Genomic DNA, 72,089 nt, shown 5'->3' with positions numbered 1-72,089 from the left:
TTTTTTACTTTAAGGGACCACTATGGTTCTGAATCTCTTAAAGGCCTTTATATTGGTAAAATGTTTAAAGCAAAATCAGTTTTTTTTTCACTGTATAATCCTTCATTGCTCTACTGTATAGGTTCGTCAGAGATACAGTACGATGAGGAGAGCCAGCCGTCCTGATTCAGAAGAATAACTGGGACAGGTGTCTGGGCCTTGTCCCAAATGGCACACTTGATTTGGACTTTATTTGCACATGTCTGTGAAGACTACAAATTGGTACAGCGTTCTGTTTTGCCTGCATCAGTCAATAGTTGCAAATGAGAGTGAAAAGAGTATTAAGGTTATCGCTGAAATACACCAGATGGTTCTAATTAGAGTTCGAGAGCTCAGAGGATGTTCTTTAGTTTTGCTTTGTTTTCCAAACCTTTGGGGTTGATAGGAAATCAGCATTGGGGTGATAAGCATGCAGAGGTCAAGGGAGTGTTTTGTTTGAATCAAGTTGTATTGTACCAGAAAAAAAGCTATTTCACTCATCCACCGTAGATAATAAAGTCTGATGGTGCAAGTGAATCAGATCAAAATGTAAAATCAGGTTTTGTTTCTTTAGAATCTCTATGACTCTACATATGAATATGTAAATAGACCTACCTAATCATTTAGGATGTTTTTATCTCAAGCTCTTCACTGACACTATTGTTTCCTTGGTAAACAAGTACATTTACTTTTTAAATAATTGTTGTAAAACAATACTTACACCATTTGTTGGCGAAAAACTGTCATTTGTGAAAAAATCAATAAAATGAAATACAATTTTCACAGAATAAACACTGAAATGCCTTTTCCCTTATTTATTCTCAATAATGGATTTTCACATTGTAAGATTGAAAGTCTAGGTCAAGGGTAAAACCATAAAGCATAAGGCATTTGAAAAAGTGGTAAAAAGTTTCCAATTCAATTTTAACATGACCTTTAGATGTCAAAAAGGATTCTAGTTTTTAGATAAGGGCCTTTAAGCCAATAGTGTGCGCAGGTATGAATGCCCTCTTAAATTAAGAACTCACCTCCATCCATAATGGAATTTTAATAGAAATATCAAGCAAGGTTGTCTGATTCACAGCTCAGTTAATAGTATAGTAGGGCTGCCATGCATCACATTCAGCCCCAGTGTCTCCCAGCACAGCTGCTGATCATGTGACCACCACAGTGTGGCGAGTGATGGGCAGCACACACAGTCTATTTGTTTGTTTGCCATGAATTCCAATTTCCTGCATGAAATCACACCCAGGTTGCCCTTTAGTACTACAGCAGCTAATCGATCACATGAAATGCAGACAAGAGCCCACCCTCAGAATACATTTTACTGACACACACACACACTTGCTCATACCGTTACACTCGCATATGACCACTCCAACATTCACCTTTTGTAGTGCTGAGGCAAGCCAGACACACTGGAGGCTCATTACGTTAATTACCCAGCATGCCTCATTAATCCACTGCACCAGTTCAAGGCTTTCTGCAAGGGATTTCCCGTACCATATACGCTTGCGCTAAAAGAGACATACAGACAGATGCTGGTCATGATGTCTTTTTACAGATTTTGTCAACAAGTGTCTTTGGTAACACTTTACAATAAAGTTAATTAACATTAGTTAATGTATTACAGTAACATGAACTAACCGTATACAATTGTTACAGTATTTTTTTTTATCTTTGTTCATGTTAGTTAAAATACAGCTGATCATTGTTTGTTCATGTTAGTTCACAGTGCATTAACTAATCTTAACAAATACAACCTTTGATTTTAATAACGTATTAATAAATGCTGAAGAAGTGATCGTGATTTTAACGGTAAAAGAGAGTGAAAAACTGTTAATTGGTTAACAGAACCTTTCCTTATATGATAAAAAACTGTGATAAATCTAATGGTAAATTTCATGTAATTTTACTGTAAAATACTGTTAATTGTACAGTTTTTAAAGTGAAAATAAACAACTTGTATAATTTACAGTGAAAAAACGTAAATTATCGTAAATTGATACTTCGCATTTGATCTATTTTTGTTGAAATAACTTGTTTTTTTCATAGTTTTCTTATGTGCATTATGGTTTTATGTGGCATTTAATGTTGTTAAATTAATATTTATTGCCTTTTTAAAATTTCATGTGTTTTACCTTGATGGTGTTTAATGTTTGAGTGAATGACACTGTGCAGCTTCTATATATTAATATTAAGTTTCTTGAGGAAGAGCTCGTGATGTGATGAGCTTCCATATATCATGTGTCTCTTATCACTGCTGATTGTTGGTTGTCAGTGTATTACAATGGTAAAAAAAACAGATATTAATACTTCAATTGATTGATAATTTAACATTATATCAGATAATGAAATAATGTTAATTCTGTAAATTTTAAGTTAAGTCTGTAAAACCTTGCTACCGTAAAGTCTTGTAATGATTTTATATGGTAAATTTCTGCCGGTATTTTACCGTTAATTGAACACATTTTTTTTTACAAGGTAGTTGACTAATGTTAACTAATGAACTTTATAGCGATAAGATACATGTAAACCATTTTCTTTTTATCAAAGGTCTCTTTGATAAATGATTAACTCCTTAGCAGATCTCTACACACATTTAAAATAATAATTTGCTTTAGCTACCATTTGGATTTAGAAGATTTGTAATAGTACACAAGTCTTATGGACTATATGTTGCACGCACTACTCAGTCCGTTATTATTCATTATAATGTTTTAGGAGATTGTTCTTTTTTGCTTTACAACGACAAAACAATGTGACTGACAATGTTATAGGTATACTATGTAACTTTTGACCCTTCAGCAGTTAAAAACCAAAACTGCATGCATTTTGCAGAAGAACACTGTTTTAGCTCTGACTGTGTGGATGAATATAGTTATTTCTCAACTAAAAAAGAAAAAAAAGAGAGAGATTATCTGCTCACAAAACACTCACTATAGGATTAGAAGATATAAACAAAACTGGTTCATTTTGAACAAAAAAGAGTCACATAGAGTCACAAAGCGCATGTTGGTATGTTTTCGTATTCAATCACAAAAAAAGAATAAAAATCTTGTAAATTGCCCTGAAAATAACCAAGTGTCTCCCAGACGCTGACAGGAACGATAAGTGAGTGGTACATATTTGATGCAAGCAGCACCCACATCATTTTAGCTGCACTCATGTACTCTCCGTTCACACACCACTGGATTTGACAGAAACGGCAAAGACCGCTGATGCTGCATGGCGTTTTGTCATTTACATAAAGTTAACAGTGACCTGCTGACTATTATGGTACTAGTTTTAACTTTTATGGATGAATAATCGACTAGTAAAAACGTGTGGTTGTGCAAGCTCTAGTGGATTTACTTTCATAAATTTACTTTCATAACTGGAATTTAAAATTCCAGTTATGAAAGTAAATTTATTTTAGGGATGTTTTAACATTTTTTTTCATAGAAAACAATATTTTACTCTATTTCATATTTAATTTAACATTAATTTAGCCTATTTATTTATTTATTGTAGCAGAAAAATAATTAGCAGATTTAAACAATTCAGTGTAAAATTCGTTTATGGACTGATATGAGGGTGAGTAGATGATGACAAATTTCCATATATTGTGTACTATCCCTTTAAATGTTTTGTGATTGTGTAATGAAAACCAACCAAGAGTAAAATTGCTTTACAATATTATTATTGATACACTTGATGAAATGTGTCTAACGTTGTGCACCTTTTTCTTACAGAGGCAAATCACTGAATTGTGCCATGAAAAATGCTGTTTTGTAAGTGTTTTGGCAGCTGGTCCCTTCACGGTTGTAGTGATCAGCCTGAGCAAATGACCTAACCCTCCACAGGGCCAGAGCGATGACAGAGCAGTTTGTAGGGCAACCAGTGACAGCTGGATGCGCCCCAGCAAGGCAAACACACCTCTGAGCTCGTACGTCTTTCTCAGGGCCAGAGCGCTGACGGGAACAGCACTGCAGTACAAGCTCAGCTTCACCAGCCATTTCCAGCACACAGCGAGACACGACAATGGGGAGTCACAGAACTGCAGGAGAGAAGGACAGGACATCAATGAAAGCACTGTTTAAAGTGGACATTAAATGAAAATTCACCCAATGTATGTTTTCAATGCATGTTATTTATCTTATTTTGAATGATTCATCCATGCATGTTTACCATAGACTGTAAAAAATACATGCTTGTTAAAGGAGTAGTTCACTTTTTAAAAAACTTTTGCTGATAATTTACTCACCCCCCATGTCATCCAAGATGTTCATGTCTTTCTTTCTTCACTCAGGTTTTTGATGAAAACATTCCAGGATTTTTCTCCATATAATGGACTTCAATGGGAACCAAACGGTTCAAGGTCCAAAAGACAGTTTCAGTGCAAACTGTTCAAAGGGTTTTAAACAATTCCACACGATGAATAAGGGTCTTATCACGCGAAACGATCGCTCATTTAAAAAAAAAAATAACAAAGTTTAAGTTTTATAAGCTCAAATGGACACCTTGCTCTGTTCTGTGATGCGCGTTTGTGACTCTCCTATTCAAACTCGTTCATCAAAATGAACGAATCTTTTCCCGAGTCAACTCGCTCATTTTGTTTGTTGAATGAACCAAATTACACGAAAAAAATATTTGTTCATTTTGATAAACGAGTTTGAACAGGAGAGTCAATAGCCCCGTCTCCATTTACTTTAATTAAATACAGGTTTAGAATTATTAGACTGAGTAAATGTATCAGCATTTGAATCATTACCTGATTTGCATAATTCCTTTATTGACCCGGGGAAAAAATATAATATAATAAAACAATTTGTTTGCAGAAAGCATGTGCTACTATCAGTTCTTGGTGAATTACTATTTTTAGCTTCAGTTTAATAGTGTGGAATATACAAAGTATCACAAACAAAATGCAGCAAGGGAGAATTACAGAAAATACATACCATGGACACAGAATAAGTAAATTTAGGAAAACAAATGTTTATTTTCTAATATGATACTATAGTGAAGCAAAAAAAAAAGTACCCTCTCACCCTGGGATGAGAATGCGTTGGTAATGCAGCATATACCCAGATGCCTTGTTTTGGAAGATAATACTGTACATAGTGCTTGAAATTGATTTATCCCGTCCACTTGTAAAAAATAATAAAAGAACATCATAATCAGGTACGGTTTCCATGGAGAAGCAATGTTCTCTTTGTTAAAGCTAGCTTTTGCTCTCTAGATGAATAAGACATGACCCTGCTTACTTGCAGCCTTGCTGTAATTGGATACCAGCTGTCTAATTGGTGAATGCTTAGGCTTCACTCTCACTAATTACAAAAACTAATAGGCTCTCCAGCACTGCCCAATCCTCTTGTCCATGTCACTGACAAACCGCACACCAAACAGAAAAAAAAAATGCATCATCTCACCACAAAGTCTCTTCTTTACCACAGATGCCTCTTTCAGGCTTATGGTGGATTCTGTTTCCCACAAGAAATGCCACTGAAATACATTTTGGTGCAGAGGAAGAAACATGGTAGCAGTTTAGACAAAAAACAAATGCTGATTTTATTCAGCCACTCAAAGAATAAGGCCAAGATGCTATTCTGGTTCCTATTGATATGGTCACTCTTTGGGTTTTCTATGCTTGATTGTGGTCCGCACAGTGAAAATTGATCACTTAGAAAAGTCTCTTCAACTACAAGCTACACGATTTGAATTATCAAACATACAAGTATAACCTAATATTTGAGGATAGGCATTTATTCAAATCCATAACCTCAATAAGCAATAGAAGAGTTCAGATGCAAAAGCCTCTATGCCATTTGAAATTTTCTTCTTCAATGATTTTTATCAAATTTGTATATTTAAGTTCAGTAATTTCACTTAAATAACAATTAATAGGTAATTCTCATTGCCATTTAAGTGAAATCACTGAACTTAAATATACAAGCTTGATAAAAATTATCATTCTAGAAGAAAATTTCAAATGCAGCCTGGTCTCATTGTTAATACGTAGCTATTTTACGTTTTTGCAAAGATAGAAAACGTACTTTTTAGTACGTTTGGATAGATGCTGAAACGTATAATATAGACGTATCTGCAACATTTAAACGTAACATTATTACGTTTTTACAGCTACAAAACGTAAACTATTTACGTATATTCTATATCATAAAGATATCTGGATAATTTCCCTTTTTACTATTTTATAGATAAATGTAAGATCCCGTAACCCTAATCCCAAACCTAAACATACCCATTTTATACTTAATATAAAAAAGGATAAAACGTAACAGACAGGTGTTGGGAAAGGGCAGTTTTATTAACAATATAGCATTAAAATATATTTGAGCCACCTACTCCTACCCCTAAACCTACCATAACAATTCCTTAAAACTACGTAAAAAAACTACAATTATGAAGAAAAACATAACTAACAGACAAGTATAATCACAATAATTTATTTATTGCGAAAATGTCAAAACCGATACCAAAAGCCGTTCACATGATGAAGCGTTGCAGTCGCAGTCTTCTCTCTGGCAGTATTGTAATAGTTTTGTATGAAGTACAGAGCATAAATTAAATTACTAATGAAAATGTTAATCCGGCTTCGGTTGGTTCGCGCTTCTCCATTTCAAAATTCAAATGAACTAAACTAACCAACCGTCTACAGTCCTTCATGTCGCAAACTGTGACGAAGCAGGGAAGAGCCAATGAACGTTTGATATCGCTGCCGTAAAAGATGACGTATGGGCGCAATATTTGAATTTGAATTCATCACCAGCGCGGGGTTTGACTTGTAACGTTACGGTCGCTGCTGAGAAATGGAGATCACGACTAAGAGGCTGAAATCGCTGAATTAGGAGTTGTTTCTTGCAAACAACTATGGATTCTAAAGATTTGGATTAAATCAAACTATTAAAATTGATGTCTTTTGTGAATTTTTGTTGTGTTTTATAGGAGAAAACGCTTTATGTGTCTCAAGGTAAATAAACTATTACAAAATGGTTGAACGAGTAACGTTAAAGAATGTATTTTTTTAAGGTTTTATAGTGTATTGTTTAACACCATGCAGGCGAAACGAGCAAAATGTTAATATTTATAATTATTATATCAATAATGCGACTGAAAACTTAATTAATAAGACAGTGGGATGCAATAGAGTCAAAACATAATGCTACGATATTAATATGCATAAATTGTGATACGTACAATGTGTACGTCGGTGGATTTGTTCATACGTAAATAAATTACGTTTTTGTGCTGTCAATACGTAAATATTTTACGTTTTAGTACTGTAAATACGTCAGTATTATACGTTTCTGCGCACATAAAACGTAATTATATATACGTATGATAGAACGACACTTTACGTACACATACATACGTATTCTCATGAGATCACGTTGTCAAATGCCACTTAGAGGCTTTTGCATCTGAACTCTTCAATAGTAAAAGTGATGGTTGTCTTAGCAAATACTGCTAAAAGTGATGCAACTTAAGTATGATATCCACATTAGATATCAATATGAAACAGGACTGCAATTTCAGCCTTTCAGGGGAAAGTACAGTAGGAAATACTCAATAATTCAGTCCGGTCGGTACAGTAAGTATCCATGTTGCTGCAACTCTCCAAAGGGCAGGCTCATGATTTCTGCACTTAAATCAGCTCACTCACAGACTTCCCAGGGGTTTGGGGACCGTGTCTTCTGCGTGGGAAAATGGCAACGTAATTGGAGATACAGAGACCCACTGTTCTAACATAGATTAAATGATGCCACTACAATTAATAAGCCGCACAGGTTCCAGTTCAGCCTACGGGACGAAGATAAGAGATGATAATAACAACCCATGTTCTCTAATAGCCAGCACATTGTGAAGATTTCAGATCGGTGCCACACTTTAAGAGACTTTCTGAAACACACACACAGAAGCTCTATCCAAAGGGAAAACTATAGATGCTGGCTACATCTGCATCCAGTGGCTCCATCCATATTATAAGGAGTTGCCATGGTAACTTATGATCCTTTTCCACAGAATCATATATGAAAGGGACATTTATGACTCCAAAACATGTGTTTGTGCTGACTCTCTCTGAAAAAGAAAAAAAAAATCTTCTGAGACAAGTAAAACAAACCACATTACATCAGCCCTTCAAATGAGTGAGAGGTGTAAACCATGGAAGGCAAAATGCCATCAGCTCAAACTCCTCTCGCACGCAATCCATCACCTCTCAGAAAAGCCAGGGAGCAACCTTTTCCTCCCAAATGAAAATGTCAGAAAGGCTATGTGCAGAATGGAATTCTAGCTCAATATTTCTCAGTACTGCAGCATACACACTAAACTGCCTTTTTAAAAACAGAAGGTGTTATTCCAAGTTGAAATATACTATTATTCACTTCTGCGTGATATTAAACCTTTAACAATTCAATTTTACCTTGATATTTTGCTGGAAAAAAAAATATAATCTATAAATAATATTGATAATTAATATTAGAAACAATATTAAAATAATATTTAGAAATATCTAAGTAATATTTGTAATATATTTTGTAATATTTTGTTTGTGATATTTTGCAATGTTTTATTTATTTACTTATTTTATGTGTGTGTGCGCACAAAAATGTTTCAGATTAAATACATGTAGAAATGAATGCAGTAAGTAATGCAAACTTATGCGTTCATCCAAATTAAAAACGTGCTCGGCAATTCAAAGGTATTCTCTAGACATTTGTTTATACACTGTACTGCATTCTACTACGCTATTCAATATGTTTAGGCAGCGGATGTTTACACTAAGTGAAAATAGCAGCATTTTCTTCTTGTAAAAAGTAGTTTGATACTATTTGCACTTAGTTTAAATGGTTGTCAGATGCTATTTAGTGCAAATATGCTTGTATTGTAGCATAACAATATGCAATAATAACAAAATATTCAGTGTATATGATTTTATTTATTAAAATCAAAAATTGATTCTGGTTTCTTGGGAAATTACTTGTACTTGTACTTGACATTACCTCCCCTATACATTTACTCCTAACCCTACCTGTTAACGACTTTATTCCCACTATTAAATACCTGTTAGACACTTTATTTCCACTTTTCTAATATTTTATAAATTTTTAGTTCAAATAAATGGTACTTCTAGCTGATATGCAATGATGGAAAAGGGAGAAAGGAATTCGAACTATGTCGCTTCAAAAGCTATCACCACCTGCCTTACTCTCCATGCCACTGATTCTATTGTCAGCAGTAGTACTTTTGTAATTTTGAATGGCTCAATCAAATAATGGTGGGTGGAGTTAGTGTGAATAGACTCTACCAACAAGGCGGGCTATTTGCACTTGGTTTAAATACATTCCAATATAGGGCAATGTTTATGGTTAATGTGAGGAAAACTCAGTTGGAAGCCATTCAAACCACACTGTTCTGCTATTGTAGTTGTTTTGCGCAGATCCTGTGCCAAGAAGCCATTGTGTCCTGCCAGGTCATTAGCACATTTAATTAACAGAGAGAGTTGAGGAGAAAAAGAGCTGGAACTGTGGACAAAGATAATTCTTCAACATCTATTTGCTTTATTCCATATGCTGCACATGGTAATACGATTAAAGGGGGCTGGGTTCCAAAAATATGGCCTAATTTAATGAGCCTATAGCTAGAACATCAGCGGATTGAACGCTCAGAGTAGCTCTTCGTTTTCCTCATTAATCAACTTTACAGGGAGCGTAGCAACCATTATAACTTACATAAATTACTACATTTCGCTTCCCTTTTTTGGGGGTGATAATCCTTACATTTTGTTTTACATGTCTGTGGTACAAAGAAAATATTAGAGCAGTACAGCAAAGACTTAAAGTTAAAGTTTTTTTTAAAGTAGTAGTTCACTTTAAAAAAAAACTTTGCTGATCATTTACTCACCCCCATGTCATCCAAGATGTCCCTGTCTTTCTTTCTTCAGTCGAAAAAAAATTAAGGTTTTTGATGAAAAGATTGCAGGATTTTCTCCATATAATGGACTTCAATGGGAACCAAACAGTTCAAGGTCCAAATGAGAGTTTCAGTGCAGCTTCAAAGGGCTTTAAACGACACCAGACGATGAATAAGGGTCTTATCTAGCGAAAGGATGAGTCATTTAAAAAATAAATAAAAAAGTTTAAGTTTTATAAGCACAAATGGTCACCTTGCTGTGTTCTTTGATGAGCATTCTTGACTCTCCTGTTCAAACTCATTCATCAAAATGAACAAATCTTTTTTCGACTCATGACTCGAAGGGTCCTAGATAAGACCCTTATTCATCGTCTGGTGTCGTTTAAAGCCATTTGAAGCTGCACTGAAACTCTCATTTGGACCTTGAACTGTTTGGTTCCCAATGAAGTTCATTATATAGAGAAAATCCTCGAACATTTTCATCAAAAACCTTAATTTCTTTTCGACTGAAGAAAGAAAGACGTGGACATCTTGGATGACATGGGGGTGAGTAAATTATCAGCAAAAGTTTTTTTAAAAGTGGGTTGTAACCTGCACACACACTTTTCCTAAGAATTTAAGTATTGTATTTGAGAACCTACCATTCACCTCTTCTCCTCATCATTTCGATTGGTTAGATCTAAGACCATTTTCATCGTTTTTTTTTTTCTGTTTGATTAAAGGGATAGTTTCCCCCAAAATGAACATTTTGTCATCATTCATTTACCCTTATGTTGCTCCAAACCTGTATGACTTTTCTGTATTTATTCTGTAAAACGCAATAGGAGAAATACAGCATAAAGGGCTTCTCCATACAATTATTATTTCAACTTTTAAAAAATGGCACAAATGCACCATAAGGAGCTAGGATATGTTTTTTTCGAGACACAATGGAATGAAAAAAAACTGTCTCTCGAGACAGTTAGGAGAAGTTGAAGTTTTGTAAACTTGTGCGCTACAGTTTGCGAACGCTGTCATGTGAAAGACACTAGTAAAAGATACTAGCCCTCTATATCCGTCTTACATGGAAAAACAACAGGAAAGCACTGGATTGCAAAAATGTGTTCTGTGAGAGTTGAACTAGATCAGCCCTACCTTTAATGTTCCACAGAATAAAGAAACCCATTCAGGTCTGGAACGACATAAGGGTGAGTAAATGATGAAAGGATTTCATTTCATGGGTGAGCTGTTTCTTTAAAACCAAATGTCTCATCCTAAATAAGCATCAATGGAAATATTTTTCTAGGGATAATACTTGTGAGCTCACCAATCTGCTTACAGATGAACAATATACATTCACATTAATTTGTGCTGCACACATCTATAAACTCAAGAGGCTTGGTTACAATTAAAGTGAGATGCTGATTGTTAAATGCAGATGCAGCAGCTGTGTGATATCTGAAGTGTGAGCCGGACAAACCCTGAAGAGGCATAAGCTGCTGCTCGGCATCTGCAAGATTGGTTCCTTCCCTCATTACAGTTGGGAGTGACATGTCCTCAAGCGGAAGCATGCCTCAGCATTTCTGTCCAATTAGATCAGCCTCCCTTTAATATGACCCATTCACCATTACATCCATCAGATGTTCTCATTTATCAATTAGCTCTCTTCAGGGGCACATCTTTGACTATGACTTCAGCCTGACTAATTCTCAGTGAAGGAGCCTCTCCAGATCGGACAGATAGTGTTTTGCAGCGTGTGCATATCGCTAGAGAAAACATCTGTCCGGTCTGTCAGGGATCCCTGTGCACTGCATTTCTGCATCGCCATCCTACTGTCTTTGAAAAATCTCCCCCATCTCAAATTATATATGTGTTTTTCAGGAGAGCGTAATGAGTGACAGCACAAAGGCAACGCTCCTGCTGCTTCTGCAAGCCAGGCGCTGTGGAAAACTGATCCCCAAACCTCACATTTTGTGCCTACAGCGGAGAACGCACATATAGCTGAAAAACAACGAGCATCAGTGATGGAGTGATGACCTCAAGCCAGCAGTAAACAAACAAACTCTCAGCAGATGCTGAAAACTCCCACCATCCACCTCCTGCATACACTCACCTAAAGGATTATTAGGAACACCATACTAAAACTGTGTTTTTGACCCCCTTTCGTCTTCAGAACTGCCTTAATTCTACATGGCATTGATTCAACAAGGTGCTGAAAGCATTCTTTAGAAATGTTGGTCCATATTGATAGGATAGCATCTTGCAGTTGGTGGAGATTTGTGGGATGCACATCAAGGGCACGAAGCTCCCGTTCCACCACATCCCAAAGATGCTCTATTGGGTTGAGATCTGGTGACTGTGGGGGCCATTTTAGTTCAGTGAACTCACTATCATGTTCAAGAAACCAATTTGAAATGATTCGAGATTTGTGACATGGTGCATTATCCTGCTGGAAGCAGCCATCAGAGGATGGGTACATGGTGGCCATAAAGGGATGGACATGGTCAGAAACAATGCTCAGGTAGACCGTGGCATTTAAACGATGCCCAATTGGCACTAAGGGGCCTAAAGTGTGTCAAGAAAACATCCCCCACACCATTACACCACCACCACCAGCCTGCACAGTGGTAACAAGGCATGATGGATCCATGTTCTCAAATTCTGACTCTACCATCTGAATGTCTCAACAGAAATCGAGACTCATCAGACCAAGCAACATTTTTCCAGTCTTCAACTGTCCAATTTTGGTGAGCTCTTGCAAATTGTAGCCTCTTTTTCCTATTTGTAGTGGAGATGAGTGGTACCCGGTTGGGTCTTCTGCTGTTGTAGCCCGTCCGCCTCAAGGTTGTGTGTGTTGTGGCTTCACAAATGCTTTGCTGCAAACCTCGGTTGGGTGTTTCAGTCGAAGTTGCTCTTCTATTAGCTTGAATCACCAACAACCTTGCCACACTCAAAATTGCTTAAATCACCTTTATTTCCCATTCTGACATTCAGTTTGGAGTTCAGGATATTGTCTTGACCAGGACCACACCCCTAAATGCATTGAAGCAACTGCCATGTGATTGGTTGATTAGATATGTGCATTATTATAGAGAAATCCCTAATAATCCTTTAGGTGAGTCTAATTCCAGATAACGGTGTGGTACTGTCCTTCAAAATACATTTATATGTATTTTTGATGCACGGTACAGTAATAATCTGATCGTGCTAAGAGGGTCACAATAGTGCAGTGTGCCCCTGATGGCGGTGACTCTGTGTGGCCGGCCGTGCAAAACTGTAAGGTCAGCACTTTTGCAGGTCCATAAATCTGTCATGCTCTTCCCTTCCTCAGGGCTGGGGAAGCTCCTCCAGCAAGAGGTGTTCTCCAGACCAGACGGCATCTATAGTGCCGAGATCCCATTTATCACCCGGAGCCCTCGTCCCATCCCCCTACTAGTGAGGAAGAGCACAGAGGGAAGGATTGTAATGTCTTTTGTTATGTGCACCATCTTTGTTCGAGATATCCTAGAGCGTTTTTGTGTATGACAGCATCTGTCTGTTCACAAACTGAGACATTAGCGCGTGCTTCTGTGATATCAGTTTTTCTTCACCAGCCTCAGTTTGACCTTTATACCACCCACTTACTCGCACCTACGCACAAAGGCAAAGCAGAACCTTCACTCTGATTGCATTGTGGAACGCTGATATTTTTGTACCTAAATCTGTTGTTTTAAAAACAAATGATTCAGTTGACCAGAGCTATTTTGGTGATTTAAAGGGATAGAAGAAGTTGGATGTACTTCCGAACAGAAAAAAGCAACATGACATCATGACTTTCGCGTAAACATATACGCCACTTTCGAGTCAGGTGGCGTGTTATCTCCACGCATTTTGTGCTATCCTCGTGTATGCGTATATGTCTACGCCATTAACGTCCGCGTCATTCCGCGTGTCCGAACACGCAGTCAAATGTCCAGTCATAAATGCCATTAACCCCAGTGACGGTTAAGTTTAGGGATGGGGTTGAGGTAAGTCATATCTTTTTTTTACCTAGGATGGTAAGGGAACAGTCATAAATGCCATTAACCCCATTGACGGTTAGGTTTAGGGACGGGGTTGAGGTAAGTCACATATTTATATAACGTTAAGTCAACGGCGTTCATAAACACGCTGAAAGGCGATTATGCGTCTTGATAGCACGCCAAAAATGGAAATACGAATTGGCGTGTCATACACACGCTACTTCATGAGATCAGTCTGGAAAAAAGAGTTATTTATAATGTTTATAAGTTAAATGTAAGTAATGATATCCAAGTTGCTCTTCTGCATACAATAAATGAAAAAATACAGGAACATAAAAGTGATGTAAAATTATGTCAAACTCCATTGGTTCTTTGTTTAATGTTGATTAGAATGATCTCTTTCATGGTAATTTTTGCAAAGGCGTAAACATCCAGCGCACATGGCACCCTTTAGCTTCAAATGAGACGCAGATATATATGGGGCAGAAGGCGCCTCCTAGTGGTCTAACCCTAACCCTACCCCATACCTAAACCTACCATTACCGAAGAGGCTCATTTGACGCTAAAGGGTGCCATGTGCGTTGGATGTTTATGCTTTTGCAAAAGTGTCGTATATGACGCCTTGGGATGAGAATGCGTTGGGTAATTTTATACCTTTGTTTTTTTTATTATTATTATTTGGAGCTTAAATGGCCCATTTACGACCCACCTTCATCTTCATTGTATAGAACATGCTAGACATTTTCATTGACATCTCCTTGTGTTCAATGGAAGAAAGAAATACTGTACAGGTTTGGAATGACATGACGGTGAGGAAAAATACATTTTGAATGAACTATCCCTTTAAGTACTGCCTTGAAGAAAAACTTAAATATTGTTTTAATAAACGACCCATCAAAAACTTCGATTCAATATCACCCTCTACGTCCATTGTTAGTTCTGCATGGAATATTTTACATATTTTAAATGTAATCATTCAGATAACTTGTATCAAAACACCCCACATTACTTTTGATCAGTACCAGTTTAATCAAAGACGATTGACAATTAGCATACAGTTTGGATTGGTGGAATGGCTCTGTTCTGGGCAAGAACTCCCTGCCCATCCATGCAGCCATCCAAAACAGAACCAACATAAGGTGTTGCAGATATCAGATAGCAGATATTGAGTGTGTAACAGCATGATAGAACTTTGTTTTTGTCTGATTCGACGAGGAATATCAGAAGGCCAAGTCCTGACTGAACCACAGGAGGTGCTGGGGAGGGAGGAGGGTAATTCACTTCTGAGCAACGCAATAAAACTGCTGATAATACTGAATGGACCTTATATTGAGGGATGCTGTGATAGGCGTTATATCCCTATAGGTCGACGTGGATCAGCTGAGCGTCTGCCAATGCAAACTTGACTGACTTGACCTGCCAGAACTCATGCTACGCTTGATTTCTCTTCTCAAAGTCTCTAAAAAGTTTGACTTAAAGGACATCCTTATTAAAAAAGGACTGCCTGCGTTGTGATTGTTGAGAGTCCGACTCGAAAGGGAACCTGTTTGAAATCAGTAAATCTGCAACAAATTACTGATTTGAGTTGGTCTTTCGACACTGTGTCACCGTTAGGTGGCGGGTTATCCCTCCTTCTTCGAAGTAGACATATTCTGTGTGCATATTTCTGTGATTATATTGGCGAAGCAAAGACAGAATTTTCATTATTATTTTTTTTTTTAAGTTGACTCCTGCACTGGATTGTATCTGCAGCCTCCTTGCAAACAGCGTTGATCCTTAACCATCCAGCTACCTCAACATCAGATGAGTAGGCTGTGTGGATGTTTTTATCCTTTTTATCCTTTTATCACTAACAAGCCTATCACTTCCACATATAAATGTGTGTTTGTTTTTGCTTCTGCCTGTGTAAGAGTGAGACAGTGAGAGAGATGGAATTTGAACACTCATAGATTATTTATTATTTACTTTAAGTAATAATGACAGTACTTTGAGGGAGTGAAATTTGCATTATACGAACTGTGAATGAATCTCGGCTTAGTACATTAATTTTGTGTTGATCTGAAAACCAACAGCATTATACTGTATCTTCTAACTCTAATGGACTCTTTTTGGAAGAAGGATACTGCTGAGTGGCCTCTTCAAATCAGCATTGCAAAACAGCCCTCTGTACACAGAATACAGGCCGGCGAGAGACAATTACTGCATTCCAGCAGAGTGGCTGAGTGAAACCAGAACTTATCACACAATGATGGCAGAGCCAATATCAGGAGTGATGTGTGCATCCATGAGAAGAAAAGAGAAAAGCAATTAGATCATTTAAAAGGGCATACTGTTTTTTCTGCTACTGTTTCTCCACTCACAGTCGAAGAATAAGGGTCCCTCCTGAAATACCACTTTGGCTTGGACTAGTTTTGAGGGAATGGTGAAAATCTTTATATTTCACAGTGAAAATATTTGAAGCAAACCACGTGAAGGGTGTAGTGTGTCAATTTATGTGCATAAGATGCCCCACGGAATTGTAAATTCAGGTAGTGCAGTCTCATAATGCAAAAGTCACTTTCATCGCATTCAGAGATTCTGTCAAACGTCGGGAAGCTTTGGATGTTATCATGTGATTGAATGATGCAAAATGACCGCAACAGAATTTATTTGCATATGTTAAGGTTTGTTGTTCCTGTACTGTGTTCAAAGCAATACAAACAATGTCTTATTACCTTCTTATGTTATAAAATATTTACAGTAAGCAATATCAAACGTTATTGTTCTGGGATATCAACAGTTCATTTGCAAGTCTGATATTGTCATTAAACAAGAAGTAAATAACTAATATTGAAGGAATAGTTCACCCAAAAATGAAAACTCTGAAGTTGTTCCAACCCTGTATAACTGTCTTTGCTGAAGATATTTTGAAGAATGTTGGAAACAAACAGATCTTTGGCCCCGTTGTCTACCATAGAAGGAAAAATATACTATGATAGTCAATGGGGCCCGAGATCTACTTGGTTACAAAACATTTTCCAAATATCTTCCTTTGTGTACAGCAGAACAAAGACATTTATACAGGGTTGGAACTATTTGAGAGTGAGTAAACATTTTGGGTGAAGTATCCCTTTAAGTAAAATTTTAGAAACAAAATTGGCACTTTGCTTCGCCAACAAAACCAGATCTAAACGAAGCCTAAACGAAGTGGATTCAATGTTCTGCCACAGAATCACAGCGTTGAATGAATCAGTTATGTGAATGATCCAATGTCTCACTAATAAAAACTGTTGAATAATTTGGGACCACATGATACACACACAAAAATATATGTTATAAATAATGGCGCTTTTCCACTAGGAGCACTACACAGTACCGGCTCGGCTCGGCTCGCCTTTGTTTGGTTTTCCACTGTGTAAAAGTTGTACCTGTACCTGCTTTCGGGTAGTTTTCGGGTAGTTTTTTAATTACCTCTGGCGAGGTTCTGAGTGAGCTAGTAAGGAAAGTTGTGCCGATACTAGAATGTGACGTTAAAACAATGCTGACCTCTGATTGGTCAGAGAGAATCGCAACCATTCACTGCATCATCATTGCATGCGCCAGATGGAGTATCCAGAATAACCAAACCCTTTTTTAAATAGTTTGGCCAGATACTAATTAACTTACTACTATTATCATTATGGAAACTTGGAAGAATACGGCGTGGTCAAATGAGGAGGTGCAGACTTTCCTTTGTTTGGTTGCCGAAGAGAGGATCCAGCGAGAGCTTGATAGGGCAACGAGGACCGAAAGGCGTCGCTATGACAACCGGGTTTGTGGCGGTACTGTCTGCAATGGAAAACGGAGCGAAAAGCGAGCCGAGTCGGTACTGGTAATGGAAAAGCACCATAAGAGTCTTATGCTAATATGTTGCTCTGAATTCAGTCAGTTAATTGTTTTGGACCTAAATAAATCAGTGTTGTTTGAATTCATTATTAATAATTCAGTCATTTCCATTGATATAACCTCCCATCCATTTGGACACCCTTAAAATTTTATGGTGCTTTTGTCAATTTTGAATAAAACAGAAACAATGAGATACTCGTTTCATTTTAACACCTTTCTCTATGCATAGAAAGCAAACAAATAAACATTCTACAGAGAAGCCAAAAGAATGTGCAAAGATTATACAATTCTATTGTCTATTTGTGAACCTAGTCTGAGATGCAGACAGGGCCTGAGCTAGTCTTTGATATGGTAAAGAGTGTTTGAGAGGGGGCATCAGAAGGGTCCTGAAGGGTGGAGAAATCATTTACTGTTGAGCTTTTTTTTAATTTGCTGGACATATGCACACAGCCCAGCACAAGCAGCTCATACTTCATTCACTAATAATCTCCTTGTCATATATTTTGATCCACACACAGACAGACAGAACAAAAAAGAAGAAAACATCAAAAGCCATCCGAGATTTGATCCATCTGTGAATACGAAGCCTTTTAGCATTCTGTGAGTGAGGGAGAAAGAATCACTCACAGGACAGCAGCTTAAGGGCCATTACTCGTTCATTAGACAAAGAATAAACAAGAACTCCGCTATCTATATTTTAAAATGAAAGATGTGTAGGAAGTAAATCTGCATTTAGAAGTAAATCTCTATTTGATCTAGTAGCAGGTTTTCGGAAAGGACTGTTTTCCTTCATTGCTTTTCAAAATGCCTTTCAGCCTCGAGTTTCTATATGCAAGGCAAAAGAATCCATCACTCCTCACAGAAAGAATACACGAGAGGGAATACAAGTTTACACACCTATAAAATGAATCACGTAGATGCTGAGCTGAAAAAAAATGTGAATTGAAATTATTTATTCTTTAACTTCAGTGCGATATAGTAGGCTACACACGGATTGTTCACATGTACAATTTGATATATTTTAAGCAACAGTGAGCCATTTAAAATTTAATAGAGCCATTGTTTCACCCTGCAGCAGCCAGACCTAACAAGGCCACCGATTTTAGTAGCAAATGAAGATGTTAACGCCCACGTGAACTTTTCAACACACTGCTAATTAGTTTGGCCGAGCTGTAGAGGACTAATGAGAGGTGGTGCGCGAGCCACACGATGTCAGACTGCTACAGGGATAGCAAGCGAAGGGGAAGCCGAGCGTGTGAAATCGGAGTGATGTTTAATTAAAACTACATGTCTTAAATGCTGCCAGCTCAACAACAGTCCAACAGTCTCCCAATAAACGTCTGTCCATCCGAATGGCGCCTAATGAGGGAGCATGTGGTTAGGTGGTTCGATATTGAATTAAACTTGGGGTAGACAGACAACTCTTTCTCTTTTGTTCTTGATTTCTCTTTTTCTTAGTTGTTAAAAGCTTTATGCACTCTTCTCTTGAATCTCAAATCGAATGTATTTTTTCCCTATTATATGAGGAGGCCTTCAATCACTGTGTTGTGTATTCTCGCTTATGTATTCATTTATGGATGCTTCTATATGAGCAACCCTACATGCATCTTGTTTACATTCATGTTGTTGGTGAGAAGGTTCATTACAGCGGGTTTTGTTGCAAATGTGCTAGTGTCAAGATTCTTCTCTATATCTTGTGGAGAAAGACCCTAGAGTGGAATTTCTTTGTCTCTTGGGTAACTTCATTTCCAAGTCTTTCTTTCTGTTCATGTGTGCCAAAACATGATGCATTATTTATTTATTTCTTAACACAGATCCAATTAGTTGTGTTTGAAAAATTCATAAGGCAAAGAGAGTTGTGTGCAATGATACCCCAAGAAAGGAACTTTCTGTGTATTTTATCTTTAGCGAATATCTTGTTATATTTCAGATGCAGGCAGAATTTGAGCATTCAAAGTTGCCAGGTAACTGTATTGTCATGGCTCACTCACAAATTATGTATGTATATGAAATAATAACCTCACAATATGTTTACAGGCATACAATCACCTTTTGGTGTGATGCTCTGCAGTTATGCCTCATTTCCAGAGAAACTGAGCCAAAATACACCATGATGTTGTACATCATGATCATGAAATATTTATGCTTAAGGCACACACTGTAAAATAAAAATGATGCAGTGCTTTTGAAAATTTCTTGAATATTTCATAACTATTTAACATATTTTTTATTTTTGTAATTAAATGTTTTTGAGTTAATTTAAAAATGATAAAAATCCACTCCTTTTGTTGTGAAAAGTTTTTATCATTCTGATTAATTATTGAGTAAATCCCACATGAAGGAGCAGTTATTAATTAAAGCATTTCTGTTATGTCTAATCATGCATTTTGCTTCCAATTAAGGTTATTAGTCCCATTTGCCTTCTTCCCAGCATGCTCTGGGTCATTAGTACTCGCAGTTGCATTGTTTGACATTTTGCTGTTTACTTTATACTGTTGGTGTTGTTGATTGTGTTGTCACATTTAGCAGTTTGTTGTTTTGTAATCTCATAATGCATTTGTTCTTGTTAAAATTATCAATTATTAGATTGTTTGTTGTGTGTCTAGTGTCTTGTGGCATCATGTTATGTTATCAGTAGTTAAATACAAAGTTCTCTCATGAAACTCTAGATATTTCAGACTGATTACAATAGCTGGGTTTCAGTCACGTGATTGACTTGCGCAATTCAGATGAAGGGCAGGGAGTGAAGAGCAATGGACGAGATGAATGAAAAGTACGCACTGTACTACATTACACACTATTACAAGAGAAATAAATAAACAAAAAAACAAACATATGTTGGACGTGATCCTTACGTTATGAAGAGGAGCGATTTTTTAACTGAATTGAAAGATTTTCCAGCCATCAAGGCGGTAGATATCAGCAACTACCTCATCTTGCAGACATACTTTGATTTAACGAAGTTCGGAAACATCACACGTTACACAAACATAGCCACTTAATTTGTATTAACTCACCTTTGACGAAGTGATAACTGCACAGGCATTTTCCCATTCGGCTCCTCCCGACTCAAGGTTTGCAAGCCATTTTTCCTGAGTTTTTCGTCAATTTCTTGCATCTAAAAGACAACGAGCGCAGCACTGAAAAGGGGCCGGGCTACATAAGGTCTGTAGGGCACAGCTGATTGGTTCCTGCCATATCAATAGCCAATTATCTTGCTGCTCAACCTTCAAATACTTGGTCAGCATTTGCTGTGGCTGTTTCAGAGCGCTTTCAGAAACCCTCCATCTTCCCCAGCTCCACATGTATCCGCTAGGGCAGTGCTCAAAGTAGGCCAGTACGCACCGAAATCTGTAGGCTATTTTAATCAGTAGCGTCTTACGTATTCTCACATGTTAGTTTAATTTGTGCCCCCATCCTCATTTTAGTTATAAAGAATACTTGCACAAAATGATATTTAGTAGTCTACTAATGCTGGTTCTTTGATTATAATTAACTCAGATATAGCCTACAGTAAGTGTTCTATATGATCTGTTCAATTTTTAAAAATAAAAATGTCGAAATTGCATTCTAAACGTTGCATTTTATTAATTTTCAGTAGATACTGTATGTTTTTTTAAAGTGCACACGATATTAGTGGGGGTTTCATTTAGCTGTTGTATTGTCCAATAAAAGGTGGAGGCATTGGACTGACGGTCTCCCAACATAAGCAAATTGCCAATAAATTATGTTCTCTGACTGCTGGGAGGGTGAGGGAAGAGACTGAATCACTGATTCAAGAGAGGGAGAGGGAGCGAGAGTGAGAGAGTGAGAGAGAGAGAGAGAGAGAGTACCGTGGATCGGACTGACGAGCACCGGCCCGCACGCGCGTGTCTCTTTCCTCTCTCTCACACGCGTTTCACTAGTTTTGACAAGGGTTTGCATTCTTTTGGAGGCGACATCTCTTGTTTTCCATCAGCGCGCGCTTGATGCGGATTAAATCACTCTAGAAACATCAATCTCGTCTCAGAGTGGATCAGCACCTTGGACAGCGGATGCCAGAGGTACAATCTGCTGAACGGTCTGTTTGGATGAGGGAGGGTTTCCTGTCAAAATCATGAATTACCCGTTGTGCAATGAGCTGTGGCGAGCACATAAGGCGCGTTGTGCTCCTTAAATTAATATGAACTTAATTGAACTGACTGCATGAAGGACAATTAGTTAATGGCTGGCTGAGTACATGCGTGGATAAAAAAAGTATCGCGATTTATGTCGGTGCTTCTAATAGGTTCGAGTTTTAGAGCAGTTTCTGTGGCTAAAGTATCCGTTCATGAATTATTGAGACAGCTAGCACTTTTAGCTAACTAATGGGATTGTGAGATTGCAAAACTATCGGCTAAAGATTGTTAAATGAAAGAAGAAAGCAAAATTCGAGGCTTTGATGATAGTCACTGTTGTCTAACAACGTCTATTTTTAATCTTGTAAATGATTTTAGTTTGAGTTGATTGTCAAGTAACATTTATTTTTATAGTGCTTTGTTTCACAATCATTACATATTGTTGGCTAATACACGATGTAAAAGTAACGATTCAGACTGTTTCTCCATGATGGTGGTTTTGATTCATCTAAGTGATTCACCTAGGATTTGGACACTTGGAGGTTAAGTCATATGCTAAGTGAGCATTAGGCTAGGCTTCTGTGAAATGAAATAATTGAATCGTTCACTCGAATCGTTTAGCAACTCAGAATTGCCTTTTATTACGTTGTAAATGGTAAACTGCAATATACGTCAAGGAGCTACAGTATCTTATAGCCTAACTATGGTTTTGTTGGTGTAACTTAACATATTTATGTTGATTCCGTAATGTTAAATACAATTTTAATTTGAAATCAATTTTAATAAAACCGATTGATTTAGCCTAGATGTTAGCCTACCACATGAAGCAAAATTTTAGGTTACCATTTTTTCAGTGTATTTTTCACGTCCACTGGGCATGATTTTAATCAATCTATAACAAAGTCTATAAAATTAAATAGCCTACACTGTGATGCCATTTTTAATAAGTTCATCAGTCATTTTTCGACTAACAGCACCTTCATCCTTCTAGTAACTAAACTGTTTCATGTCGAACTGAACATTCCTCATTCAGTAGATCCTTGTTCAATAATGCGATGCCTGTTCGTTAGCCTACGTTCGTAAATACCGTTTTTGGTATGTAATACCAGTCAGTTTTTGGAAGAAGAGAAAAACTGTCACGAAAAAGATTCGTTAAAAGATTCATAAACGTTCCATAAGGAAACCCATCACTGGCTCGAAATATTCCGGACTCTCCACACTTCATTTATTTCTCTAAGTTTTAACAATACGTTTTTCAAACAATGGTTTCTGTTTTCATTGCCTGAATATCAAACGACTTCTCCAGCGTTTCCACTTACAATGAATGGCTCGAAGCCCGCGGGCATTTTCAAGCGCTCTGCAGTGTGTGGAAGCCGAAAGACCCCACGTGACACATAAACAACCTGAGGGATCCTCAAACCCTTTCACCTCTTGACCATGCATGCACTTTTATCGGCAGCTTTGCTTACAACAAGTGTTTTTTTTTTCGAAGTCATTTTATTTCTAGGCACAAATCTTAGTTATAACTTAGGCTTTGCTTCAAAACGCTTATGAAGCTACTGGCCAGGAAACAGGTAGCATAGGCTACAATCAAACCGTTGTTTTGCCCAACAAATATTTGTAAATGTTTTGAAGTACACATTGAAACAAACATACAACATTTGTGTAACTGGAATTTTGATTTGATTTGAATTCCCTCATGAATTTTGTGAATTTCACAGTTTCATTGTTCAGTGTTGAAATCTTTGAGTAAGAAATATGTCATCTGAGTAACATTTTGAGTGCTTGAGAATCTGTGCCTGTCACACCGGACAGTTTATATAGTCAGTAAGCCTAAACAAATTAATAACCTGCTTGAGTGATTTAGAGACATTTATGTGGGAAAGAAATAACTTTTATAAAAAAAAAGTCAAAAGTGACAGTGTCAGTTTTATGATGACTTTAAGTTACCTCTCCCATTGATCTGATTATTGCACACAAAATTGCCAAGGGTTTGCTGCAGGAAAATCAGTACTTTATCTCACTTCCTGTGCATAAAAACTGAATTGGGCTTTTCAGTTCATCCATTATCAGGACACAAGTATGGCCGGTACATTCTCACCCCAGCTACTTAAGTTCCACCTGCGGGTTTCCAATCTTCCTCTGGGTTTCATAAGTGTGACATGACCGCCTCCATTTGCAGGCAGACAGGCATAGCTGCCTCCCTGCCAGTCCAAACCCCCCACTGGCTAATTACTGACACAATGTCAGCATGGACAGCTGGCAAGGCCATTTTGTGAAGTGAAGCATTTGACCGGGGGTTAGCTGGATGGAGTCCTTTCCACTGAGTTTTGCATCAGTAGGAGGCCTGGATGCCCACATCAAACACTGCAGCAGTGCCCATGAGACAACATGCTGAATGCACATACACAGCCCTTCGGCACTGTGGAATGATGGTTGAGATGGACTGGTTGTGCTCATTAGAGATAGTTGGATTACTCTAGAGTGTGTGTGTTGTAATTTGCTGGAAGGACTTTTAAGGGGTAGCTGTCATTCTAGATAGCTCATATCTGATCACATATGCCTCCAGTGCACCGTTAACTATACCAGAATCAGAATTGTATTCATCTGCCATGTAAACAACTTCTTAGAAGGAAGGCGACTTGGTGAGTTGCTCCCTAGGTAACAGTAAACCTACATAATTCCAATGAACACAGTTTATGCAGTGCTGAAGTACAGGAGAGGAATGTTTAATATTCTGCAGTTATGTTCAGAATTTATTGGTGAAGTAAATATTGTTTAAGTTAGATAAGCACATATTTGCATGATTTGAAGGACAAGATTTAAGCCTCAGACTTAAACGCATGTTCCTGGGGGCGGGGTTTATGTAAATTTTAGGGTTTGGTGATGTCACAAACTCGTGAAGAAGCTTCCCTATCAGTCATTTGTTGTAGTCCTTAAAAGCGATTTCTGTAGACGAAAATATCTCTGTTTGTTTTAAACTTTGAGCGATGTAACTTTGCAGATGTTGTTTATGCTCAAAGAGCAACATTACATAAGAGGATACAATAAAATGTGCATTTCCCTATCCTTGAAAAAAAAAATCCAATTTCCATCACAGAATTCTGTTTAACCTAACACATGATTTTGTGTATTAAGTATACATAAAATGCTAGTAGGGATAAGATAATATAGTTCACCCAAAAATTCGAAAATTTACTCACCCTCAAGTTGTTCCAAGCATATAGGATTTGGTTAAGCTTCTAAACATTTTTAACAATTAAAATATTTCTTATGAAACTTATAGAGAGGTTTCTGTCCATCAATTGAAAGTCCAGGTAACCCAAACTTAAAGGGAGAGTTCAACCAAAAAATGTTCAAAACCACTCTTTTGTTGTCCCAAACCTTTTGTTGAGTTACTTTCTTCTGTTGAACACAAAATATGATATTATGAAGAATGTTGATTATCATTACCCCGTTATTGTAAAAACTATAATAAGCGAATAGTATATATGGGAACAGGACAGTATAAAGTGCTACCGAAATCACTTTTAGATAAAAGACAAAATGTGTGAGAGTTTGAAAAGTATGTCTACTCTCTGCTTTCTATGCATCTGCCTATGCAGGTCTACTTTCTAAAAGTCCTCAGGCCCAAAAGTGCCCATAGTTAGGGGGTTGGGTGATGTCTATATGTAAAGTGGTTTGGGCTGAATTAACTGCAGAAATGTAAAACCTAGGGTTAGGGGTTTGGAAAAATCCCCAAACAAAATGTCTAAGTAAAATCAATGCTGTGCTGCTTTACAAGCACCGTAATCAATAGCATTAGTCTGAACCCAAAAAAAAAAAAAAATCTACTGTGCCCAATTTTAGCAGAGTAATTCATTGTCCCAACTGAACATTAGTTCCCATGACAACCTAGTCATCTATTAGTTCTCTGGCATCATGACAATGGTACAGTAGCCAACATACTTTCACATGACAAATGTTCCAAAGCAAATGGAGTTCCTTTCAGTGTGTGAGATGTCATTTTAGAGCTGAAAAGCTCATAACGACTCGGCTTGCTTCTGCCTTTGTGTGTCGTGTACTGTGTGAAGTAACGTGTTCTGCTGTGACGGATATATTAGTCAGGTTTGGTCCTCTTCCCTGATGCTGGATGACAGTGCATCACACATTCTACCTTAGAAATATCTGACAATGAAATCAACTTGGGAATCCATGTGAAAGACTCCTTCCAGACTGACTTTTTTTCTACAATAAAAATTCACCATGACATGTCTTGCCTTACTGAGCACTATGGGTCTGCCTTCAAGAGTCACCAAAAATATAGCTATTACAGATTTACACTTGAATAGTGTGTGTTTCCGTTGACGTACGTACCTGGACAGGAGAGTGCAGCCCTTCTATAACAGTAGCATAAAGGCAGAGACCGGGGAGCCTCAGAGCAGCAACCGCGTAAGAGCGCGTGGGGCCTGAATTGAATCACCTTTCAGAGAGGGAGAGGGAAAGATAAAGTCAGAGAGAGACAGATAGAGGCTGCAAAGATAACATCAATGTGCCACAATGTGTGATTGCAGTGGTTACTGCCTCTTTTGTAGCAGATTTGGAGCTCTAAGTCGTTCCATTTGTTGTCTCTCAGCGTAGCAAGCATGAAAATGGTGAGACTTGTGTGGTCACGAGCCTGTTTCTAAGCTTACTGAGATGCATTTCATTCTTTGCAAATGGTTTATGATTCTAATATATTTATATATTCTATTTTTTATGTATAAGGGACCAAAATAATAAACTTAGGAGGAGAACAAATGCAATACTGTAAAATTGTATGTAAAAATATAAAATGTAAAAACCCATATCCCGATCTAACAGTTGCGGATTCCTCAGACGCCCAGAACTTGTCAAGTTCTGTTCATGCCAATGATGTCGATGCCTGTTGTTGAGTCTGTACGTCGCATGCGCTCCCCTTCTTTCAGGGACATCTCGATGTAGGAATCTATTACGAGATGGCTGAACCCCGGCTCTTGGCAGTGGGATGATGTTGAGCTGATGATGGTATTGATGACAGCACCTAAAGTGGGGAATTGTACTAGAGGCATCTGTCACATCTTCGACATGAAGTCTACCACATCCACAACATGAGTGGCATAAGTAGACTCAGGACTCCATTGGGTGAGATCAAGTCATGGCTCAATCTCACTGACAGGTTTTGACTTGTTGACGTGAGCTGGTCACCATCAAACCGGGGAGATGCTGAAAGCACATCATGAGAAAGTATCTGCCGGATACTCATGCCCGGCTCCTTAGCAATGTCATACTCCTATGTGCCTCAGATAGGTATTTGGATGAGACTAACTTCTGCTCCTTCATGCTGATTGTCAGTGTCTTCTGTGGTTATTCGTTGAACTGAGGTAGTTTTCTGTTTGATACAGCTGTGCTAATTGTCTTGTCTTCTCAACTAACCTCTCCTGCCTGCAGGGTCCGGTTGATCAATTGGTGCGATGCTCAATAGTAAGATGAAAGAAAGCCCTTTTAAGGTCAAAATCACCCAAAATGGTTAAATCAATGGCAGAAATGAATTCCTCATACCTTAATTAGTCAAAATAAAGGTATTACATGTGTATAAACGTTCAGAAACAAAGAAGTTGGATTTTCATCATCATCAAATTGGCAGACATTTTTGATTTGACGATCATGTAATTCGTGGCACTATGGCGGCTTTGTAGCACCAAATTGCTACGGGTCCATAGGCCAGGTCAAGGATTAAATTGTCTGCTAATCTGAATATGGAGGAATATTGTGGTTATGTTCCTGTATCCAGGTACAAATGATGATGCTTAAAAGGACAGTTGACCCAATTATAAATTATAATTATTTACTAACCCTTTTGAGTTTTACTTTCTTTTTTCTGTGGACCACAATCAGCAGTCAAGCAAGCATTTTTGTGAATAATAATTAAATTTCATTGTTTCTCACACAAAGCTATCATATTGTTTCAGAAGACTTTTTTTGGAGCTTGACAAACCCTGGTCCTCTTATATTTCCATTGGAGCATCATGAACATTTTATATTTTTCAAAAATGTTATATTTTTGGGTGAACTATCCCCTTGATATATTTGCTTAGATTCATCAGGCTTGATAATTAATCTGTATTGCAGTGTAATTCCATACACATAACTTCCCCCAATGTGGTTTAATAAAATATGATGCACCTAAAGCATTAATTCTGTATCCTTAGCCTGCTTAGGTAAATATCATGAACATAATTAAAACACTTTTTATTAGACCCTTAGGCAAGAAATGTAAATGTGACCCATAATGCAGAAGAAACCTAAGTTTGAAGTATGAAGAGCTTGAAGTAAAGTAAATGACAGAATGATTTTGGATTTTTAAGGTGCACTATGTAACTTTTGGCCCTCAGGCAGTTAAAAAAAAACTGCATGCATTTTCCATGCTCTCCATCTCTGAATAGCTCAGCCAATGTTGATTTTAATCTTATTACGAGCTCTGTCATGTTTTTCTTTTGTCTTTTTTTAAACGTCTGATTCTCCAGAGGTTCAAGATTTAGCGTGCTATTTATCAACCTTTTCTCGCTCGTTGTAACAACTATGGCACTCCCACATGCGCCAAAGTAGCCGTAGCAATTTTTCTCTATTTACGGATATAACGAAACACTCACAGACGAGTGACGTAAGTACTTCATTTTGCGCAAAAAGCATCCTGTTCAGTCTAAAATATAAGCACTTATAATGTGCATACCACAGTGAATTAGGGTAAGATGAAAACAAGTTTGGAAGAAGGATTATTTCAATTTAGTTCATTTTAAAATAACATCTAATAGCGGTCCTAAAAGGTCACATATCGGTTTCTAGTCTTTCAGCTTTACACAATCCTAGTCCCCCGTCTCTCTTTAACGTGTCAAAGCTGTTGTGCTGCAAACACCTTGGGTTGCTCAAAGCTCCAGCTCTTATATGAACAGAGTAGAGGAGGCACAAGAGTGGAAGAGAAGCGATACGCTCTTCTCCTTCTTAGTACAGCACTGGGGACAGTTGTGTCACGCTGAGATAAAGAATCTCGTGGACGTGAGAAGACTCCCAATGCCCGGCTTGGCAAAGTTCTGCAGTTTAAAGCCTCCCTGTCATCTCTAACCAGAAAGACATAAATAGTAAGCGCTAGAGCTTTCTGGGTCTCGCCTCATGCCTTTCCCTGATTTTGTGGCTGAGATTCCCATGGGAATGACTGAGACAGTAGAACAATGCAGCTGAGAAATTAAAAGATAAATCCTGCCAGTGAGACAGGGTCTGCATTCTAATATCTAATATCTATTCTAATATCTCAGAATGAAGTTGTAAGGAAGATTCTCCACTGAATGGGATTTTAGAGCTTGATTCTGGACAAAAATCCTGTCGTCATATACTCATCTTGATGAAGATTTATGTATCTTTATATAAAGATGATTTTATATATATATATATATATATATATATATATAAATTAATTTGTAATATCATATTTTTGTGCATGAAACTATAGCTTTTTTAAAATTTTACAAGAGGATAATTTGGTGGTTGTTGGGTTCAGTAACTTCTGTCTAGTTTATATGTTGGTTTGGTGACAGAGCTCTGACATTATAGTTATAGTCCTGTCTGTTGTGAGCACATGGCTTGTCATGTGTTTCCTTGCGCCATTTGCTCTCCTGTCTTGTCATCTGATTATTGATTAATTTGCCCCTCCTGCTTTCCTTGTTAACCTCTTTTGTTTGCCTCCCTAATTAGGCCCTGTTTACACGAGAACGCTCACGGGTGAAAACGTAAAAATATTGTATCGGATGTGCCTTTTGTTTACATGGTGACGGCATTTTTGGGGTTTAAAAACGCAAAAAAGTGAAACCACCCTCCAGAGTGGAAATCTTAAAAACGCTCCACCACCGCGTTCCCGTGTAAAGGGTAAAACGCAAAAGTCTGCTAGACAGAGAAGGTTGTATGCAGGCGCACAGACTTGTTGTTGTTGTGTGGCAGTGCTCCACATCGCCACCTAGCTGCCTGGAGTGCTCACTATATCAAATTTCCCACATTTTTGCGTCATCATATGCACGCATCATATGCGCCCATAACACTCGTCTAAACGCAGAATAAAAAGCGATAACGCAACGCATTTTCTCTTCTGATCGTTTCCGTGTAAACATTGCCTCTCCCTGTGTTTGCAGTCCTGTGCTGGTTTGTCACTCTAAGGCCACGTTTACACAAAGCCAGGTATTTAGCCAAACAAATATTTTCCCCCTCTTCGTTTTCAAAAATAACATCGTGCACACACCCACATAAATGTGTAGGCAGTGTAGTGTAGGGAGAAGGATAAAGCCATGCAAGCCAATCAGAATCCTCAGAATCGACAAGAGAGAACCTAAAACCCCGTTTCTCCCAGTTCACACGATAACACATAATCAGCGTTTTCAGAAATCTCCACTTTGGCCAGAGTTTTTAGAAATAATCGTTTTCTGTGATAAAAACGGGGTTTTCATGTAAACGAGAGGCCGTTTACATGAAACCGCAGGGAAATATATGAGTTTTGCCTTCGTGTAAACGGGGCCTATGTATCCTCGTGTTTCTGCCACAGTCAAGTTTTGATATGCCGTTCTTGTTTTCCCCCTCGGGGTATTTTTGTTTGTATTTGTATTTTACCTCTTAATTAAAGATCCTTAATTTCCCGCACTTGAATCCTCGCTTCACCTTTATTCCATCTGTGATGGTTGGCATCAAAAAGTTTGAAAACACCTGGTCTAGGAGACTGTGAAAAAGCTGAAAAAAAAAAGATTTTGAATGTGAGAGGGATACAGATTAGACAACGGCTGACCTGAGAATACTTTGTAACAAGGAAAGTGATGTTAGGATTAATTGGAGTGTCAAGAAGAACAATCTGCAAAGGAAAGATGTAAAAGTATCAGAGAGAGTAGTGAGATAAGAACAAAAAGAAGTGTTCTGAGAATTAAAGTTTTACAGTATCCTTCACTGTGAAAGTGGTCTGCTCTTTATGTGTCATACCTTAGAATAAGAATCTGAACCAAAGAGCCCAACACCTATGCTCTCTTTGAAATCATTTCTCTCTTTTTTTTCACACAGAGTAGTGCACAGCATGAAGGCAGCTCATTAAGTATGATGCTTGTGATGGGTGTTTCCACTTCCAGTGAAATGAAATGGCAACATTCGAAGAGACAAATCAATAGGTTAATGAGTAAGTTGAGAGGAAAAACAGCATTTTTTTCCACAAAAGCTCTCCACGGACTTGAAAACGGTCATTGGAAGCTGTTATTTTGCAGGCTGCATTTAGACTTGATAGATTTCCATGTAGGAAGCGTCAAGTACTTTGCAAATAATTGTTGCAATAAGGGAATTCATTTTCAGTTTTTCTAAAAAAAAAAAAAATACTGTCAAAAGCTTTGTTTTGGTTCAATGGTGTGAAATATCTTTGTCTGATTTTGCTTTATGAAAGTGCCTTTGTGATTTAGTTAATTAACCCTGTCTTGTGATTTTGATGCCCAGAGTCTTGTCTACATACAGCTTCAGTGTACTTATTCAACTAAATTTGAAGAAATTTAGTGCTGCACTATAAATGCGTTTGGTGCTTGCTATAGTTACTAAGTTATATGGTTTCTTAAGTCATAAAAGTCTAAAATCCCTGTGATACTCTGCTACCTATATGAATTAGGTCTAGGGTGTAGATATTAAGGTTTAAAATGGTTACAATAAATGTAAGGATTTGGTCTGTATGGGCACTAAATTAATATTGTGAGTTTTGATCACGTCACTTAAAGGAACAGTTCACCCAAAAATGAAAATCTGTCATTAATTACACACCCCCATGTTGATCCAAACCAGAAAGACTTTTGATCATCTTCAGAATATACAAATGAAGAAATTTTTGATGAAATCTAAAAGCTTTCTGTCCCTCCATTGACAGCTACGTAACTACTACTTTGACGCTTCAAAAAGTTTAGTCCAAGTATTCTGAAGAGACACAATCACTTTATATGATGAACATTTTTTCACATATGTGAACATAAACAGAAGCTCAACCAAACCTGCTTGACTCATATAACCAATCTGAAGGATTTGTTAGATTCCATTAACTAAGAGCCTCTTCTGTATTATTAACACAAGTGTAATAAATTACATTATATTAAAAAAAAGACAAACAAGACTAAATCAACACAGCTAATAAATGAATAAAGTGCATGTGATGCATACAGTACGATTAAGTTGATTGTGGCTGTGGCAGAGTTACATTATCTTATGGGAAGATAAGTGTCTAAAATATAAATAAAGTGAAGATCCTTATTATGCATCAAACAAATAAACGAAAGATCAGCTATATGGCCTCTAATGACCTTTACACTAATAATATACAACAATGCCAAGGTTTCTGGAAGGAGGTTAGGTTAAGTGATATTTACGTTCGACACATGGTCGAGTGAGCAGTCCGATGGCGGTGATCCTTTGGTTGTAACAATGTATTAGGGAAATGAGCTAGAATCTGTTTCAACAGCCTTGAACACAAAAGCTCTGTGGGATGCTGATTTCCTGACGCACTAAAAAGGGTCCTAAAATCTGGAACAGATGAGGCCCTGAAGTCGGTGCAAGTGCCTTAACAATCTGGAATACGCAGACTACGCTGTAATTGTTACAGTCTCACCTCTGCAGGTGTGTCTGTTACCGTATCTCCAGATGGGAGACTCTGAATGGTATTTCCACAATTGTCTCAGCGGATTACTTTGTAGATTAAGATGTTGTACAACAAATAGCTGTCACTGAGAACACTTATTTTCCTTAAGTATGAAATGAATGTGTGTAGTTTGAGTTTTCCGAACATAGTTATGAATGGGTTGGATCAACCCGGTCTCACCCCAAGACGTCATATAACTGACGTTTTGGGACGTCTTTTGACCATACGCCTTTTTAGGGCCCCCTTAAACGTCGGTAGATGAGGTTATGGGATCCTAACTCTACCCCATACCTAAACCTAACCCTAAACCTAACCCGTCACCTAACTGACGTTAAAGGTAAAGCGTCAGTTGTATGACGGCCCGGGATCGCCATCTACCGACGTTTAAGGGGGCCCTAAAAAGGCTGATATTGACATATGGTCAAAATACGTCCCAAAACGTCAGTTATATGACTTTTTGGGATGAGACTGTGTTAGTTGGATGGCTTATTGTGGCCTCGCTTTGTTTCAGCCACTGCTCTTGCATCCAAGAAGTCCTAAAGAACGTTTATGGTGGTTGGCTTAAACGTTAAGGATTAGTCTCATGATGGGTATAGGGCAGAAACTGCATGTGGACCAATGGGAAGTCATGTCCTTCCCGCACTTGATGTGCCTGTGAGTTGTCCTTGCATCCTTATCTGATGGTGTTGGACATTTGTTAGTGTTAGTCCACCAAAGTCCAATCGAACTGTTGCAGTAAAAGGGGGGCTCTTCCAGAAATCTGGGCTCTGGAATGTGCTTGTATCGATTAGAAAACAATACATTTGTATTTGATTGGGATTCATTATAGCTACAAATTTTAAAAATGCCAAAAAAATCTCTCTCTTAAAAGCATAGTTCACCCAAAAATGAAAATTTAGTCATTAATCACTCACCCCCATGCTGTACCAACCCCGTAAGACCTTCATTCATCCTCGGAACACAAATGAAGATATTTTTGATTAAATTTGAGAGGTGGATCACTGCTACATAGGCAACCTGGGATCGAAACTTGACGGCCCAGAAAGTCAATGAAGAAAATGTTTCAATATTCCATGTGACTACAGTGGCTCAACTATAAGTTTATCAAACCATGAGAATACTTTTTGTGCGAAAAACTCCCCAAAATAACGACATTATTCGACTATTTTCTTCCTTGTTGGCCTTAGTTCAAGAGATTTCCACGACGCATGCGCGAGAACTGAACTGAAGTAGTTGAAGGAGGTTGCAGTCGTGGAAATCTCTTGAACTCTCGTCTCAGGTCTACAAGGAAGAAAAGGAATAGTCGAATAAAGTCGTTATTTTTGTTTGTTTTTTCAGTTTTAATCTGTTTTCTAAAGCGCCAGATCAGCATATTAGAATGATTACTGAAAGATCATGTGACACTGAAGCTTTACCATCACATGAATAAATTACAATTTAAAATACATGAAAAATAGAAAACAATTGTAATAATATTAAACAATAATACTGTTTATCCAGTCTTGGTGAGCATAAAAGCTCTTTTTGTCTACTTTCTGTATGACACGAATGAGTATAGTGTCAAGTTTCCATATGCTGGTTGTTGCCTTCTGTGCAACACAAGGTTAGAGTCTGATTTCTTTGTGCACATCGCACAATCCCTCTGGTCCTGCTGAGAGTCTATATGCTGATGCAGTCTTTACTCTATATCCGTTTTCTCATATCTCAGTGTGAATAGCTTCCCATTCTTCCTCGCTCCAGCAGATGCTGCAAGGTCAACCGTCTTCAGGCGCCATGGGGCCTGTCAGACAGCTTTGGTTGGCATCCGGGGAGGTCTTACTTTGATAATGTAGGCAGATGACGAGTGGTGTTCGGTGTTTAAACCGTGGAAAGGGATTCAACATGGCATCGGATCTGCTGTTCCTAGGCTTTTGAGAGAGCTTTGAACATGCAACAGTAGTAAGCAGCACCCCTAAGGGTCCCCCACACAGAACCAGTCATCACAGATCCTGTTACTGCACACTTCATAGGGATGAAGCTGCTCTGAGTGTAGCCACAGAGACAAGAGGAAGGGAGACAAGTGGAAGTGAGGCATTTAAAGGACAGAATGAACGAGGTCACGGCAAAATGAGAGAGGCAGAAGTAGTGCTTGAGGCACATCCCAGACGGACGCAATGCACTCTCTTTTAGTGTGCAAAATATTGAAAGCTCTAGGCATTGTGCCAAGTCGGAAACTCGTGCCACAGATCTCAGGACAGCTGCAATCTTTTTTTAAAAATTGTATGTATCCGGCTTTTTGGTGACAGTTGCTTTCTTTCTTTAATAAGTGTCTTTTCTCTGGCCATGTGCACTACTGTACATGCGTGCTTGGTCTTGTTCTTTACATACACAGTAATTTAGTTGATTCATTTAAGCTTTGCAGTGTGTACATGCCGGAGGTGTTTTCTCTGAGATTGCAAAAAAATATGAGAAAATAATCACCAGTATATAACAGGAAGAGATCTTATGAGAGCTGTTAAACTAAAGTTGCAATTTTCTGCCATTATCTTTTTACCCACAGACTGAGGATTGTTGTCTAATGGTCCAAAAAGATGGTGACTATAAATAATAGGCCGGTGGTAAGAATTAAAACTTAATATGGTTTTACTGTATTATTGTAGTTACTACTATTGAGGCAAAGTATAACATGTTTAGGTATATAACACTTTAAAACAACGTGACCAAAGTACTTCAGTGTGTAAAAATGGCCTTACAATAAACTAACAGGATATAATTAAAAGGTAAAACAACAAGAAGTAAGCTTGAGGAAAAAAAAACTATTAAGAGATTATTCAAATGTGGATATTGTGAGGGAAATGGGTAAAGTATTACAAAGCCTTGGTGCCAGTATTGAAAAGGATTTATGGTTTTTAATCGTGACTATGGAACAGTTAATAACAACTGAGAGAAAGAAGATCCAAAATATAAATAAGGGCAAGTTCACTCAGAGCTTTAAATACAAATACCAAAATCTTAAAATTAATTCTGTATTTTACTGGTCGCCAATGAAGTGAGGCTATAAGATTTATTATAACAAATGAAGACCAATTCACACTGCGACCGATGGCAATAGATTATTTGTTGGATTTTTGTCGGATCAGTGTGTTACTCCTGTCGGTGACTGTTGGAGCTTGATTTTGGCGATTCAACATGTTAAATCAGCTTTTGTCTGGTCGTGGATTGTCTTAGAAGTTATTGACTGTAATCTAGTGATTGTCCATGTTGGTTGGCGTCAGTTGATGCTGTGTGAAATGGCCTTGAAGTGTTACAAAAAGCAAGCCTATAACTAAATATAAGAATAGCAGTTTCTAAATCATGTTGTGGTCTGGTCATTTTGACCTGGAGAGGTTTTTATTTTTCCCGGAAATGCTAATTAAATGTTATTCCGTTGAAATAAATGCTTACAGACTTCCCAAAATGTGTTGTTCTCTGGTCAAATATGACTTTTAAATGGCCTTTTAAATTCCTTGTAAATCTCTTGTTATGCTGTGTTTTTTTTTGCCAATGTTGGATTCAGTCTTTTTATCCGCTTGTTTTCTTTCAATTAGTGCAGGTTTTATTTATTTTCTGTTTTAAAGCTGATTGATTGTATGCCCCATTGACATGAGCTCAAAGCACCTCAGATTTGTTGAGGTGAATAAGCTTGAGTGAAATGTTTCACTTAAAAACTAAGGTGCATACAATGCTAGTAAAAATCCCATTCATTTCATGCATCAGAATGTGTATTTATTGTTTGTAATTTCACAACTGTAACTAACCACATAAAATACCATTAAAGTCGGAACCACCACTTGTTCTCCCCGAATGTGCCAAATCTGCTGATGTAATTACAATCATTTAGGAAAACGGCTCTAAGGTCTGAGTCGATAGAGAAGGGGATGGGGGCAAAATCCACAGCCTGATACTTTTGCCTCTATTGGTAAAGAAAGAAGCTAAAATACATTGCAGAAGTGTCCAGTCACCCTTGGTATCAACTAATCAATGTAGAGATGTAAATTACATGATATTAGTATTACTTCTGGTGATAATGTACCAAAATCTTAATTATGGAGAGATACTTAATATTTTATCAACAACAAATTTACCAAGCTACCATTCCAACGCATTCTCATCCTTTAGCGTCATATAGAACGCTATATGACAAAATGGCGCTATACTACGCACATGGCACCCGTTAACGTTAATATAACACGCGCTGTGATGGTTAGGTTTAGGTGTGGGGTAGGGTAGGGTAGTCTCATATTACGCGAAGGGATTTATGACGCCTTGTGTGTAGTATAGCGCCGTTTTGTCATATAGCGTTCTATGTGACGCTAAAGGATTAGAACAGGCTGACCATTCGAACAACAGCAACAAATAAAAAATTATTTAAGAAAAAAAAATATATATATATATATATAAAAAAAAAATTATAAAAGGAAGACCCCATGCCGAAGTTGGACATATAGGCGACAGCAATCTGCTTCAACAACTCACAGAAACATGCTTTTTTGAAACGGATATTTAAAAGGACAGAAGGTTCCAAAAAGTGAAAAGAAATTACCCCCAAAAAGCCATCTTAAAGCTGTTAAGGAGAAGAAAATCCTCAAGAGGGGATCCCCACTGCTACAATTTAGTGTGCCTCCTCTATTTTGAAAACCCACCAGCCACCACTGATTTGATGTGATTTGACTTTGACAAATAGTATGCACAAACATTACAGTGCTGGTAGCTTATAGTGTAAATGCTGTTCAATATGGCTAAAAACCTTGTGTAAACATCAAATGGAAGATGAACTGACGTTTCACTTAAAATAGCCAAACGCACAGAGGGGACATTGCCTCCTCTTTGTCTTAAAGGAAGGGTCTTGGCCTGTCACTGAGCAGAAACAAGATAGCGTTATGAGTCTGTGTTGCTGAGCTCAGACTGCTCTTGCTGGTATAGCTCCACAGGGAGTTTTTGCTCATTGCGGCTGCCAGGCTGGATGAACATGTTGATATGATTACTGGAGAGGCCTTCAGGCCGTCAAGCTCTCTATCTGATTCTGCTGAGCTCTGTTTCCTCCCCTCCGGTCCTGTCTGTTCCTGACTGACCTACTCACAGAGTCCATTCATAGTGCCAATGATACATACACAGTCACATGGGAAAAAATTACAGAGGAAACCAATGCCAAGAATGTGCCTGGAGGCTGGGACATATTTTATCCTCAAAATGAGATTAGATTTTTTTTTTTTACATTGTGGCATTATTTTCATAACCTTGTTTCATGGCATTGTTTTCTTGTTAACTTGTTTCTTGTATAAACTCAATTTAGATTTCACAGTACAAAAATAGTCTTTACTTGAAAATATTTCGTTTCTATAACTACCATAAGATGTTACTTGGGTTCTTGAACAATATTCACAGCTGTTAATTGACTGAACAAAACTAAATTAAATTTAAAAAACTACAACTATATATTGAACTAAATTAAAAAAGCAATACAGCATACAGATGCAAAATTGGGGAGGGAATACATTGGGGAAATGCACATAATTGTCTCAAAAATAATGTTAGAAAGTTGAAATAAAAAGCAAAAATAAAAATAGGCATTATTTGCAAAATCTATATTATATATTGCAAAAATAATTTCTTACAGATCTGTTTGGATGTGAAATGTGACCTGGATTTGTTTTTGTTTTTTGTAAGATTTTCCCAACTAGAGCAGAATGCATGCTCATTCATTACCTTACAAAGCCCCTCTCAGATTTTCAGACACTCGCCGTTTTAATTAAGTGAATGAGGGGGAGGAATGCAGTGGAAAGAGGGAGAGAGGTCAATCAATGAGTAGGAGAGTTGAAAGAGAGTATGAAACAGCTCTGGAGAGGACTCCAAAGAGATGGAGGAGGATGTGAGACCTGGCTCATGAGGGTTGGGGGGATGGAGGACCACATGAAGGTGGAAGAGAGGCGAGGAGACGACCTTAGTTTGTACATGACAGAAGTTACATTCTCATGAAATCTATAAGAATTAACGGCTCATTCTTTTCTTTTTTTTTTTTGCAAGAAATACTGAGTACTAAATCAATTTATTTCTGTTAGAATAACTGATAGTTGAATCACTTTCTATAAGAATAACTGACCATTGAACTGATTCATACAATGATTAGTCGAACCTCTTTTTATACTCGCAGTGAAGATGCGCCATATTCACAGAAAACACAGATCATATGCTGGTAATGTTCAGACAGCAGTCTGTGTTTATGTTTTGCAATACCAGGCCATATGTCCATTCTGTGTTTCCACAAGAAAGGCTTTAAAACTACGGTTTGTCTTATCTCTGAGTCTTTTTCTGTAATAACACCAAGATGAAAAGAGAGAAAGAGCACGAAATCCTCTACTTCAAGTTGAAGCACAGAGGGTCTTTTTTTTATTATTATTATACCGAGCAGAAATAAGAGTCACACTCATTATTGTTTTCTTTTATTGGGGGTCTGGCGGATCGGTCTGATGGATGCCTGTTACCACAGCAACACAGCAACGAATAAATATATGTGTGTGTGTGTGTGTGTATATATATATATATATATATATATATGCACACATGCCTATATACTGGCGGTGTTTGCAGGAAAACACAAAGAGGCAGGCAGTAGTAAACACTTTAAATATATGGTGTCCAGATAAAGAGTCACTGTGATAAATCAAACACAGTTTAGTCAAACACAGCTGAAACACAGAACTCATAATGATGGTGACCATAGTAACCGAGTGGTGGGAAAACAACAAAGAAAGGCATGAACTGAAGAAATACAAACTAAAAGTTCTTGAACTGAACTGAATATAATGGTAACACACTGTGTAAACGCATGCATACATGTTGTATGTTCAGCCCCTCACTAATTGCTGAGCTGCCAGCGAATGTGTGACAGAGCCACAGGCTTCTGGCTTTTAAATAAACTATTTTGTTTTTCTATTTGTTAAGTATGCATGAGAAATTAAACATTCAACATCATTTATAAACTTTCTCTCGAAAATATCTTTCGGGAAACTTTGTTGTGTGCTCATTGAAAATTAATAAAGTGTCTCCGGCGCTGTGCAATGCGGAATGCAAAGCACCTCTTGTTTAAACTGCTTAGTAAACTTTGCCTATACTTTCTCTGCTAAGCTTGTTTGGAAGTCACGAGATCTTTCAGTCAGGAGGTGTAAATAACCAAAGAAGGTGCCAGACAGCTCAGTTTAAAATGTGATGCGCCTGCCATAATGTTTTTATTTTATTTTATATTTAATTGTATAAAATACTTTTGCATCGGAGGTATTCATATATTAACTTGTCTCAGATGCTTCACCAAAAATTCCTTTGAAGAAATAAATATTTTGTACTAAAAAAATGTAAATAGCATATCTCATATCATTTGATTTTAGAAGAATTGATAAGAACTATTTGAGTTTATTTTGAAATCTCTGCAGACTTATCGCGATATATTCTGTAAAGTTGTTGTGATCTAGTGGAGATGCAAGTGACATCACTGGGGTCTTTTTCTCAGAAGAAACACCAGACCACACTATTGTGTGCATCCTTTATTCCAATTGCTGTCAAGGACAAAGGACTGAGATATTACAGAGGTCTCATTTGTTATTTATACCGGTTGCAGCTGCAATGCAGCAACCTCATGTGCAATTTATGTTCTGTGCAACTGTGTTGCATTTGGAAGCCAATAGAAAACATAGAGCACTGCTTTTAATGCTTTGCCTTATTGGCTCCTGTGAGTGTCTAGGGTTTGTCTGCTTCACAGAGGGTGGGAGGAGTATTCCTCATGTGTGTATTGATTGGCCTGATGAGCTCGCTCTCTACTACTCCAGACACTTATTTGCTCCCTTGTGTTGTGCCACTTTAATTAAACTCTTGATTTAATGCTCTCACTCCATTTCTCTCTCCACTTACAGTACATTGGGGGAGGAATGTGTGCGCAAGTGCTTGTGTGTCTGAAGAACTATTTCAGAACCAGCTATGGAAAAGCAAGATCTTCTACCAAAAGCCTTGAACTATACCATGAGATGACATTAATTAGTTATTGTTAGGACTGTTTTCCATCTCTGAGTAAAACTTGACTTTATATCTTATAATTTGACTTTATATTTAGCAATTGTGTCTATTTCTCATAATTAGGACTTTGATTCTTTCTCACAGATAAAACTTGTCTTGTAACTGCAACTTTATATATCCCAATTTTACTTTATATTTCACAGCTTTACTTATTTCAAAATGACATTTTTTTAGAAACAGACTTTCATAGAAACCATTTCTTATAAAGGATAGAAACTCAATTAAACCAAACCAAATAGAAAAGTATTTAAAACATTGGCTTAAATTACAACATAATGGAGCAAATTGGAATATTATCTGACTCCAAATGTACAATAAAAGAGACACAATGCTTAACACTAACAATAGAAAAGTCACGATATGGATATGGATTGACTATTTGGACATAGACTTGCCATACAGATACCTGGCTTTAAAAATTGAATAGTGTTGATACATCTCTCAAAGTAGTCAGAAACAGATTTACACACTTTCTCTATATTGTGAACCATCACAAAGATTTCTATTCAAAACCTACAATAAATATACTTCCATCCCTTCCATGTGAAAGTGCAGAAAATAATGTGAGGTATGTGAGATCTGTCATAAAATAAGATCGACCACCCAAGGAAAACAAATACCTGGACACATAAATATAGAATGTCATATTCAAAGAAGCTTAACATTGATACCTTTTTTCATATATGCGTGAGTACATGTACCGTAATATTATTTGAGCCATCCTTCTTTATTATTCAAGATTCATTTGAGGGCTGTAAATAATGGGCTGGAGAGTGGGAACTGTATGTGGTCACAACAATTATACTCTAGTAGGATTGATGTCGTATCTTGCAATGAATTCAGAGTATTTTATGTCAAAATACATCATTAAAGCATTAATCCAGAAATCATGCTTTGTGTGATGTATTTAAAGTCTCAATCTGTGGTTCTCTCCACCCTCTCCAAAATAAATAGTTCAATCTTCCGCTCAGCTGCGCGTTTTTAAACTGAACAGATGAGAGTTCAGAAGGTCAAAGAGTTACATTCTCAGAAAAGAAAATATGTGCACTAGAATAGAAACGAAAGGAAGTACGAGTCTGACCACATTTTGTTCTGAGCAGTCCTATTAAAAGAACAGACCAATTGAGTTACTGCAGATATCATACAAAAAAAATCTACTTTGTTATAGTTTAATATTGGTGGGATCAGAAAATGAAACTTGATTCAAACTGTCACTCAATTATATGTAACAAGGCAATTTTTCTGAGCATGTGCACTTGGCCATCACCCAGTGTAAAGCTAAATGCATTCAAGACGCAATGATAAATGTAGGTACAACTTTGGATTCATGTATTTCTCTCAGTGTACGGATATATTGTGCATGATTTTTATCTCTTTGAGATTGAAATCAATCACTTGAGAAGCTGTATGAGCAAATAGTCTGTGTTTGCTTCCATATATGTGAGCGGCATTGACGTGAACTACCAATAGAGGATTGTGAAGGACCGCTGTGTAAGTAGTGTGCAAAACAAATGTTGCTGTGATTGAAATTTCATCCAAAAGACACAGATCAACGATAATCCCTTGTTTAAATGTATGTGTTGTTCCCAAATATCCCATCTGAAGAGGAAATCTTGTCACAGTAACCTCCAGATGCGACCGTGAGTTGAGTCTTAAAAAGAACACAGTGCTTTCGGAAGAGTTGCTGTATCTTAAAACAGCATTTAAATGTGATGCAGTTTATTTTAACACAACTCGTGTCTACCATGCATACTGAAATCTGAAACGTTTTTGGGGGGATTATTGTCATTCACATCAGGCCACCTCACACCAAGATATCAGAGTTAGTGCACACCCGTCTGCCTGTTGCACATCCAATAATATCTGGCTTTGCAGAAATCCGAGGGTTCCCCGCTGCGTTAGACTCATCATCACTTATTATCACTCTCTCAATAGAAACCGTTGCTATGGAAGCTGGTGACTCAGAGCTCATAGGAATATTAGGGAATGATATTCTGGCTGACACAGTCATACCTAAATATGGATAATGCAGCATAGCGAGGTCGAGCTTATAGAACTCATACAAAAAGGAGGAATTTTCGATTAAAAGTATTCAAAAGTGTTAAATCACTTGTTAAATCAAAAACAAAAATACACCAAAATTATAATTCAGGCTATATTGCGTCGGCCAACCTGCTCTATACTGTAAATGACTTACTTTTACTCACAGAAACACTCTGGATATTTAAACATGACAAATTCAGTACCCTTCAAAACAGCTTTTCAACATAAAAGGCTTAAGAGAAATGTGAAACAAACCCAAGGACTCCCAAGGGATGGTTAGTTACACCTGATTGTGCTAAATTACCACAGTGACCCCTAGTGTTTTGTTTTAAAGCTTCTTCAGTTGGAACAAGGTCAAAAACATCCTCTAAACTGAACAATTTTTTCTTTCTTTAATTAACAGATGCTTCAAGCCGGCAGAGCAGAAAGAGAGCTGTGACCTCCCCTTCCGTCTTCACGACTGACGATACACACTTGGCTCCGATGCAGGAGTAAGTGACGACAACGACAAGAGAACGGCACAGTGTCCAGCAATGCTGTTTATATGGGTCAGCTGACACAGACAAGCAGGCTCATGTCGGTAGGAAATCGACACAATCTGCCTCAGCAGTGGATACACATAGAGATTTATACGATACGGTCACACTGAATCAAAGAGATATTGGCATACTAAAGTAGTGCGGAGGCCATGTAAGGCTCGAAAATGCGGTAAAGAGTGGTCTTTGGACTGTGTGGAGCTTTGCAACACGGGCTCCTCAGTCACCAGCATCGATGGACAACAGTTTGCACGCCATGAACTAACCTTGCTACTTTTTGAAGGATACGATTTGTTCGTTTTTTACTTCGATAAACAGATAGCACCATGGTTCTGCCGCCACCTGACAAGCGGCATGTGTGTTTAACCACCATTGTGATCATGACCAGCATGGCCTTCATGGATGCCTACCTTGTGGAGCAGAACCAGGGCCCACGCAAAATCGGCGTCTGCATCATCGTCCTGGTGGGAGATATTTGCTTTCTTATAGTGCTGCGTTATGTGGCGGTGTGGGTGGGTGCTGAGGTAAGGACTGCGAAGCGTGGCTACGCCATGATCCTCTGGTTCCTCTACATCTTCGTTCTGGAAATCAAGCTCTACTTCGTCTTCCAGAACTACAAGGCTGACCGTAAAAGTCTGGAGACGGTAGCTAGGAAAGCATTGACTTTGTTGCTATCGGTTTGCGTTCCCGGACTGTACCTCGTCCTGGTCGCGCTCGACAGCATGGAGTACGTAAGAACCTTCCGGAAGAAGGAGGACATGCGGGGGCGACTCTTCTGGGTGGCTCTTGACCTTCTGGATGTGCTGGACATCCAGGCTAACCTTTGGGAGCCACAGCGGACAGGTCTGCCAATCTGGGCCGAGGGTCTGATGTTCTTCTACTGCTACATCTTGCTGCTCATCCTGCCTTGTGTTTCTCTGAGCGAAATCAGCGTGCAGGGCGAGCACGTGTCGCCTCAGAAGATGATGCTCTACCCCGTCCTCAGCTTGGTGACCATCAACATAGTCACCATCCTCATCCGAGGTGTCAACATGGTTTTGTTCCAAGACAGCCGAGTCTCGACCATCTTCATCGGGAAGAATGTCGTTGCCATCGCCACTAAGGCCTGCACCTTCCTGGAGTACCGACGGCAAGTTAAGGAGTTTCCCCCGCAAGATCCTGCTGGGATTGCAATGGAGATACAGCACAACTCCGTGCCACACAATCAAACTTTACCAAACGCCACGACCACCCTTCCAGAGGAGCCCTCACCGGCCCGTGAAGTCATTGACACGTGACCAGAGCCGACCAAAATGTCTAGACTTTAGTGTTAGGGGGAAAGAGGAAAATCTTAGTTAGTTCAGACCAGGAAAAGATGAAGTATCTTTCTTCTGGTCCTTTTACTACTGAGCAAGGAGTTCAGCCCTAAGTTTACTATTTTAAAGAATATTTTGTAAAGTGCTACTCATCTAGGCTAAGTGTTCAAATGCCATTGATGCTCAGATGCACAAATGGCAGCTCACAAGATCTTGATTTTAAACAAATTTTGTAATTTCAAGCAGCTGTTGCGATGTTAGATATGGGATGTTTTTAAAGAGATATGTGTGGTGGTTGCTCACCTTGCTCCACACATGGAATCTGCACTGATTTCTGTAGAATCCGAATGCTTGTTATTTTCAAAGTTCTTCAAAGTTGCCCTGCCCCTTGTGTGTTCACTGTTCATTTATAAAATATTTCGGCTAGTTTGAAAATGCTTTAAGCAATCAATCAATATCCAGTACTCTCAGCCCACCAAGTTTAAATCCATTCCACACAATTCTGCAGATTTTCCCTCGGAAATCTGTGCATAAAATCTGAGAAAATTCCCGTCTGGGCTTGCTGATGAGTGAAAAATGAGAAACGAAATGTACCAAGTTCAGAAGTTAAGTCCAATCGTCCTTACCAAAATCTGTAAACAGGTCTGAGGCAAGACGTGAACTTCAAGTTAACTTTAAATTATGTTTTCAAAAATATATATTTCATGTGTGTTAATATGTGAGCATGTTTTAAAGCAAAACAACTCTCACATTATTATTTTTCTGGGGATTCGAATGGAAACTTTTAATTTGCAAAAATTACTTTTCAGCCTTTCTAAGTTTTGTATGTGTGGGTGGATGGAATGGAAGAGACGACGCAAGTAAGAGAGTTCATTAGAAAAAAAACAGATAATATTGGATGATGATAGATTAATTAATATACAATTCAGTCATGTTTTAAAGAGGATCATTGTATTATTATTATTATTATTATCTTGTTTCTTTTTTTATTTTAGCTGTGACATTTTAAATGTTGCAAAGTGTAATAAAACCTCCATAATCTTGAAACTGTGGTGTGTTTGACATTGACAGCTGAAATATGCAGATCGAGCTAACATTGAACTTCAGCACAAACACAAAACTCATAGTATTTACTCCCACACCCAGCCAACACTTGTGCCAGAACCGCTGAGAAACAGCAGGACTGGATGATTCTACATGAGCTTTGAGACGCAGTTCCACTTGGTGAGAATGGGGTGCAGAAAGCAATTTGGCTACTGCTGATTGGCTCTGGCTGCCATGTAGGCCAGCTGTAGGGAGTGATAAATTACAGTTCCTGTGATCCTCAGCCCTCTCATCCATCTCACCGTTATAGAGTTTCTTAAGGCTTCCTCACAACGAAGCCTGAACAGCAGGAAGATGTCCATAGCACAGTTCTCAGTCCTAACAGAGATGCCATTTCTAGGTGTGTTCCATAAGAGCAATAAATTGCACTTCTGAACGAACGGACACCTAGATATTTTTGACAACTGGAGATAAATGCTCAACTGTGTGAGTCAATCACTGTCTGCTGAAATGTATTACTTCCAACAAACAGCCTATAAATTATTTCTCGAATACATAACCATACATACCGGATTCATGAGAAGATATTATTTAACAACCCCTCCAGGCACTATTTGCGAGACTTGACCTTTGTGAAGCCATTTTGAAAGGTAAAGGGAAAAAAAAAACATTATAAAATTCTAACAAATAACCTGAAGCAGCGATTCAGCTGTCGCAGTGTCTGCTGTCTGAGATTTCCTCATACTTAAAGCCTCTCCAATCAGTTGATTAATCGCCTGCTAGCTCGAGGCTAATGAGGTCATGAGGGTGTATTTAACCATGGCCCTATTTAATTTTCTGCTGTCAGAACATTAAAAATTCCATTTTAAGCACATCATAATTCGGCTTTGCGATAAATTACTAATATTATCATGTGAGGACCTATCTGCTCTGCAACACAGCTCAATTTACCAGCTTGGTTCACTTCACCTTTACAGTGCCTCAAAAATCTATTTATCTAGATAATGTAATAGGCAACCTATTACCCAGTGTGTATTCTAATACACTTTTCCTGTGCAAACTTTTCAATAGCCCTAGCAATTGTGAGCCGTGATATTGGATTCATGCAACAATAACTCTTATGACAACCATTGATTTTACTGAATAAGTCAAAATGTTTAACAAAAAAAGCTGTTACTGAGCTCAATATTCTCTCACTGAACAACTTGTCATTTTACAGTTACGTCCGATTCTAAATGAACCAGGTTATTTGTGAGATTTGAATTAATCTATTCACTAATTGATTGTAAATTTGACAGCATATAAATAAAGTTTGCTGGTATTTTACAATAAATTAGCTGAAATTAATCAACTAATAAACTGAAGAACTTTCACCATTTCGGGATAAAGCAAAGTGCCATATGAAATCTATTATGGCAGCTTATATTATGTGAATCCCATTAAGGCAAATTGCAAACAGTCATGCAGATTGTTTTCAGGTGTTTATTCAAATCAAGATCAGACCAACAAACACATCATGCATTTTCCTTATTCAAAGATCATCTAAAAAGAAAGAAAAGTACCTTTATCTACATTCAGATTTTTAAAATGGATAGATCACCCAAAAATAATTTCTCATCATTTACTTACCATCATGTCATTTCAACCCTGTATGATTTACTTATTTGTGTAGGGGAAAAAAAAAACATATGAAGCATTGTACTATCTACTTTTGTGTTCCGTGCAGAAAAATAATATGGGATTAAAATGAGTATATGATGAGAGCATTTTTGGTTGAACTAACCCGTTAACTCGATTACATTATCTCATGTAGTGATGATCAAATGCTTTTTTTCTCCCACATAAAACACATTTTTCTAAATATTTTATATATTTACAATTACATAACATAATAACTACTTTGAATTAACTACTAAGAGTTTCTGCATATAGGAATTGAGCCATTTCTGTCTTTCCATTGCTGTCAAAAGCTTGCTCTTTTCTCTAAATGCAGCGTCATCTGCCACCACTATGTTTCTCTTCTGCTGGTGACCCACCCGTGAAGGCCAGTTGCCCAGCCAGCCCTTCATCAGCTCCTCCTCCACCTGTGACTGGCTGAGCGGAAGCCAATCATCCCTCACCAGCTGTTGTGTCCCAGCATTAGCTGCTTCAAAATCTGGAGCGCTCAGCATCTGAATGCTCCAATCACGGAGCGAGATGGAGGGGAACAGCACTTCCCACTGTTCACCTTTGGAATCCTCTTGACCAATAGCAGGCAAGTTACTGTTTAGAAGAGAGAGATGTGTCAGAAATGTGTCCAAATGAATATGATATTACTTTATTCAGGACTCAAAAAGAAAGGTCCATAGTCTAAAAAACAAAAACAAAAACATAACACCAGTTATTACATATAAAATATGTTTTATAATGATTTATAATATTGTTACAGAGCATCTGTTTTAAAAATTTTTACACCTATAATTGAGGCTGCAATATCTTGAACTCTATTAAATGTAGCCAGTTTATAAATGCTATCTCCAAAAATTACAAATAAAGGTTTAGCAGAACTTCTAGTACTTGAGGAAAAACAATTCTATGTTAGGAGAAAGACTTCCACGTGAAATTTTAAGTCTACCTCAAATGGATTTGTGTTTGAGGTGTTGAATTGTGCCAATTTAACCATTAAGTTTATAAATAACCACAAATCTATTTTATTCCATAAGTAAATAAAATGCAATTCAAAACAAACTCTTCATGCAAGGCTACAGCTGTTCAAATTGAGGTACAACAACAACAACAATGATGACAATAATATTTTTAAGGAACAGTTATACCTTTGCAGAGGTCGAAGTTGAGGCTGGGGAAACGCAGATGTCATCAGAGTCACACTCATGAGGACCAAGAACAACAGGGCAGGACGAGGAGGCAAGGATATAGCCACCATCTACAAATAAATATGTTGATCAAGACATAATATTAGAAAAATGTGTCTGTACAGATAAGAGAAGGAAAAGATATACATGTGCAACATTTAAAATGTAGACATTGAATGTAATTTATGAGGGATGCGACTATTGCCAGAAGATAGCTCTGACTACAGGCAACTTTGAAATTAAACTCATTTATCAGACAATCATAAGTATATTTCAGATGTCTATGCATTATTTACAACCTTTCATTCACTAACATTATTCAGCAGTACTTCAGAACAGACCAAAAAGGTACATATTAATAGCTGCATTTTTAAATTTTTAATATTAAGACAGTTTAATTTCTACACTGTAAAAAAAATATGTTCAAAATTTGTTATCACAACATTTTTTTCTTTTGTCAAATCAACTTAAATAATTTATTTAGTTGAGATAACTTATTATTTTGAGTTTCTGATGATTAAATCAATCTCCTTCATTGCATTAACTAACTTTTTCCAGTTCAATCAACTTAAAATTAAGGCAACCAGGTTACTTACTTTTTTTAAGTTAAACCAACAATATTTTTTACAGTGTATCTGCTTTGCAATATTTCAAAATGATAAAATTTGAATGAAAAACCTGCTCCATTACAAAATGTTGTAAATTGCATGAATGAATTTGCATATTGATAAGTAATATACAGTATTTCAATATATATATATATATATATATATATATATATATATATGTGTGTGTGTGTGTGTGTGTGTGTGTGTGTGTATTCAAGTAGGCTATACTTGAAAATATTATTATTTGCAAATATAGTTTAATAAATTTTAATGTTTATGGTACCTTTGTGGAGTAGTTCTTCCTCTTGGCCGTGTGTTGCTGTGGTGGAGTCAAAAATCCAATCAGTCTTGTGTGACTCCAAGCTGGTTTGCAAATCTTCCATGCAATGTCTCAAAGAGGTTTGTGATTGTCCACTATTTCTGTCTAACACTCTAGCTAGGTAATTAATTGTTGAGAAGTTGCCGACGGTTCCTCTTTAAATGTATTGCTTCATCAACTTCTCTAGTTGTAGCTCTACCTCCAAACTCTATTGTGCATTGTCAAGTGCCAGTGTGAATATATACAGGATTTGGTTGTGTGGGATTATATATACCTCTCTTTTTGTCAGAAGTTGTAGGGGGAAACAGAAAAGATAAAAAGGCATGTGTCATTCTCCTTGTTGAAAAGGAAACCGAGCTGAAACAGAGAAGGCCACACCCCTGAATGTCCTGTTTGGATGGAGCCTTAAAATAGAGGAAAGAATCAGAGGAGAAAAGACAACTGTTTGGACGTCAGAACACCTTAATGATGTCTCAAAAAAGGAAAAAGGATAAATCTGGAAAGTGCCACATGATCATGATCAAAACTAGTTGTTCCAGCGTTTCCATACTATGGAATATAATAACCTTGACCAAAGCGCGTGACCTACCTGTCACTGGGCGTAACCTATAGGATCATGAGTTACAAGATAAGGGTCGATAATGAGGATCCCGAACCGAATTTAAAGTGACGTGCTTGCTGTCCTCATGCAGCCCACGCACACGTTTGGATTCTAGGCCAAGCAAAACGTCACTCTCATTAAATTTGAAAGGTCTTGTCAAACACAGAATCCCCCACAAGACAATTTGTCGCATTTTACGCAACCACATGTAGGTTTTTGCTTCAGAAACACTCAACTGCTAAAACAGTCATGTGCAAACAAAACAGTTTTTCATACATAAGGCGCATCTCCTTTTCTAATAAAAACTATTGCATATTTCATTGTTATTCAGTGTAAACATTCATCAGACCGTGGAAAAAGCATGCCTTCAACTTATAGGTGACAAAGAAAACACTCATTTTCATTCAGCACAGAGAGGCTTGTTACAGAAGCTGACTTTAGCTAGGTCTCATTTAAAATAATGGCCAGCGGTTTTGAGTGCAAGGTTCAGACAAGCAGGTCCTGACAGTCATTATAGAGCACGACAACAGCGACGTGGACCGGACATGAGTGGAGGGACAAGAATGAAAGCATCAGGCGTGAGGCAGATGAGGTCAGGGGATTCAGCGGCAAGAGGCTGAAGAAATGATCTGAAGCGTTTAGTAAACTCTGGCCTCAATTTTGGTTGTAATCCAGATCTGCAAGTTTTAACATCCACCGTCAACTACGAGCGTGAGTCATGCTCTTTTTACACAAGCAAGCACTCTCTCTTCTCTCTTATTCCTCACCTCCTTGTCTTTCATATCCTCATACAAACCTCTGGATTTTTCGTGCACACAAACTGTGAAAAATCTCAGAGTAAACTTTACTTAAAGGTCATCTGTTCATACAAATGAAGAGAGATTTTTGTTGAGTGTTTATTATTCTAAAAGTGTAACTCTATAAGACATAATTAGCACTAATTTTCTCATCAGGCTAATTTTAATAAACACTGTTATCACAAGATACACCGTAGCTATCTACCGAAACATTAATATGTATAGTACTTGTTCTGAACATATCTGAATATAAATACATTTTCTGAACTTTCAAGAGTGGAATGTGATGGGTGGAATATTTTAAAAATGGCTCCTGCTTTTCCTATTATCAAGGTTATGATAACATTAGCATTCCTATCATTAGCATTCCACAGCCAACATAGAAAGTTGTTTTTGCGTGCCAGATTATGTAAGTGATCCACGAGAAGGTGCTAACAGCAGTCATGTTAACAAGCCAAACATTGACCCTCGCTGAGACAATAATAGGATCTACTGTTCTTTCAAAAAGTCTATAATATAAAAGTAAAATATGTAGTAAAAACAGTCTATTATGTACAGTAATGTGCATTAAGCACTCATTAAAAGGAAGTCAGCCAGACATGTTATGGTCATTTCAGGGAAGTAATTTGCCAGTTATGATCATGTGATCATGGGTGGCACATTTGTAGGATTCATTCATGAAAGCTGATGTAGGCCTAATTCATTTTAGATTCTGTGTGAGATTTAAACTGTGAATCCCAACAGGAAATGTTTATTATATTATAACCCATTTCATATTATTACCCATTTCTTCGGGAATTTAAGTCTAAGCGGTTTCAAGAACCGCAGCTGGCCAATATTGTTGCATGTTACACAATTCTCAATTCACCTATTCATACTACACCCTAAAAGTATGTAGGCCTACTCTTTTTGTGAAGAAAAAGTCGATACTTTTGAGTGTGTAGCAAAAGAGTAGCCCTACACAAGTTTGTGATATCATCACGTCACGTCATAACGGTACGTTGCTCTTTGTCGCATCCTGTCACAGTAAACTGGCCTGTCAATCACATTGTCACAGTTAAAATCCTCATTTCATTTCCTACCTTCTCGGAGAGAAATCCAGTAGCACGTTGGTCTGCAGTCGCAGGTCTTTCATGCAGAACTCTTCTCATTTTAATGCATTATTATGCATTTGAAAGTTAATGCCCAAACGGATCTTTATAAAAGTCCACATTGACTACGTTTACATCATGCAGCCAATTTTCGGGTTATGGTCGCTATTCGGGTTTCTGAAACATTAGGAATAACCCGTTTACATGCGTGAGCAGAGAGTTTCTCCTGTATGGAATTGTTTGCAATATGGCGACAGGCGGTTAGCGTCTAGACGTACGGACAACTTTAAGACACAAATATGCGTCATTTCCGATTCTTCTGTTCTTCCTGTATCCAAAGACAACAGCAGCAGCAGCAGCAGCACGCGAATAGTTTGGGGCAGATAGCGATCGTCTTTGTTTGCGCTTTGATGCTGGTAACGTTACTGACGGTCTCGCTCCAAAAGTATGCTGTGCTGTGTCTCGCCGTGTTTACTTCCGGTATACTGCACGCGGATTTTTGTATGCGCCGAGAATTTTCTCTACTCAAAAGACCAAGATTCCTTGCGAATAGAACATGCGCAGAACACAAATCACTATGGGGATATGCCGATACGCGTAATACATGACCAAAACATTTTAAATCCGGGATATGAGCATTCGGGTTTTTGCCGGTGTTTACATGGCCGTTCGCGACCGGGTTATTGCTAATATCCGGTTATGAACGGGTTATTGGCTGCATGTAAACGTAGTCACTGTTATTTTAGATGAAATATAACATATGTTATGTTTATAATTCTATTTTTACAAAAAAAAGAATGGGAAAACAGGAATTCTTTATTATTTTTGCTATATAATTAATTAATTGAGGAATAGCCTACTGAAAAGGTTGATGTTTAACTTTAAGAAATGAATGAAGAGGATGGCATGATGTCCCTGGTCACAAAATGTGTGTTTCGTTGCGTATGCATTTCGGTGTTCATTTTAAGAATTTCTATATAATATAAGAAAAAAGCATGTATTTTCAAAAACACAATTAACACATTATCTAAACACTAAACAGACCTGTCTATAATAATTAAAATGTTATTAATATGTTTTAAGCTTTAAAAAGCTTTTTGTACACTTTTAAAATTATTTTTCTAATCTGTAGCTTTACAACAAAGATTGTTGGAGTAGGCTACATTTTGCAAGAAAATACTATTTCAGCTTTTTTTACTTGCCATTGATACTTGCCATTTCTTTGTTACTGTTTGTGAAACTTACTTGCAATTTATTAGTGAATTTTTTACACCATTTTTTGTGTATATTTTTGTGTTTAGTACACTATCAGATGTTGTGGACACAAATGGTTTGATGTTTTTTTTTTTATGAAATGACACTGAAACTGTATTAAGGCAAAGAATACAGGGATGCGTTAATGATACTGTCACATCTGGCAGAGAAGAACAGCATGACATCACACATTTGCATCATACACCTCTGCAATCATCTCATGTGAATAACAGTCAGCATCAATGTCCCATTTTTACTCTGCCGCATTCCTCCATCATTGATATGTGATAAACATAGCTGAGCTCATCAGCCTCCAGAGAGGATCCACCACTCAGAATTCCAATGTTTGATAAAACTGCAAATATCCTTCCCACATGTCAGCCTGGAGCTAAATCTTTGGTGCCGTCCTAAATATGACAGGTATTCATACACCCCCTCCTATTTTTGTTCATGCACAAACAAGAATATTGCTATTGTTAAATCTCTCATACTAACTAATATAAGGGTTTCCTTTAAAAAAAAAACTGTCTGTGAGCACTGGGGAGTATTGTTTTGGATCACATTTAATTTTTCAGGGGAGCAACTTGATGAGTTACTCAGTTGTGACATCCTTTAAATTCACAGATTCAGCTCCATAATCTGATTTGACTTTGTAAAATAGTTGAAAACCATGTACTTGTTACCGCACAATGCATGGGGCACATAAATGGAAATTGATATTAAAGATTGTGTTTATAATATTGTTGTTGCTTAGCTCTCTGTGTTGTGTTTCTATGAAACAGCCTCTCATAGCATATTGCTAATTTATATATCCAGATCATATTATATACAGTGCAGATGAGGAGAAATGAGAGGAAAGTGTTTTATCTAAAGGGGAACCCTAAAGTTGCTCTTAACACACACTGTAAATAATGTAAAAAGTGTTTATTATCAGTATACATTTTTAATATAACAAACACCAATCTGGTTTGACAAGTGTCGTGATCATTGAAACACTCACATAATGCGTGATACATATGCATTCATGCTGCTTAGATCAATTTGCCACAAAGTCAGAGCTTATGTCTAAACTATTGTATATGTTGTGATATATAAAATGCAGCAACAATGAACCAAATATGAAGAAAATATAACAGAATGAAAGCAAATCTGTATGGCAAATTACTGAGTACATAAAAGCAATGCAGGTGCATAAACAATTCAAGGTCTGTAAAGAGACATTGCTTTAAGAAACTAGTATAAATGAAGAAATCAGCACCGAAACCGGGTATGAATCACAATTTGCTGAGCCCTGAGATGTGAAAGGATTTGCGTTGTTGGAAAGTTTAAAGGTTCATTTATAAATCATGAAACTTTCAAGGACTGTATAACGCTTGGGAAAATCAGATCTGCTGAAGTAAAGGCTAACAAAGGTGGAGGATGAATCTGTTGTGTGTGCGCTGCTATTCTGGAGTCTCAGAAAATGAATGTTTTTTTTGATGCAAGCTCTTCATGTGAGGCTCACCGTGCTCCTTTAGGAGAAAAAGAGATCTCTTCCTGTACCTGTACCTTTCCAGCAAGCGTTTTAAAGCAAATGCCACTCCTCTTTAAGCCAGTCTTTGAACTCATGTAATTTCCCTCGGCAAATAGCACATTCTGCCTTGTGGTTAGGCATTGTAATTTCAGCTTACATTCTTTTGTATTTAAAGTTGTCCATTCAAGCAGCTGAAACCCTCTGCTAAAGACCCGCACCTATTACTGACGCATCATGCGCACACATGCACACAAACGCATTAGCTCATATCAAACTCTCTTCTGGTGCTGGCGTAGCTGGCGCCTGGTCCGCAGACTCTTGTTCTGGCCAGCGACCGTGGCGGTAGACGAAGTAATAATCTATGCGTGGCTCACTGTGGTGCAAGGTGGATTTGATTGTGAGAGGAAACTCTTCAGGAGCCAAATGCTTGAAATGGCCCTCAACCAGCACGCTTAGGCAATAGGACTCAGGATCCAATACCTCAAACTTGTCCGCACACTGATTGCACAGGTCCTGAGCGGTAGTGTTGGGACGCAATCCCAGGGTCTTGGTGTTGGAGCCAGCCTCCAGAAAGGACACGTTAATAAAGTCCTGACAGAAAAGAAATTTAATAAAAATCAATCCTCACATTGACTGACCCAATGGTTTTCCTTTGCCATTTTGGTTGACATTATACCTGTATAGAGGAGCGTGACGCTCTGGCTTTGTTTAGGGTGCGGCGGCGCTCCCAACGATGAATGGAGTCTTGGATCTCCAAACTTAACTGTCTGGTTACAGCTTGTTTATCATAATTTTTGATGTGCTCCAGAGCTCCATAAGTGGTGGTGAGATAATATGAACCTAGAAGAATATAGATATATAATGGTTAAATAGCACTAAGTTTGACGTGCTAGGCTGACTTCAGTGTCACTTTGTTTGTGACCAAGACAAATGATAAAAAAAAATTTGTAAAATATGTTATTTATTGGTCTTCAACTATATGGAAATCTTCACTCCAAGAGGTTGATTTATATTGAAGCCAACAAATTTGCTACATTTCAAATGCATTTTATTTGTACACTGTAAAAAAAAAAAAATTCATGATTTGTAATCACAACATTATTTCTTTTGTCAAATCAACTTAGATAATTTATGTAGTTCAGATAACATAATATTTTGAGTTTCTGGTGAATAAATTAATCTCCTTCATTGTATTAACTCAATTTTTCCATTTCAATGAACTTAAAATTTGAAGGCAACCAGGTTACTTTTTTTTTAAGTTAAACCAACAATATTTTCTATAGTGAAGATTTTATCGTTTTACTGTCAGTTTGTGAGTATATATTACATTGTAGAAGCTAAGCAAAAAAGTGAACAAATATGTGTAAAGAAAGAAAAAATAAAGATAAATATCACCTGTGAATAAAATATTTGTTTAATTTAGTATTTCTAATCAAGCTGAGAGTCAAATTAGGAAAAAAACTGTGAAATATTGTTTCATATTTTTGCATTTATTACTCATTAAATGCTATCGGTCACATTTTCCTCAGCAAACTAAATAATCTACCTCTCCAAAAAATGCTTAAAATGTCAATTCCACCACAGACACATTTAACACATTTAAACTCAATGCACTTAAGATGTAGTGAAAAAGTTTTTGATTTTCAAAAAGAAGATATAATTCATAATTCAAAAAAAGATTTTTAAAAAGGCATAATTCGTCTTTGAAGTATGCAATCAATCCATTATGCACATGATCACATCCACGGGTTTTGTAACTTCACTGTGTGTGTGTCCTCACCCTCTCCGAGCTGCAAAGCCGGATCCATAAGCTCCATCATATACTCTACATCCAGAAGCAGAGCACTGATGTTACAGCGAGCCAAGACGTACATCAGCACAGGCAGGAAGTCATCAGCCCCATGAGCCTTTCCTGCAACATAACAATCAGGAAATAATCAAAATATAGTCATTAATAAAATATAAAAACGTTTAAATCATTCATATCACATTAATAACACAACAAGCTTATTTCTCGATATGTCTTATAATTCAATCTCACAATACTGTATGTGGCAATCCGTTGCTTTGAGAATGTGGATAATGTGCTCCCTCATTGTTTAGGGGCAGATCAATGTGCTGGTTGGCAAATTGGGGACACTTTCTCATTCCTGAACGCATTCATCGCAACACTACACAGATTCCTGTTTAGTCATTTGTGCTCCCTGTATATTATTTGTACAGAACAAGAAATATATGCAGGGAAGAAATGCATCCTTGACTGCATCTGGAGTGCCGGAATACACTACAATCCACAATGAGAGAGCTGTGCGGTAGAGTCACAAGACTGACATTATTCTCTATGAGCAATAGGGCCAAATCAGTTGAAATCTTCAGGCTTTTAATGCTTAAATTGTGACATTTGACAATGAATTGACAAAAGAAATGTAAAAACTGGTTTGTACTGTAACTGCATACACTGGCTGTTGTCCATTACTTATATATCAATAAACTGACATCGGTCTAATATGTGAATATGAAAGATGAAGTCTGTATTCTATACCCGTCACTTTGAGTCTGTTTTGGCGCTAGCGTTATCACTGGTGCAGTGAAGTAGACTGTAAATAAAATAGCAGTCAATTTGTTGGCCAAACTGGAAGGCTACAGTAATTCACCCTGGGTTCCCTCGGGATTGTTTTAAATAGGTTTCAGAGTAGTGGTTGTCGGATTTGAGTAAAATAAAGTCTGTGGTTTACATTTGCTGAAGTGATTTTCTTGTCTTGGACACAGAACCTGATTTCACCAAGTGCAACATGTTCTTGGATCAACATCTTTGCTAGTTCTTGAACAATTCAAATCAACCAATCAGATTTAAGGGACAATTTTACAGTTTATGTCAAGTTTAGGTGCTTACATCAGTGTTATACACCAATAATTTCCCCCTGATTTTAGGGATAACTTATGGGTAGGGATATGGTTATGATTCAATTTTCAGAGAGGAATGGTTCCAGATCAACAAAATATGTTTAACTAACTTGCCAAAATCAGGACGTGCACTTTAGACACAATCAAACACAATCCTTAAGGTTGTTGTCCATATTTAGTAACTTGTCAGCAATGTTTCCAATCACTCAATTGTTTCAAAATGCAAATAGGTCAACATTAAAATCAAGCAATATTAACAACAGACATTATTTTGCTCAGAAATGAAACCCAATATTCTTAAAACATTAAAAAGTTCCCAAATACTGATCAGTTTGCATTACCTGTTCAGATTCTTAAATGTTTTTATTTATGATAATATAAGCACACAACAATGTAACTTGACTGCAGCACATTCATCTTTCAAAGAATGATTCATTGTGAGTTCATCTTCCAATCTTCATTTCAAAACAGTGCTTTGCAATTAAATGAAGTAGCAATGCGATTTCAAAACAAAATTGCAATGCAATGTGTTGAATTTTAATCTATGCAAGTAAATTGTCTCATTAGATGTAAATTGTATTACTTCAGTATTACATTCCCACTGGAAACCCAGTCCTTTTATTATGGATCTAAAAATAGCACCTGCAGTGTGATACAATAAGGTTAATTTAAGATACTGAACTCAACAAAATGAGAGTAATAGAAACTGCAGAACAAAAGGTCCAACTTTTTTCTAACTTAGTAGGGTTAAACAGTTAAGACAATAAACCAATTGGAATTATCTGTAGTTCGATTAATTTGACTTGAATTAAGTTTAATTAGTAGATTAATGAAACAACGCGAAATGTCATTGTTGTAAAATTGTGCCTGAGCAAAAGATGTTGTTTTGGACATCAGAAAAGGGTTGTTGATGCCTCTGAGACTAGAAACTGTTGCCAAACCATTGCTTAAGATTGTGGTTTGGAAGTAATAGAGGAAATGGATCTCATTTGTGACTGTTCTTCGAGATGGATAATTCTTTGAATAACACGTGAATAATAGCTCAGGATCAGCAAGCAAAGCTCATCTGGGCTAATCTCAGTGCTCATGAATACCTATTAAAGAAAGCACTGAAACAAGAATGGTGTGTATGAAAGGATAAAAAGATCAGTGGTTCTCAACTGGTGTGTTGCAATCCAAAGATGAGTCGTGACTGTTCTGATAGCAAGGAGAAAAATAGAAATGATCAAATGCAACCGCAAAATTGTGAGTTGTTAGGATACTAAAATAAATAGGCTTATACATTAGTAAAATAGAGAATACGTGATATTATTTTTGCACAAATTCAGCTGTCACTTGATAGAAGCAGACAGTTTAGACAAATGCCACGGGTTGCATGACACGCCTTCATGTTTGAAAGCCATGAACAGAACTAAGCAAGGTAAAACATGACCAAGACTACATTAATTATGGCTTCATTGGAAACAAGGTCATGTGCCGACATTGTGTTTTGTGCTAGGAATTATTGGCTGCTGAAAACTATTAAAATTACATTTTTATTTAAATTTAACTTTAATAAGAGTTCATGATACTATTACACTCTAAAAAATGCAGGGTTATTTCAACCCAAAGTTGGGTCAAATATGGACGAACCCAAATGTTGGGTTAAAAAAATGTACAGTTGAAAGTGAAAATTGAAGTTGGGTTAAAATAAAAAATTAAATTTAACCCAACATTTGGGTTTGTCCATATTTTTTGGGTTAAAACAACCCAGCACTGTTTAGAGTAAACTGTACATATCAATTGTTGAATATTGTTTGCCTTTTTTATCTTTCACTTTTATTTGGCCATTGGATCATGAAGCACAACCAAATGAAAACCTTTTCAGCCTATATAACTCAAGCCTAGTTGAAATTCACATAGTAATATAGCATGGCAAACTGTAACACCATCACTTACAGTATAGTAATAGCGCTTTGTTTACAGAACTTAAAAAAGAGGGGGTGGTCTTTAAGAACAGGTCAGTGGTTTATCTAAAGTCTTACTTTTAGTTGTTCTGCATGTAGATGCAGAATAATACAAACAGACAAGAACTTTGCGCATTAAAATAAATATTATGCATGTCAAGCCCTCTCTTATGCAGCTGTAGCATTTCCTTATTTGGAGGCTCTAATGACAGCTTTGATATAATCTAGAGTCTAGACTAAATTTGGGGTGAGGAGGAAAAGGTGGAGTTTGAGCTGTAGAGAAACATTGGTGACGTTATTTCCATCTGATTTCTCTGTTCAGAGGTTGTGCTCTTTCCTCCATATATATTTTCTAGAATTGATGAGTAATGATCTGAGCTGGCTTTCCCCAAAAGGGTTTACATACAACACTTTTGGGAAATGCAATCCTGACAGGTGATAATAATATAATATAATATAATATAATATAATATAATATAATATAATATAATATAATATAATATAATATAATATAATATAATATAATATAATATAATATAATATAGAAAAAAGAATAGATATGAAATATTAACTAAAAGAGATCTCTAAGGGTGTATCTGAACTCTAGAGGATGTTAGAAGGTAGATAATATATTATTATCATTATCGACATGGTATATGTTTATAAACATGAATGCCAGGCATAATATAAGTGTAGGATCAACTATATCTCTAATTCACAACATGTCATATCAAACCCACCTGGAGAGCCCACAGACATAGATTCGTAGATCATTTTGCAGGTCTTGAGGAGCAGGTCGATCTTCTTCTGAGGTGAATATTCTTGGTGTAGGTTACTGAGCTTTGTTTGAATTTTCTCCATGGTGGCATTTTCAGGAACACTTGTAGTGATCCCCAGGTCTGTGGTGGTGGTCCCCTGAACCACCTGCTGGTTCTCTTTTAATTTCTTCAGATTTCCTGCACGGGAGTGGATATCCTTCAGCCCATTATACACAGCCTCCCGCAAGGGTTTCAAGACACTTTTGCATAAGGCCGCTTCAATAATGATCTCTGAAGAGGGGGGAAACAGATACACACAAAAACGCATAAGGAAAATGCCATACCATCTCCCAAATAAGCTTTATTCATTCATATATTCTTTATACATTATTTAAATGCATCTGACTTTGCATGCATCATAGAAATCTAGGAGGATATGGCTTCAAATGTTATATGACTATATCACTCTTCATAAGACATTAATACATTTTTAATACTCTGGTGCTACAGAGAAGGAAAAGCAGCAAACATATAGTGCGTCTCATTTTCCTCACATGAAAGTATGTAACTTTCATAGTAGTGCACCCACAATCGCTAGTTAGAAACTTGATTTGATGCTGCTTTAAAAATGCAAGAAGATTCCTGGGCTTTCTCTCTGAGCAGTGAATCGATAATAAAAGTTACTGTGGTTTACGGTGGACTTTTTATTTTATGGACTGAGGAGGACAATAGAGAAAGCTCATTCTTTATAGACGGTCTATTAAGTTAGACTAGAGGTTGGTGGCACAATCTTCTGGTGCTTTGCTCAGATCATCTATGCTTGAAATGTAATTACATCAACAATACGAAAAGACAGTAGATCTGTTTGCACATTTTGCTAATTTTGGGATGATAACATGCTGAATGGAATACAGCAAGATGTGAATAAAACTTCCAAAATGTGCCTACAAACAAGTATATTTTTTTGCTTTTGAATAATTGTTCATCACAGAAGTGTTCATAAATTCAATTTGCTTGGATGGAAACATGCTGACATCAAGCTAAACATCTGAAAATCTTCACTAATATTGTTTAGAAACTAAAAAAAAGCAGAAGTTCTGACAGTAAATATAATGCAGAGGTCAATTACCCAGTTTCTCCTCCGAGTATGCGATTGCTTCCTGTAGATTTTGCAGCTCTGCACTCTGGATCAAGTAGCTTTTCAGTTGGGTTATCATCTGCCGGATCTCTTGGAGCATCTCCGTGCTGGAGGTGTGTTTCCGCATGGTGTCCAAAGTGAAAGCTCGATAATCCTTAACAAGGTTCCCAAAGTACGTGTTTCCATCCCGGGACATTTCGACAATGCGTTTCTGACACTTGCGGTCCGCATTCATGAAGCCTGTGAGGACATTGGAGAGGTTCGCCATGGACACCATTGATAGTCGTTGCTTGGCACGGTCTAGCATAATTGTTGATGTCCTCTTCATCCCAGCACCTATTGCCACAGTATCTGCCTCCTCCTCCGTGCTACTGGTTGAGTAAGAGTCATGGTCTGCTGGAGCTCCCCCTTCAGGAGAGTATAGAGAAACATCTGAGACTTTGGGAAGACCGGCGTTGATGCAGAGCGAATGGCGGACGGGATTGGGGCTGCTGGAGATCAAAGGAACAATGGAAGTGTGCTCTTGGGGAGTTGGCGTGAGTGAGTTTCCAAAGCTTTGGGAGACTTGTCCCGTCAGATTCTGAGACTGTCTTTTCTTCCTGGGAGGTGCCACTGGAGCAGTGGGCCGCTTCGGTTTAGGTGCTACCTCTCGACTCACCATTGGAGCTCCATTAGTTACCTTAGACTCTTCCTCTGGCACCTCCTCAAGCTGCTGAGTAGCTGGATCCATAGGCTTGTCTCTTTCTTCTACACTGTCATCTAGGCAAATGAGAGATGCTACAGGGACTTGGGGGATATCATCCTTTGCTTCTGTGGGGTAAACTTCCTTCTGCGTTGGTTCCTCTGAAGCTTGCTTTTCAGATAACCTCCGTCGGATAGGAATTGGAGGAACTCGATGTGAAGCTGTATTAGAAAGTTGCTTTCCTTCTCTGCCCTGAGCTGGTTGTACGACAGCTGACTTGTCACACTCAGTGTTTGAGGCAGGAGTTCCCTGTCTCTCTTGTTCTCGGTCTACACTCTCACAGTCATTTCCTTCCCCTTTTTGAACTGAAGGGGGAGGAGTCCTGAGAACTGGCTTAAACTCCCCTTTTGAAGGCTTGACTAATGCATAGTTTAGAGAGCCCTCAGGTGCACTGGGCGGACGGGGGCGTAGGGGTGGCGGCCTTTTGAATTTGGGAGGAGCCTGGACTGGTGTGTTGAGACTCTGGGTCCTCAGAACAGGGGTAGAGGAGGTGGGCATCACGCTGTTGTTGCATTCCTCAATGAAAATTGGGTTGACGTACCAAAGCCGGTCACTGCCAATGGAAAGCTGGATTTCACAGGAACTGCTTTCCGAAGCACCACAGCTACCGGCAACGTTTTCCACTTCCTCGTGATTATTCAGAGCTGAGTTCCAGAACTCTGTGTTAGTATGAGAAATATGAATGTTAGCATTATTTAACTTTTACAAGACAATTTCCACAATTTCCTATTTACACGTATTTCCCATGAACTGACACCATTGTTTTATAATTGAGATTCATATCGCTTTAGGGTGCGATGACAAAAGGTAAAAAATAAAGTGCAAATGCACACTACCAAATAGATTTACTAACACTAACTACCATTAAGCGATTCAGCCATTAGCTTGTACAGTAATCATTGTCATAGAAATTTTGTATAGTTGAGGATTAAAAAGCTGCACTGTTTTTTTTTCCTAATTTAAAAAAAAAAACATCTCAAATGAGAATATGAGTCATATCAGTACCCTAATAAAAGCTGTTTTATATACATTGTGAAGGGGGCAAGTGACAAGTTCATATGACAGGCCAAATATGATTTACGTTCTGTACCTCCCCTGTTCTTAGACACTTTACATTCTTCGCATAATTAATCATGGCTGACTGCTAATAGACCATAGATTTTTACAATAGCACCTGCAGTCCCACATAAAATATATGTGCAGAAGTTCTGCATATTTCTCCAGAATTCAAACACATCCCACACATACTCCCCCCTTGCACATTCATTTTGAAATATTCTCTGGGACGGCGTGGGGTACGTATACATGCACACAATGAGACACTCAGTCAACAGCAGCATTTTCATGGTATTGCAACTACTCTCTGTTTTGCCCAGCCCTCTCGTCTAGGGCAACATGTGAGTCAGGGCAGCTTTGTTTAAAACATTTCACTATATTTACCACAGATTTACTCTGAAATCAGCACAGAAAGTACAAGTTTGCAGACAAAAAATAGCTGAGTGCAACTTATAAACTAAAATAGAGAAGATAAACTATTGTTATGTCTTACCTGAACCTAGAGAAGAGATAACCTCCATGTCCTCATATTTAGCTACCTTTTGAATTACCTGAGGCAACTTCAGAGGAAAAGGGAGGATGTCCCTGAGTAAAAAAAGATAAATGAAAAGTCTATTTTAGACATTTTTAAAGAACATTTTGAAAAAAGTTAAAACAAGTAAAATTGACATTTGTGGATTTTTTTTTGTTCATCTTACCGGCTAACACAGTAGAAAGCAACGAGTTTAAAAATGTTCTCAAACACCAGCACAGACCCTTCAAGGTACAACACTGCAGTGAATGAAATAAACAGACATGTTAATGTTAGGCACGTATCTGGTCGCCGATGTTAGTAATACTTCGATTTAGTGGTGGCACTAGTTCTTTGTTCTTGTGAATTATTGCCTACTGATGTAGAAACACTAAAATAGAACTTAACTCACTGTGTAATATCTGTAAGAGTGGGAAGTGGGATAATAACGAATGATGATGTGTAAATAAACATGTCCTGACCGCCCCACGAGTACAGAGTTTTATTTCAGCCCAAAAAAGAGAAGATGAAAACAATAGACTTTTCAGCTTTGTAACCACTGGAGAAATAAGACTGCTTTGTAAAAATATGAAAATGACCACACATATGCACTAAAGCACAGACACACACACACACACACACCAGGAAATGAAGCTATAAGAGGCCAGTGCAGGACATCCTGTAGCTACTACTGCAATGCAGAGCTGGGAACAGGAAACCTGTGGCCCGCAACCCCTACTGTCAAACACCGTCGATACCCTTAATGATCTGTTTATATCTCTGTACGCACTCAAACATCTATGCAAATGTTTTCAGGTATATACCCACGTTAGTTTGTGTGTGGGACTTTAGGGTCTGTATGCAAATGTATTTGTGTGTGGGTTTGCCTATGGCATAAAGGCATTCTGAGCTCAAAACTAAATCAAATATGGACAAACCCAACCATTGGTTTTGTCCATTTTGACCTAAACATAGGTTGAAACAACCCAGCATTTTAGAATGAAGTTGAAAGAACATTTTGATAGTCATTTCTCAATGCAAAAAAAAAAAAAAAAAAAAAAAAACTCACAAGACTTTTCTTCCTTTATAGACAGTTCCTTGACATGGGGCTCCCCCAGCTGGTCAGGAAGACGTACTGCCAGTACCATCGTTTGTTGACTTGAATCCCTCCTGACTAAAAAGATCTGCAAAATCAAAACCAATGATACAATCAGTTCGGTAGTAGAGTAGAGCTTGTAAGGATCACACAACGAATTTTTTTGCATTTAAAACCCCAAGACACAGTGCAGGGGAATAGTAAAACTGTACAGTAGGCTACGAAACGCAGGGGTATGGAGATCACTTTTATGAGAAAAGGTCTATGGCAAAGAAAGAAAAAAAAAACATAAATTGATAAAAGATAGTGCCGAACAGCAGGACAGGACGCTATTGTTTCTAAAAATAAAAACTTTATATAAACTGAATTAAAAAAATAATAATAATAAAAAAATACTTAAAGGTACTCTATGGAGTTTTTAGCGGCCTCTAGCGGTGATGTTTCAGAATGCAACAAGAGCGCTCGTGCTCGTGTGCGTGCTATATCTCAAGAGTGAGCATTCACTACAGGACTACTCCGGAGTCGATCAGATTCACGTTTTGCCTGACGAGCTTCAGCAGATCAAACTTTTGTTTTTTTATATTTTTGTGGAGTTTGTGTTGTGAGACGTTTTGGGGAGTTATCAGACTCCGTGTCGTCAGCTGAAGTGCCGTTGGTCGCATGTTGAAATCAATCAACGGGGTTACTGTGTCCATTCTTTTACTTATAGGCTCGCATAGGCTGTAGGATAGAGACTATGGATAGAGAGGCTTGGGAGCGCGCATGCACGTCACATCCGAAGGATTTCGCAGGGAATCCGACCCGGAGACCTCACATATAAATATGAATATTGGCCTTCAGAGGTAATAGCAAAACCCGAAAAGTGGATCATTGCAATTTGTGATTACAACCCCTTTAAACACAGGCAATAAAAAAGGATTAATTTTATAAAAAAAAAAGTTCCATATAGAACATTTAAAGCTGCTTTTTCCTCTTTGTCGCCATCTCTGTTCAAAATCTGCAATTGCAGTCATTCGCGGAATTATCAACTTTACGTGAGTTGTAGTTTGACACCCTCGACACACTCCAAGATGACTGGCGCACCGACATGTCGTGGTTGAATATGGCGTACATATGGTAATTACGGTAATTATTCGGAACTGTAAAAAGCCCTCATGTGCTTGTAGAACTTGTAATTACAACGCCTAAATTGTTATGGGTTTCCATGGCAATACTATCAACACTTAAATTAATCTGGAGCGTTCACGTGGTACAAGTAGGAGCTCTCAGAAAATTCCCTGCTGTAGGCCACTTACAAGCTCTACGAGGACGTGCTTTTTACGAGTAAAAAATCTTGTAATTACGGTAATTATGACATGGCGTGCAGCATGATTGTTTGAATTTGTTTGTATGTGATGCAACATTTTAAAAACAAGGTGTTCTCTTGTAAGATACTGTAAAAGCAGCCAGATGCAGCACAACAGTCAAACACTAAAGGTATTTGAAAAAGATATTTGCCTTATAGGTATTTAAAATAAATAAAGTGCAGTTGAACAAAACATCTATGCGAATCATCTGTGTTTTTTTTTTTTCTCACCCCAGGAAACTCCTTGCTCAGTATATGCATGGCTCTGTCCTGCTTCATTCCCAGTTGAAGCCACACTGGACACGTCTTAATCAGTTTCTCCAGGATGCTGATACTAGGAGGAACAGGTTTATTGGACTTGCTCACTGGAGATGTGGGGACTGATGGTTTTGGGACTACAGGTGGAGGTGGTCTGGGTTGAGGTGGAGATGAGGGCCTAGTGACAGGAGGTGGAGGTGGTCTAGGCATGGCTGAGGAGCAGCTCTTAGGAAGAGCAGAGGAAAGTTGTGCTGGGAGGGGTGGCTTTGAGGCCTGGGGAGACATGGGTTTGTGGGGAGGAGGTAAGGATGGTTTGGAGTTAAGCTGAGGTGAGGAAGGTTGTACACATGAAATTGGGTGTGAAGAATGGAGCGGAAGGGAGGTGGTGTCAGTGGAAGGGTTGTCAGATATATCAACCAAAGGGAAGGCTGAAGAAGTTAAGGAAGAAGAAAGAGGACTAGGAGGAAGAGGAGTGGTTTGCGAATGGAAAGAGGCCTGAATAGGTGAAGATATGGGTGGGGAAGAGGGTTTGGAGAGGCTTGGGGGTGCTGTGGAAGGGCCAGGAGAAAGCATACTGCAGGACACACAGAACTTTGAGAAGAATCTGATGAATGCTTTTAGATCACCCTGACGAAACAAGAAAGATCATACAAAAATCTCAGTATAACAAAACTGCAACAAACTCGAGAACAATATAACCAATGTATCATACAGTAGAAGGAAAAACATACGTCTTTTTAAAATTTTTGTAAAACATGAGGTCAGAATGTCATATGATCGTAATAAATGTGCCAACATCACTAAGTTGTGCAATTGGGAATGTGTCAGCATTTTCATGCGAGGATGAAATAAGCCTTGTGCATCATAGCAGCCGTTTTGTTCTCTGTTCTCTCAGCTAAGCTGCTGCTGTCTCCCGTTCTTCCTGTTTCTTGGCTACCAGGATGTTCCCTCATCCAGTTCCTGCAAAAATCTCTCCTTTGGCATTGCTGTACTGTAATATCATAAATGGCATATGCTTCGGGGGAAATTTATAGCTTGTTTGTAACTGAATATTTTGTTTGTATCAATATTTGTTGCTTGCAAACTGAACATGAGAATTTACTAAACACTGCTGTATTTGTCAGGAAGTAGTTGATTTCTTTAGCCTTTGGTAACACTTTCTTTTACAGTGTCCTTGTTACACGTTACATGGAGTTACTGTAGTAATAACTATAAATTTTGGATAATTACATCCAACTAAACCTAAAGCAAACCCGATTCCTAACCCTAACCCTATAGTAACTAAATTTAGATAACCATTGTTATTCAGTACAAATGTATTATTACACTGTAACACAGACACCTTCAAATCAAGAGTATAGCCAACACTATCTCACAACCAATTCGTACGAATTCGACGCATGATTAAAAAGTGTCTAATTCGTACGACCTCACTCGTACTAATTCGTACGATTTGTCTAAACCCACGTGATGGTTAGGTTTAGGGGTGGGGTAAGGGGTAGGTCATTCGTACGAATTCATACGAATTGGCCAATTCGTAAAATATGTACTATTTAGCAAAATCGTATTAATTCGTACGAGTGAGGTCGTATGAATTGTTACGAATTAGCCACTTTTTAATCATTCGTCGAATTCGTACGACTTGGTTGGTGTAGCCTAACCTGGACTTTACATCACTTCCCAATAATCGCAAAAAACATTAAAGGACAACTCCGGCGCAAAATGAACCTTTAGTCTAATTACACATTGTTACCTAGTCAACCGTTATCTGAGATTTGTTTTCATGATTGCCGAATGTAAATAGTTTTATCTCTAAAAACAGTTTAGCCTATAACGCTAGTATAATGCTAGTATAGGGCATAGAGTAATGACAAATAAAAATCGCTTGTTATTACCCCTAAAAAGGCTCAAAATAGCCCCATACCAACACGACAGCATATTAAGGGTCCCTACATTCAAAACGAAGCTTTGAGAACTTTGTCAGTGTCCATACAGTTTAATAAGCAGATATTTTATACACACAGTAAATTTCGCGAATACAGGAAGAAGCCATCTTGGAAAAATAGTCTCTACCAGTCGTTCTACGAACGCCGATCCAAGTGCGCTGGTGAGATGTGAATAAGGTGATAAAGTGAGCGCGAACAGTAGGCTACGTGTACATATTGAAGACAAATAAACGGTTTGTGTTTGTGTTTCTTCTGGAAACAACGGACCATATGAGATTCTGCACAGTTCAGCGCACTTGGATCGGCGCTCGTAGATCGACTGGTAGAGACTATTTTTCAAAGATGGCTTCTTCCTGTATTCGCGAAGTTGACTGTGTGTATAAAATATCTTCTTATTAAACTGTATGGACACTGACAAAGTTCTCAATGCTTCGGTTTGAATGTAGGGACCCTTGTTATGCTGTCGTGTTGGTATGGGGCTATTTTGAGCCTTGTTGGTGGTAATAACAAGCGATTTTTATTTGTCATTATTCTATGCCCTATATACTAGCATTATACTAGTGTTATAGGCTAAACTGTTTTTAGAGATAAAACTATTTACATTCGGCAATCATGAAAACAAATCTCAGATAACGGTTGACTAGGTAGCAATGTGTAATTAGACCAAAGGTTCATTTTGCGCCGGAGTTGTCCTTTAAAAAGGTAATCCATTAAATAAAACAAGAACCCAATTTCACAAGACACTGGGTTTAGAGACAAAACCCAAGACATAGAGACGAGCAACAAGGGTGTTTGTGCAATTCCTCAACATTTACCTGGCTGAAATTCACACATGTTGTTGGCAGTCTATATTTTATATTAGTGTCCCTTTAAAACACTTCAGATATGTAAAAGCATTACATATTACAAATCTGGGCCTGGGAGACATATCCACGTCACTCCCACATATTCAGGATAGTGACCTTTCAAAATGGGGTTTTCTTAAGCTTTTACATTTGAACCAATGATTATTCACAATAGATGAAGTGTTTGGACATTCACAAATATTGATTCATCTTTTAAATAAGTATAAAAGTGAAGACTTCCAGTTGTTCCAGCTTTCCAATGAGCATAATTTCAGGACTTAACAAATACCTTTTCTGCTCAGTGGGAGCAAACAATAAAAAATGCTAAGACAGCTGTGGTGTATGTATATACTGAGTGAGTGGATGTTTGTGGATCTGGCAGTACTTACTCTCAGGATGCTCTGTGTTCTTAGTCCCAACAGCTGTTTTCATCATTCAGTCTTAAAACTCAACATTCTTCCTTTGGCGTCACAGATAATTCCTCACAGAATGAGCAAATATGCAGTTAAAGCTGTCCTCCATACTCTTGCTTAGCTCTTTCGCTCTTTTTCTCTTTGGTGCGTTTTCCGAATTATGTATTCCTTTTGAGAACGAGGGTGGCCGCAAGAATTAAAATGCAGAAAAAAAACTAAAAGAAGAAACAGAAAAATGCACGTCCCCTTTTCTCTTTTTCTTTCTAAACTTCCTGTCAGCAATGTAGTCAGGAAGGGGCTGTCCAGGGTGGTCAGCCAACCCCTTTCCACCCCCCCACAGTCTCACACACACAGTTGAGCTAAATAAACCTCAAACATTAACTTTGCTTCTCCTCGTCTCTGTCTCGCTTTCATGGTGAACGCAGCATAAACAATGTCTGCAGATGCGTTAACCCAAGAAACAGAGCTGTGAGGAGTGAATTTCCCTCCCTCCTCCCCCATAGTCTGAAAGTGTCTGAAGTTAAACAACTCCAGATGCCCAGGGACCCCAAAAGAAGTTCCATAAGGTCTGCAGTCCAACATATGGTTAGTTTTACCATTGGGAGCGAATGGCATCCCATCCACCCCACCCTCCTCGATGCTCCTTATCGTTGGATCCATAACATTTGCAAAGAGCGTCCTCAAAGCAAATTGATGGAGAACATCTACACTGCACCACCTGTTCAAGGGCCATCAGGAGGGGGGACATATTTGTGATGCTGCCAAGTATAAAGCACTTTTAAACGATTCGTTTTCCACTTGCATTAGCAGGCAGTTGACTGTAATCTCAAAAGCTCTGAAAACTTTAAAGAGTGTGAAGCATTTGCAGGTTAATGCATCAAGATCGTACTATGAAAATATAAGTTCTGACCAGCAAATTGTTTATGTTTTGCATGACAAATCAATTTGTATAATCATTTAGGTCTGTTTGTAAGAGGTTCACAAGGGTACCGTGAACCCTTGAGCTTGCAAGCAGATGCTTCCTGTTAGTGAGGTGTGACTTCCACAAGTGAGTGAGCTCAAAGAAGAAAAGACACTATCGTCCCTGACCCAAACAACCTAAGTGTCAGGTTTGTGGATGAGATCTCCATCGCACTCTCTGTTGCGAAATATCTGTGTGACTGTGGTAACTGAGTGATCTTCACTTGATAACTATTTTTAGAGTTGTTATTCAAGACTCATAATGAGTTGTGAAAACAAGCAAAAGGAGTTAAAATGGCGACGCTGTTCTGGGTTCAGCTCAAGTGATGACTACCGTGGAATCTTGGAAGGGGTGGAGGGGGGTTGATGTGACTCACTCCTCACATCCAGGAGACTCAGTCACTGTTTCCACTCGGCTCTCACAGCTGCTGCCAGTTCAGCAGAAACACTGCATGAAACTTCCCAAATCACTGTAGCTCTGCATTCGTAGGAAGAACACAGCTTCACACAGCTACAGGAATTTTTAAATTCAGTAGTCCAGCAACATTCGTTTGCCCAATACAGTGTACATACGAACACTGGAAATAGTATTAAAGGAGTAGTTCACTTTAAAAAAAAAAAAAAAAAAAAACTTTTGCTGATAATTTACTCACCTCCATGTCATCCAAGATATCCATGTCATTCTTTCTTCAGTCGAAAAGAAATTAAGGTTTTTTGATGAAAACATTCCAAGAATTTTCTCCATATAATGGACTTCAATGGGAACCAAACGGTTCAAGGTCCAAAAGACAGTTTCAGTGCACTGAAACTGTCTTTTGGACCTTAAACCGAAATTTCTACTGAAACAGGAAGCTAAGGCAGGACATATTGAATGGCTCCGTCCTCACCCTTTTCAAATAGCCAATATTGTGGTAATGTCATACAAATCTGCCATCAATTTTAGCGGAAGTGAGAGACTAAGTTTTGAACGCTTATATCCTCTAAATGTGAATTTTGTCATTGTTTTGGAACACACAAGCTTATTCATAACCTTTGGGCTAACATATTCATAGAATATGTTAAGAGCTAAAAAAAAACCCGTACATTTTGATTTCAGGGGTTCTTGAAGTGCTATAATTGGGAAACGCAGAAAACGTGGAAAAGTGACAACCCAGGAGAACTGTTTTTTTTTTATAAGCCTTTCTTTGTCAAAAAGCATGTGAAAAATTAAGCCAATCAGATTTCTCTCCCCTTATGACGTAGGAAGGGGGTCTTATTATAATATTACCACCCCTTAATCTGCACGTTTCCACCCAAGCGACAACAGTGTAACCAGTTCTAACACAACAGTAAATTTAGAGTTCCAGTCTCAGATGAGGCAAGAGAGCAGTGGATTAATTTTGTTTTGCGGTTTGGGGTTGCTAACACTAATTTTAGAAAAAGTATCTGTTTTGATGCTCTCCGTGTTTCTGCTACTCCTATAAAAATAACTGTGCCATCTGCAGCTCTCGTGTGGCGCTTTACGTCTTTGCGAGAGCGAGAGAAGCACGTGAACGGAGCAGAAAGGGCTTGAAGCGTATTTAGCTCAAGAGAAAAATA

At 37.9% G+C, this 72,089-nt stretch overlaps 3 protein-coding genes across 5 annotated transcripts; 1 reads left to right on the top strand and 2 right to left on the bottom strand.

Moving 5' to 3' along the window:
- Positions 1-21,604: 21,604 nt before the first annotated feature.
- tmem121aa (transmembrane protein 121Aa) lies at positions 21,605-44,596 on the top strand. Its single transcript, XM_039674478.2, has 2 exons — positions 21,605-21,817; positions 43,087-44,596. The coding sequence occupies exon 2, from the start codon at positions 43,546-43,548 to the stop codon at positions 44,494-44,496; it is 951 nt and encodes a 316-aa protein (XP_039530412.1). The 5' UTR covers positions 21,605-21,817; positions 43,087-43,545; the 3' UTR covers positions 44,497-44,596.
- Positions 44,597-47,022: 2,426 nt separating this feature from the next.
- Positions 47,023-49,740, bottom strand: pth2 (parathyroid hormone 2). The gene is made up of 3 exons (XM_089119980.1): positions 49,302-49,740; positions 48,372-48,481; positions 47,023-47,820 (listed from the first exon to the last, which is right to left on the bottom strand). Exons 2-3 carry the CDS (start codon positions 48,479-48,481, stop codon positions 47,454-47,456), a joined length of 477 nt encoding a protein of 158 aa, XP_088976106.1. The 5' UTR covers positions 49,302-49,740; the 3' UTR covers positions 47,023-47,453.
- A 4,249-nt stretch (positions 49,741-53,989) lies between these two features.
- rin3 (Ras and Rab interactor 3) lies at positions 53,990-70,030 on the bottom strand. Of its 3 annotated transcripts, none has more exons than XM_039674707.2 (10): positions 69,528-70,030; positions 66,321-66,974; positions 64,718-64,832; positions 63,836-63,908; positions 63,631-63,722; positions 61,331-62,740; positions 60,184-60,492; positions 56,374-56,505; positions 55,270-55,433; positions 53,990-55,184 (listed from the first exon to the last, which is right to left on the bottom strand). In XM_039674707.2, the coding sequence occupies exons 2-10, from the start codon at positions 66,918-66,920 to the stop codon at positions 54,858-54,860; spliced, it is 3,222 nt and encodes a 1,073-aa protein (XP_039530641.2). In that variant the 5' UTR covers positions 66,921-66,974; positions 69,528-70,030; the 3' UTR covers positions 53,990-54,857. The 3 variants fall into 3 exon arrangements, with proteins under 3 accessions (XP_039530641.2, XP_088976586.1, XP_088976585.1); XM_089120460.1 differs by lacking the exon at positions 69,528-70,030 and adding an exon at positions 68,370-68,400; XM_089120459.1 differs by lacking the exon at positions 69,528-70,030 and adding an exon at positions 68,243-68,367.
- Between the last annotated feature and the right edge of the window lie 2,059 nt (positions 70,031-72,089).

This window comes from Pimephales promelas, chromosome 15 (assembly GCF_988280905.1).
Source record: "Pimephales promelas chromosome 15, fPimPro1.hap1.1, whole genome shotgun sequence".
NCBI classification, from domain to species: domain Eukaryota; kingdom Metazoa; phylum Chordata; class Actinopteri; order Cypriniformes; family Leuciscidae; genus Pimephales; species Pimephales promelas.
Note: the sequence above shows the minus strand (reverse complement) of the source record. Positions and strands in the feature narration are given on the sequence as shown.

Excerpts from the sequence above, each read along its gene's own strand:
- tmem121aa (XM_039674478.2), top strand. The coding sequence starts at position 43,546 with ATGGTTCTGCCGCCACCTGACAAGCGGCATGTGTGTTTAACCACCATT.
- pth2 (XM_089119980.1), bottom strand. The coding sequence starts at position 48,481 with ATGGTGGCTATATCCTTGCCTCCTCGTCCTGCCCTGTTGTTCTTGGTC. Across the intron at positions 47,821-48,371 it reads CAACTTCGACCTCTGCAAAG|TAACTTGCCTGCTATTGGTC; the intron begins GTATAACTGTTC and ends TCTTCTAAACAG.
- rin3 (XM_039674707.2), bottom strand. The coding sequence starts at position 66,920 with ATGCTTTCTCCTGGCCCTTCCACAGCACCCCCAAGCCTCTCCAAACCC. Across the intron at positions 63,909-64,717 it reads TATAAAGGAAGAAAAGTCTT|TGTTGTACCTTGAAGGGTCT; the intron begins GTGAGTTTTTTT and ends CATTCACTGCAG. Across the intron at positions 60,493-61,330 it reads ATACTCGGAGGAGAAACTGG|AGATCATTATTGAAGCGGCC; the intron begins GTAATTGACCTC and ends CCCCCTCTTCAG.